General features: G+C 34.8%; 2 protein-coding genes across 8 annotated transcripts; one reads left to right on the top strand and one right to left on the bottom strand.

The window, feature by feature from the left end:
* Positions 1–3,457: 3,457 nt before the first annotated feature.
* Positions 3,458–4,747, top strand: LOC137963998 (probable WRKY transcription factor 75). Its single transcript, XM_068811256.1, has 2 exons — positions 3,458–3,846; positions 4,570–4,747. Exons 1-2 carry the CDS (start codon positions 3,458–3,460, stop codon positions 4,745–4,747), a joined length of 567 nt encoding a protein of 188 aa, XP_068667357.1.
* A 9,558-nt stretch (positions 4,748–14,305) lies between these two features.
* On the bottom strand, positions 14,306–33,517 carry LOC137962983 (mitochondrial import inner membrane translocase subunit TIM22-4). Of its 7 annotated transcripts, XM_068810146.1 has the most exons (7): positions 32,873–32,941; positions 31,267–31,358; positions 24,194–24,215; positions 23,894–24,076; positions 23,171–23,361; positions 23,008–23,080; positions 14,306–14,533 (listed from the first exon to the last, which is right to left on the bottom strand). In XM_068810146.1, exons 3-7 carry the CDS (start codon positions 24,201–24,203, stop codon positions 14,448–14,450), a joined length of 543 nt encoding a protein of 180 aa, XP_068666247.1. In that variant the 5' UTR covers positions 24,204–24,215; positions 31,267–31,358; positions 32,873–32,941; the 3' UTR covers positions 14,306–14,447. The 7 variants fall into 7 exon arrangements, with proteins under 7 accessions (XP_068666247.1, XP_068666242.1, XP_068666245.1 ...); XM_068810141.1 differs by lacking the exons at positions 24,194–24,215; positions 32,873–32,941 and adding an exon at positions 33,275–33,517; XM_068810144.1 differs by lacking the exons at positions 24,194–24,215; positions 31,267–31,358; positions 32,873–32,941 and adding exons at positions 28,636–28,787; positions 33,275–33,514.
* Positions 33,518–51,838: the final 18,321 nt, after the last annotated feature.

Genomic DNA, 51,838 nt, shown 5'->3' with positions numbered 1-51,838 from the left:
ATCAAAAGAGAGGTCAATCTCTTCTTCCCTTATTCCTTTTCTTCCAGTTCTCTCTCTCTTTCTTTCTCTTCTTCTCCACAAACACCACCCTCATTGTGAACCATAGCTTCAGCCATGTCTGTCCTTCTCGTATGAAAGAAATCAAAGGAAGCATCAAGACTAATGTTTTAATATGAGGGAAGGAGTTTGAATTGAATGAGATTAGCCAAAATCAGATAGGAAACCATGGGAAAACTAGAATAAGAAGTATTAAATTGGTCCTTGATCACTCTACCTCTTATCTGTATTTAGTATTTTATTATTTATATAAAATATTTTTATTTTAAACATAAACACACAAAATGACGATTAATTTTTTTTTTGGAACTAACAAAAAATTTGACTAATGGGATTTTTTTTCGATGGAAAAATATTTAAAAAGAATAGAAAATTTTTCTGTCATTTTATTTTCTTTAAAGTAAATAAAAAATTTAAAAATATTTTATGATCATTTTTCTTTTCTTAAAGCTCAATACTCACTAGATTGCAAATGTGCCAACACATTTGCAATTGATAGGGACCAAATCATGTTGAAAAACTACACAAAATGGTGATAATATTAGTTAGTAGAAATAATTCAATTTTTTTTTCTAGCAAAGACAAACATCATGTTAGGCAAGAGTAACAAAACTATGACTAACTAAGCAACAGTTAGACTAATTAATCTTAATATCTGACTTTTACACAGATGAATCTTTATGTCAATTGATAAGAGAAAATTCCCTTTGTCAGGTAGACTCCTAAACGGAAGGAACCTGATGTAAATTGGTTATTATAATCAATTGAGTGGCGTAAGTCCTAGGGTGTGCAATTTCAGTTTGATGCAACATGCACTCTCCTCTCTTCCTTGCTCGACCAGAACACACCCCTTCCCTCGATTCACAAGATATATAATATTTTTCTTTTTTTTAATTTTTAGTCCATGATATTTATTACATGTCAAAGTCTCGATATAATATCAATACTAATATTCTCACCCTTCAACAGGATTACCTAGTTAGCTGCAAAAAAATCTCTTTGAGGATCTAGGTCAAATAACCCAGTATCTGTTGTATTTATATGTAAGAGTGAACTATTGTAAATTGGTTGTTATAATCAATTGAGTGACATAAGTCCTAGGGTGTACAACATTATAGTTAGTTTACGAGGCAATTTACTATGAATTCCATTTGGCAACCCAAATGATATATAAAACTTATTCACTCTCTCTAGATTTATTCGTCACGAACCTAACACGTTTGTCATGTAACACTATAAATAATTCGATCTTCGATAAGGCTCAATTGGGGATCATCCTATTAGAGATAAACTAATTAATTAAGAATAATAAAACTGAGATCAGCTCAATGGAATGTTACCAAACTATTCGAGCATAATCAGGCTTGACTCCCATCCACGTATCACATAACCAGTTTAATAATGAATGCTAGAGCATGAGTGCATGCATTCCAATGTCCGAATATAACATAATTTGGTCAAATTCTTCTCTTTTTCCACGTGACCCTGACTTTTTCTTTCAAAACAATTTCCCTGCCTCTCCCGCCCCTCCCGTAATATGCATGTGCGTCGGCGCCACCTCCCGTAATTTGCACGTGCGTCGGCGCCCCCCGCCGGCAGCTGGCCGCAGGACCCGACCAAGGAAATGCTATTTCTCACACTGAAATTTTGAAAAAAAATTATTTTTCTTATTATAATTTTTTATATTCTCACACTGAAATTTTGAAAAAAATTATTTTTCTTATTATAATTTTTTATAAAAAATTAAAATTTTTTTTTCTCGTGATACATGTAAAATATGAGCAAATGGTTATTAGTTTTGGTCGATATATTTGTATTTTAATAATTTGTGTGTATTTAATCATATTAATTTAAATAAAATTAAAAATTATAGAAAGACTTATGTGATCATCAATAAATATAAATTAAAATTAGACTCATCCGTCGTCATTATATTGTACAAATTTGACCCTTAGGCGTTACTAAATTTCATGTGCTTCCAAAATAATGTATATATACATTGAATGATCTTTGGCATAGAACGAATTCCACGTAAATAAACCTCATTCAAAGGACTAATTGGCGTAAGGTTTGGTAATAAAATTTTGAATTTGACCCATCACTTAATCATGTGAGAATTAGATGTGTTGGTGGTAAAAACACTAATGCTCTGGCCACATGATCGATCAATTAATCACTAAGAACTCATGTTTTTTTTTTTTTTGAATGGTTACTATGTAGCAAATCATTTTTTACCATTTAGTATAAGAGTCTAATCAACTTTCTCTTTTTAATAGTTTAATTATCTTGTTTAATAGAAATCTAATTTAAATATAATTAGGCTGTCAATTTTTCCTAACTTCTCAGCTAGACAAACATCTCTCAAAGAGCACCAAGTAGCTATGTGAATCCTTTGAATGGGACCATGTCCCTTTTTTGTTTAATTTTTTATTTATAAATTTAGGTTTTTGTGTGATTTTCAGCTTAAAATAGAATAAAGTTGATCCATTATGTAATATAAATTGCCAATATGGTAAATAATATGATATATTTTTATAGCTATTTTATAAATAAAAAAATTATTGATGCTCAGTCAAAGTTGAGTTTCTCGAAATCTGAATTCGACCATGAAGTCTAAAACCTAATAGCGAAAAACTCGAGTGAGGTAAAAGAAATCTACCATGTCCCTGCCCTATCCCCACATCCTGAAGCCATTCCAAATCCAACATGTTCTATTCCCACCCGACCTCTAAGATATTTTAAAACTTCTATAAATCTATCGAATTAAAAAATATTTAAAAAAATATTATTTAAATATTTTACAACGACATTCGATATAAATTCCACAAGTCAGGTTCAGGAAAACCCATCTCCAATTTAAAACTTGACGATTTTTTCCCCTATCTTCGACTTGTAGGTAAAACCTAAAACATGTCCCTTAGTTTTTGAGTTATTAAAAATATTTAAATAAAATATTATTTATATATTTTACAAAGGCATTTCAAGTATAAATATTTTTTTCCTACCTTTTCCCTAATTTGTGAGATAAAATCTAAAATTGATATCTTAAATTAAGTAAAAAAAAAAAGCACCTAGGGCTTAATAATTAAAAATTTTATATTATATGTGAATATTCCTTATTTCTCAGAATCTCTAGTCCATTGATTAATCATGCAGCCGGCGGATATTAAACTGGGTATTTTGATCTGGAATAAAATTACAGTGTATTTGTCCATTTTACGTGCCGTTTACGACACCTCTGTTACGTGCTTTGTTTTTCCTCACTGAAAATGCACTTCAGCCGCCATTGCTTTCCTTCTCTTTATATATGTATCATCTTCTTCTTCCCTTGTTTACATTTTTCTCTCTCCCCAATCCTTCCCTCCTGGTACTCTCCTCTTTCTCCTGGTTGAATTCAAACATGGCGAGTCCTCCGCTACTATTTCGTTCATCAGCATCGTCTTCGTCTGCTGCCGCTGCTTCGTTTCATTACAACAGTCCTCTGCCGGGGCCATACTCGACGCACGCCGTAAATTCTCAGGCCTTTAGCGGTGGCCTCAGTTCCAACCCAGAAGGTGGAAGTTCGCCTGGGTTCTTGGGTTTGAAGACGGATGTGAGCTTGCAGCACTCAGAGGCTGAGGCATCTCATGGGTCGGAAAATGAATTCAAGGGTCTTAAAAAGAAGGGCGAGAAGAAGATCAGGAAGCCCAGATACGCGTTTCAGACCCGGAGTCAAGTGGATATACTTGATGATGGTTATCGGTGGAGGAAATATGGGCAAAAGGCTGTGAAGAACAATAAATTCCCCAGGTGAGTTATCGATCAATCGCCTCTTCAGTTCTTCTCTCCCTCTCCCTGTATTCGTCTCTCTTTCTGCTTCGCTACTTTGAAGTTAGGTGGGAGATTCGAACCTGAAGCTTTTGCTGTACTTTCAAGTTCAAAGGATTGTGCACATATCCATTGTCTGCTGATTTAAAAAGCCTAAAGAAGGAAGAAGAGACCCACTTAAACTGCTTTAGGGTGTCGCAGATGGAACTGAATTCAACTTGGATGATAACCCAGAAATTTTTCCTTTTAAGGGAAAGGTTCGTTTCAGTTGCTTGATTCCCTGATTGACGATTTGCGTCAAATCCCACGAGAAACTTTTCTTTGTTTGTATCAGCTCGATTAAATAGTTCAACCGGGACCTTCGTCGCCGTTATTGCTGAAAGACTTTGATCGAGTTCCACTGAACCACTTTGAAGTATTTCCTAAATGATATATTTGCATATATCTAATGGCATCTGTAGAAAAGCTTCCGTCTTAAGATGCGATCATCTAAACCTTTCATAGAATACTGCTCTTTGAGCAGCTCCATTCACCATGACAGAACGATCTGATTTGGGATCACCAGTCTTGAAACATAGAACTACTAAATGGAAGGATAAAGAACAGCAAATTCAAATCTAGATTCTGAGAAACTGAAATTTAGTTGAGGCATTGGACATTAGCTTCTATAAATGCTAATATAAATCGATTTCTCTTCTGTTGCAGAAGCTACTACAGATGCACCCATCAAGGCTGCAATGTCAAGAAGCAAGTCCAGCGTCTCTCAAAGGATGAAGGGGTAGTGGTGACTACTTATGAAGGGATGCATTCCCACCCCATAGAGAAATCTACCGACAACTTCGAGCATATCTTGAGCCAGATGCAAATCTACTCCAGCTTTTAGATCTTTGTGCAAAGTTCGAAAGAGAGGAAGAGCGGGAATCAGTCTGTAAAGAATTCTGATCTTTATAATTATGTTGATGAACACAAAGGAAATAAAAAAGTTAGCTACCTGATTAAATACTCATACACTCTCATTATGTAAACATAAATAGTTTTTTGTTATTCTCCTTTGTCTAGGCCTGGATTATTTCTTCTTTGTAAGTTCTTTTTTCAGTAATGAACTCGTTTTTTTTTTTGAAAAACTTCGATGGCTCTTCTGTGGAAGAGTGGTTGTGTATTTTAATGGCGATCATGGATCATGGAAGTGAGGTTGGCCACAAAGGACAGAGTAAGTGAGAGGTGGTTGAAGTCAAAGATGGGTTGAAAGAACACTAGGATGAAGACGACGGGTGGGGTGACACTTCCTGTTAGAACTCACAGTCGCTCTCGAGACGCCATGATTGCCATTGTTCCACATCCACTAAATCGGTGTTCTGCATAAGCGAGCTGAAAATTACCATTTCAAGATGGAGGAAGATGGCAGCAAATGAAAACCGAAAAGTTTCCACAGAACCTGAACTCGTTATCTGACTTTGGTAAGCATAAAAAACCATTAATTTGGATAGTTTGTGTGGGATCAAGTCTTCCAAGTTTGGAAGCTCAATTGAGGGTGAACTAGGGCGAGTGACTGAAGTAATTGGGGACACGTAAGACCATGAGAACTGACAGATCTCCACCCAAATTTGGAACAACCTGTCTATATTGCTCCCTACAAGAAATATAAGCCTTTTTTTTCAAAAAATAATCAAATATATATTCACCATAGAAGGAATTAATGTAAAATGGATGCAAATATTAATGTAAAAGATATAAGTAGTCTTAACTTGTTGTAATGTTATAGTATATTTTGGTTGGTTACTAAGTGAACTCCTTGCATTTAGAAATATTAATCAACTGATTAATTAAATCAAAAAGATATATCCTTTGTTTGAATTTTAATTTTTGAAAGCATTACACCTTCTTATTAACTATTAAGTCGTTGTTTCTTACGTTGTTCATCCTGTTTATTGAGGGCTCCTACATCGCTTAAGAATTTTTAAGTAGATTTACTCTACGAGATAATATTCCTCACAACTCTAGAAAGATCAGATTCCATGTTTTCGATGGAAACATGCATCACAGATGTTGTGTCGGATAATAAACTTGACTGGAATCGAATAATTATTTGAAGGGGTTATTCTCATTTAAATGGTACAAGGAAATCTATGCCTGTATAAGTTCCAATAAATCAAACTATTCATGAATTGAAGTTATCTAGAAGAAGTTATGGCCAATTTACTATAGATTGTTCAACAAAAACGAAAATGCATGTATTTATTGATTAATGTCTTTTGGTGTGATAAGATGCATCTAGAGAATGTATTTGGTTACAAGACATTAAATGTAAAAGTGTCTTTTGAGTAGTATAAATATATTCAAGCTTTGAATAATCAAGCAATTGAAACAAGAATATGTCAATCAAGAACAATTCCAAGGGGGAAGTAGAGCGATACAAAGTCAGGTTAGTTGCTAAGAGGTATAAGCAAAAACAAGGCATTGAAAATGAAGAAGTATTTGCTCCTATTGCTTGCTTAGAGACAATCCGATTGCTAATTTCTCTTGTAACTCAAAATCATTGGAAGATCCATCAAATGGTTGTAAAGTCCACATTTCTGAATGGTTATCTAAAGGAGGAGGTCTACGTAACGGCCATGAAGACAGTGCTAAAATTGAATAAGGTTTTGTATGGACTCAAACAAGCATTAAGAGCTTAGAACAACTGTCTTGATAAGTATTTCCAAGAGAATGGTTTTACTAGGTGCATGCATGAATATGCACTTTATGTAAAACAATAAAATAGAGGATTATTTTTTGTTTGTGTGTATGTGGATGATCTTATTTTCATATGAAGCAATCTAAGAATGTTTGAAGTCTTCAATAAGACTATGGCTGAAGAATTTGAAATGCATGACATGAGCCTCATATCTTACTACTTGGGAATTGAAGTAAAGCAAATGGAGGGTGACATTTTCATCTCTCAAGTGACTTATGCAAATGAAGTAATCAAGAAATTCAACATGGGGAATTGTAACCCAATGGAACGTGGCATGAAACTTTACAAACTAGAGGATGGAGCAAGAGTAGACCCAACTTTATTCAAAAGCCTTGTGGGAAGTTTGAGGTACTTGACATATACCAAGCTTGACATTTTGTTTTTAGTTGGAATTGTGAGTCGATTAATGAAAAATCCCTCTGAAATGCACATGAATGCAACTAGGAGGATTCTTCGCTATCTTAAAGGTACCTTTGACTATGAAATTTTCTATTCATCTTCAAATGAATTCATGTTGATAGGGTATTGTGATATTGATAATAGAAAAAGGATTACTTGTCTTGTCTTATTTTTAGGAAATAATGCAATTTCTTGGTGTTCCAAGAAGTAGCCCATTGTCATGCTCTCAACATGTGAATCTGAGCATGTTACTGCAACTTCTTCTAGTTGTCAAGTAATTTGGTTAAAAAGATTATTAAAGGAGCTCCATTTGGAATAAAGTGGAGCAACCAAAATTATGATAGACAATAAATCGGTACTTGCTCTAGCATAGAATCTAGTGTTTAATGATCGATCCAAGTATATTGATACAATATATCATTTCATTCGAGAATGTGTTGAAAAACTGGAAGTTAAGATAGAATATGTAAAGTCACTTGATCAAGTTGCTGACATTTTCGCAAAACCTCTCAAATATTAAAGTTTTCAGAAGCTGAGAATGTTGATCGGTGTTGCAAAGATATCAAGTTTAAGAAGGGGTATTGGATATTAAACTTGATTGGAATCAAAGAATCAGTTGAATGAGTTATTCTCATTTAAATGATGCAAATAATATATCATGAAAAACATTATACATATCTAGGTTCCAATTAATCAAACCATTCATGAATTGAAGTTTCTAGAAGCAGTTATAGCCAATTTACTACAAGTTGTTCAACAAAATCGAAAATATATGTATTTATTGATTAATTTTTTTGGTGTGATATGATGCATATAGAGATCGCATTTGGTTACAAATCATTAAACATAGAAGTGTCTTTTGAATAGTATAAATACCCATGTACTTAAGTTTTGAATAAGCTAGCAATTGAAACAAAAATCCCTTTTATCTTTTGTCCCTCTTCTTTCTTTCTTTTTCTATTTCTTTAGAGCGAGTTACATGCGCCCACCTTTGCTTCCAACATGTCGCTCTTTTGCATTCAGGTTCAATAAAAGTAAAAGAAACTCATTGGGGTTGAGACAACATAAACAATAACCTTGTAGTTTTGCTATGGTTTTTCTAGTCAAACTAGGTGTTCAGAATAATATGTTTCAATCATAAGACTGCAAATGTACTTAAAAACATTCAACAGGTGCTAATAGCTATGAAATCTCTACAAAAGAGACATTATTACTCGTTAACAGGTGCTAACAAAGACATTAATACAGCTCAGGAGATGGATATCTTTTTGTGATAGGAAGGGAGGACAGAGCGAGTTGTAATCAAACTCAGATGAGTTTCAAGCAGGAAGAAGAGACGATATTCCAGCGTAAGCTTCTCTCTCTCTCTCTCTCTCTCTCAAGGCGATGACATAAGTTGGCTTGTCTGGTTCTCACGTCATGCCAGAATTTTCTCCATGATTCACGTCCATTTCAGAGCGACAGTTTCCCGTTTCCCAGATTAATAGATGAACAGACAACGTCTCGTTCAACTTCGAATTAGATGCTTTCTTGTTGGAACCAAAGACAATATTTCCACCATTACCGTAACAGTCTTTTACTATGAATTCAAGACATCTTATTATCAGGTGAGACATCTTCGAGAAAGGCCGCCACCACTGTTTGGAATGAAATGAGAAGATGGAAAGTAAGATCTAGCGTTTGTGATTTCAACAAAGACACGATGACTTTGCATTATAATAATAATACTGTTTGATAAAGGAGTGAGGTTACGATTCATCAACGATCGCAATGACATCAGAGAGGACTAAATTTCTTCATTCATTGACAAACACTAGCAACAGTCATTTCCACAAGAGAAGGTATCGGGTGGTCCCTAGGGATAAGAAAGCATCAAAATGTCTCTCTCAGTGGATTAATGGGTTTTATCATAATGTAAACAACTCTTATTCTATCTTTTGTTAGTTTATGAGATACATCTGTTTTTTTTTTCTTTTGCTTTAGATACTTCATGACCCATATCGGTTTATTCTTTTATTTTCGATAACGGGTTTTTTCGATATATATTTTCTCTTTAAAAAATAATGCAATTTGTTATTGGTTACCCAATTTTCATTGAGTTTTATCATGATGGGTTTTTTGGCTTATTCATGATCCATATCGGTTTATTCTTTTATTTTCGATAACGGGTTTTTTTTATATATATTTTCTCTTTAAAAAGTAATGTAAATTTGTTATTGGTTACCCAATTTTCATTGAGTTTTATCATGATGGGTTTTTTGGCTTATTCATGATCCATATCGGTTTATTCTTTTATTTTCGATAACGGGTTTTTTTTATATATATTTTCTCTTTAAAAAGTAATGTAAATTTGTTATTGGTTACCCAATTTTCATTGAGTTTTATCATGATGGGTTTTTTGGCTTATTCATGACCCATATCGGTTTTTTCTTTTATTTTCGATAACGGGTTTTTTCGATATATATTTTCTCTTTAAAAATAATGTAAATTGGTTATTGGTTACCCAATTTTCATTGAGTTTTATCATGATGTAATCAAGCCTTATTCTATCTTTTGTTCTTTTATTTTAGATAATGGGGTTTTTTGGCTTATTTTTCGTGACCCATATCGATTTTTTCTTTTATTTTCGATATCGGATTTTTTCGATATATATTTTCTCTTTAAAAATAATTTAAATTTGTTATTGGTTACCCAATTTTCATTGAGTTTTATCATGATGTAATCAAGCCTTATTCTATCTTTTTTTCTTTTATTTTAGATAATGGGGTTTTTTGGCTTATTTTTCATGACCCATATCGGTTTATTCTTTTATTTTCGATAACAGGGTTTTTTCTATATATATGTTCTCTTTAAAAAACAATGTAAATAAATGAAAATTGGTTATTTGTTACCCAATTTTCATATTTCATTCCAGCTTCTCCATTTTCTTAATAAACTAACCTGAATTTCTTTAACATGACGGCTGATAATATTATCCTCCATTTTCCTAGGAGGCTTCCTTTCATGTGGTTTTACCATGACCATTCAGCCTGCTTGCTTTGAAGTCAGCCTCTTCTAGACAAGTATATATTCCCTCGTTTTGGAAAAGAATAAAGGCTGGTCAATACATAATTTTCAAACAATTCCATAGAATTTTGAAGCTAATATGCAACTCCTGATGCTGAAATTTTGAAGTTGATTTGTTTGATTGATTGATGCAATTGTGTTAATGAAGGAAGATTGAATCCTTGATTTAAAGATATAAATAATCTCTCATTTACCTAAAAATATGCATAAAATTACTAAGAAACCTCAATGATTCAATAAAAAACTCTCCCTTTTTTTTTTTTTTTGTCTAGTGGATTGGGCTCTTAGGACCGATCATTTGAAAGAAAACGAAAATCAATTTTTTTTCCTCATGTTTTGTCAAAAATAATAAAAAAATGGCTCCGTAATTGCCACTTTTTATAGGATGGAGATAGGACATACTAGTGGGATGGACCACCTTCTACCGTCACACTGTCTCCTCAAGAATTTCACTATACCACAATGTCATTCTTTTGCTCCATCAATGACACCAAGCACAGGAATGAGATTCTATCCTAAAGAATTGTAATTTGAATTTCTTCTTACCTCATATTCAACTTGAGGAGGATGTTAAAAGAAAAATATTTTTATAAATGATTTTAATTTTTTAAAATTTTTAATTAATTTATAAAATAAATTGGTAAATTAATAACAAATCAATCAAGAGAATGATTTATCTCGATTTCAATAAATCAAAAAAAAATCTCATGATTTGTTTGATTAAAGGAAATCACATAATCGATTGCATTAATCAAGAAAAAATGAATCTTTTTTTTAAGGAAACCATCAATTACCGAAAAACTCTCCTTCTCTCTTTCTGTAAAGCATCATAGGACGGAACCACGTAAAATTGTTTAGTACATTTTAATTTTCATATAGCCAAATTGTATTTTCACAAATTTTCTCTCATTTTCGGTACCGATGAAATATAAAAAAGATGGAATGATGTGGTATAATTACATGGTACTAATATGTTTCCCACTCATACAACCATTAAAGACAAGATGAAGTTTACTAGATTGATTGTCTGATTTTTTTTTTATGGTTGATCATATATGGGAATTTAAGGTTATAATTAAAGCAATGTTTGTCGGATCTTCTCTCTTAGATCCAAGAAACTGTTCTTGTCTCTTCTAATGCTTTATTGAATTCTATCTTGAGAGACTTTTCCAAAAGATTTGGTCTCTGCATGGAATTAAACGATAATGGCCAGATGCATTTACAGTCAAAAGCAACAAAGCTCCATACATGAAAGCTGACCAAATGAAATGAAGGAAAGGGATGGTTTGCACTGTTTGGAGTCTCCAAGGAGAGAGATTCAGAGCTGGAATGATTTTCAGAAACTAATGGCTCTGAGTTGGAAAACATGTCCAGACTTCACTGTAGTTTTGTCAACTTTAGAAAAGTTAAATAATTTCCCAGGCTATGACATGATCCTTCCCATGAAATTCCAATTTTTCTTTGATCACATACTTTGACTAGGATCCATTCAACTATTGGAATAGAATCACAAGATGTAATAATTAATGATAAAAAATAAGGTGTAAATATTTTTTAATTTTTGGTGTTTGAACAGACTTCATTCATTCATTCAAGAGTAGAAGTGTGCAAATAGGTGCAAATGCTCAAGCATAACATTCCCATAAGTTAACCATGGTGTGACAGTCAAGGTTGGACCCCTTTTTGCATGTTTGACAAGCAAGATCCCACCAGGATAAATCTAGATGTGGAGACTAATCGGTAAATTTAAGTCTAATTTGAAATTTTAACTTACCAAATTAGCAAATAAAGTGGTAAATATAATTAACTACCACTACATAGGTTTTTTTACGATCAATATTTCAGATTGCTACTCCACTCCTGAGCCCTTAAGATGATATGTTCGTGTTCAACAAAGTTATAGGTCAGGCTTATGTAAGTTGGATCGATCAAAACTTGTTCTTGACTTGGCTAACCCAAATCTACCCTAATTATCAAGCAGATAAATAAGGCAAACTTTTGTATAAGAATGAGTCAATCCATACATGAGTAAGATTAAGTATAAGAATATCATATTAATATAATAACCAAAAGCCTGATAAGTACTTTGTTGCCTAACTCAAATGAAGAAAACCTAGCTATGATAATAGTTTATTAATTCATACTAAGGAATGATTATAGCATAAGTTGAAGATGCATGATTAGTGATGGTTTATGCCATCATAGGAAGAAAAAGATGGGAGTATCATCTTCTCTTTGACCAAAATTTTCACTTAAAATATTTCTATGAAAAACTTTTTGTTGACTAGTTTTATTGCATTTATGGCTTCTCATTTTATTTTTCCATTATTTCCTATTGGACCAACTAGAAACTCATCTTTCTATCCACTTTAAATTAGTTCTTGTCAAACAAGAGAAATCAAGGTGATATTTTTTTAGTAGATCCCTTAAAACGACCACAAACACTAGAATTTTTTTCCTATGGTATCCAATTGGCATAAACACACACTCTTAGCATATGAATTGAGTTGAAGATCAATAGAGAAAATGACCACAAAAAATAGCTAACCTACAATCAGAACCTTGGTATAACTCCAATTGGGAACTATTGGCCCTAGTGGCTTCTCAAAAGGTGGGTGAATTGAGTTTTTATAATTAAAAATTAAATATGTATGAATTGAAGATAATACAAGTAATTAAAAAATAAGCACATGCCACAAATAACACCAAATGTTTTTACTATTGGTATTCACTACCAAAGAACTCGTTCTTGAGTAATTCTACTAATCTTAGTATTGACTAAGTGTTGACTCCCTTTCGTATTTTGATGATAACAAAACTTAATTGTTCTAATTCTTACAAATGTAACATTTCATATGTTTATACTTCAAGAGACACAAAACCAAGGTGTATGCAAAAGAACTGGCACAACCAACTCAAGACTACAAACTTCAAATATGTGTGAAGTCATCTTGAACAAACACCCATAAGAAAAGAAATGAAGAACTAGAAATTAGAGTCTTAAGTAGTTTAGAAATTTTCAAAACTCTATACATGTAAAGAGAACAACCTCAACTCTTTAAAATTGATTGAGGTACAACTTGAAGTTTTTGGAACCTTAGGTTATACATATTCCATACATACATATCCAGCTTTAAAACATGTTCCATACATTCATAACATGTTACATACATGCATATCCAACTTTAAAACATGTTATAACAAATTAAGAATAATTTTTCTTATGATTTAAACTTCAATTCAATAAACTTGCATTAGATTGATTGATCATTTACTACCAAGGATCACAAGGTAATTTAAAAAATTAAAATCTCACTATGGTGGTGCAAATTGGCATTGATCAAATATAATCATTTAGTGTAAATTAGCATTGATCATGACCAGATAAATGTTTCACATGTTTCACACCAAATAGATTTTCGCATTGGATCAACCCTCTCTATATCTCTATTTATCTCTATTTTTCTATCTATCTATCTATCACACACAAACAAAGACCTTCTAAAACAATATATTGTGATTAGTCTATTGAGTAGAATGACTCTACTTAAGGGATCCAAAAATAGCCTTTGTTTTAAAAGTTCCTTATTTCCATTTTTTGTTCTAGCAAATCTCAACCCCTAAAAGCTTTTTCCTAAATTTTTTATGCCCAAAATACGTTTTTGATCAAAAACCATTGTTAAGAAACTCTTTAAATAAATCTTTTTAAAGGTCTAATCTATATTTTTTTAATTTATAATTTGCTTGGAATTGCAACTTCCCTTCTCAAATATCATTTCTTTGGCTGGAAAGTACAGAAAAGATGAACAATTCTCATTTCCTCCGTCATATACAAGCTCTTTCAGAAACTTCACCATAAACCGAGTAGGAGGGCCACGAAACTTGCATTCGTAGAAAGAAGCCAGGAAACAAGTAGGCGACCCATTTGCTTGCATCTGCACTGCATTAAACTCCCACATTTATCAAAAAGGTTTAACTTCAACAAATTAATGGCTTTAACCAAGAGATATAACAGTTCCTGGCTTCTTGATTGAAATGGTCTTGGAAGCTCAAGTCCCAGAGATCAATATTGACAACACCCATTATTTTATAACGCTCATGCGTTTTTTTTTAGTAAATAACTAAAAAACTCTTGAGAAACTCTTCTCATAGTGGGGTGGCTCAAACCACAATTCCCAGAAAACGTACCTCGTGATGCTTCCCTGGAAGGTCTCGTAAATAAAAGCCTGAGTAAGTCAAAAATTACATTGCGAAAGGATCCCCCTTTTTCTACCTGAGACCTTTCACTAAAAATGGAACCAATTGTTGTTCAAAACAAAGAACATCTTGTAAATGGAGGGTACATACCACATCAAGAAATCATTCGCAACTGACTACCTATTTACTAATCATGCCTGTCCAAAAACTTCTCAATCACGACCGAAAACGCGGCAAAACCTGCACAACCAACACAGGCGGCCTTTGGTCCACCTGACATGCAAATTTCATCAGAGTAGGCATAGAACCAAGAAAGCCATCCCAAGTAACTCTCAAGAGACATGCACGTATGGAACTGAATCTTTCATAAGGCAACAGACGTCATACAAGGCAAGACCGTACAATTTTCTCGAAAATCTGTTGCTCATTGACTAAGAATCTGAATATCTCATATTTAGTAAACTGGGCTTGGAAAATCTAAGAAATGGAGCCACAAGTCAGTCCCGGTTGATTAGCAGTAGCAACAGTTATCTCATGAATCCATTGACATCCACCAAAATGCTGAGTAGCTTTTAGTTTTGTTAATGTGACTTTCAAACAAATTAAAGGCATAACAATCAAAAAGAAAGAATGAAATTTTTAAGGTTTGGATTCCAGTCAGCTATATTTGTAGCTACTATAACTTCATAAATTATATTTTCCTGTAGTAGCTCTCATATAGAGCACATTTTCCAATTTTAGAGTAGTGTCCACTAGTTGGTAAATTTCATTTAGTTGAACAGAATATATCAGTGATCTGTACTTATCAAATTTTCACTTCCACCTAAGCATTGACAAAAGATGTACGGACATTTTCTTTTATTGAGGCTACATCTAGTCTTGTTCTCATTTGGAATGTTTCAAATACCAAGCACAAAAGCTGATGTCTTGCTTTATGGTATGCTGGACTCTTTTAAGTTTCCTGGGTGAATTTAAATTAAACTATAATGAAAGGAAACAAAAGCAGACGCATGACCCCTACACCCTCTAACGTAGTTATGCCCATACATTTGACCAATAAAGATAGCACCACAAGAACATGAAAAACAACTAGAGATAATACACATCAAAATATAATTTGACCTCCATGTCAATGGGTGAAGTCACATGTTAGAGCATCACAATCAGTACCTATCTGTTCAGTCTCCATTGCTACAATATGGTTTTTCAGAATATGCATCTTCCCAATATAGATTACAAGAGTTATATGTCTCCTGCATTACTATTCACAAGAGAGGAAGTCTGATATAGAGAGAGAGAGAGAGAGAGACTTACAGCTCTAGGTAGCAGATGTGTCATGGGTGGGGGATGCTGGAACGGCACTCAAACACTATGCCCAAACTAGCACCTGAACCAACCTGTTCCACTTGTGAGCCTTGCTATGTATGTTGCCACCCAAACTTCAATAGTGGGAAAACCAAAATGGGGAGCTGAGAAGAGAGTGAAATTCACTCTATGATAGGTGTTATAAGCCTAGGGGAGTACACCTAATTTTATGGTGGACATGTCCACCCTAAGGTCGATCACATCCCACCCATCAATGTCTACTCATTCAACTAGTAACTACCACACTCCGACCAGGTAGAGACAGCAAATTTTGACCCAAACCCAACCCAAGTTATAAATTGGTCGGGTTTGGGTTTATTCACACGACTTGATTAACAAATGGGTTCGGGTATGGGTTCATTCCCATGACCTGATTAATAAATGGCCCACTTCAAAACACCATGACCTGACCGGTTCTGGTTTAATTGATCAAAAGAGAAAATTCGACGAAAATAGTTTGATTAAACATATTTAAACTAGACCAGACACTTTGTTCTTTAGTTTTTTCTACTTAAAACAACTAAGTTATGAAAAATATGTGGTTTAGGGAGAAGATAAAAGAGGAAAGTGATTTCTGGAAGAGGCACAGCTTTGCAGCCTTGGAATCTAAGCCAAAAAGGCCCGTCTAGTTTCTTTATAATCAGGGTTTAAGTGAAAATTTACAAAGGATAAAATGCCCCTCAATACTCAAAATTACATATATCCTAAAATACATGTCTAAAATTAAATGAAAATTTAACTAGAGATAAAATAAGACATTCTCTATCTAATAACCACACTATAAGAAAATGTAAAGTAGAAAAAATAGAAAATAACCAAAATACCCCTGGACTTGTATTTTAACACTCCTCAAGTTGGCGAGTAAATATCAAACAATCTCAGTTTGTCACTAATGGATACATGTTCACGTCTTTCCAAAAGCTAGGAAAATATTGTTAAAGAATAGTCCCACATGTGATCCTTTTCTAATCAATTATCTCTATCAGCTTAGGTTCGTATATATCTTTTTCTCTATTTGCAGTCCCTTTACCCATTTGTTTACTTTGTGTTTTCACCTTTATACTGAGTTTTTCATATTGCATACTATATATTGACGGAAAGATATTCGAGTCTATTTTCCAACGCAAAACGAATTTTGGCAATCGGAGTTTTCTACAAAGTGAAATCGGTATTTGAAGCAGCAAAGGTCAGATTGCAAGAGAGGTTCGAGTAGCAGCAGAAAGCTTCAACTTTCGAGCTAGCTTATGCCATAAAAAACAAGACTTTACAGGGAGAATTATATATTCAAAGAAAGATATGAAGGTCTATTTTCTTACTTATTCATCCAATTCTCAATATGAGTTTTCTAGATGGAGATATCGATCTTGGAAGAGTCCATGGTCGCAAACCAAAGAAGAAAGAGTACTTAGTTCGACCAGATTATATATTCCGAAATCTATCAGATTCTTTTTCTCAAAAGAAGTATATTTTATAAACAGAAATTATACCTAGATGAGAGGTATTGAAGTCTAGTTTCAGAAGGAGAAATTTTCATGTCCATCTGATCTATATTTAAGGAGATGTTCGCATTGGAGTCAGCAAGGGTCTTGATACAAAATAAAGAGAATAAAGAGATCATAAAATATTCAAGAATGAATATTTTTATGTCAAATTTAATATCAAATTAAAAATATTTGAGTCTAGTTTCTTAATCAACAAACCGTTTGTGATTTTGAGCTATATTTTTGGAGACATTGATATCAGAAGTATTAAAGTTTCCTTATTCAAGGATGGACTCGTAGCGGATTATTTTGTGTCCTTATTAAAGACTTTCATTATTTGGGCATTAGCCCATATCCACTATTACTATTATGTCTCTTTGATTGAGACATTATTATGGAATTACTCTTATCTTCTTTTGATTCCCATTATCATGTTATTGTTATTTGGCAAACTTACTCCTACCGTTCTTTATTTGACTCTCACTTACCCCTTTGGCCAAACCCTTTTAAAGCATTGCTTTGGTTGGTCCCTTTTATTTATATGGGTGTTTTAAGTCTATTGAGACTTTTTATTGGTACTCGTGAGTCTTTTATCGTCGTCTTGTGAATGACAGACATTACCCACTTTAGCGATTACTATCACTATATTTGTTCAAAATCCTTTGAGTTTAGTTTCGACTTATGTTTTATTACCCATTTCTACCTTTGAGAGTCAATGCCCAATGTTGGGACACCGTGATGGAGGAGCTTATTACTACATCTATGTTATTTGGTTCAAGCTGGGATGCCATTACCTCCCAGCTTGAGGGGAGTGTTGAAGAGAAGATATGGAAGGCTCTTACAGAACTCTCACAGTTAGAATTCTCACAGAACCAGAATTAATATGGTGGAGTTTTACAGGAGTCTCGCAAAGGAAGGTCACACAAAAGAGTCATAGTTTAAAGGTGTTTTAGTTATGTTAGTCTTCTATTTCTGTTGAGTTATATAATTATGCTAGGACTTATCTTTAAGCGTTAGAGTTTGAGTGTACTTGGGACTAGGATAGTTTAATTGTAATTGGACTCTACTACTTTCTTCTATTATAAATAGGGGTTCATATACTCAAATTACATCAAGTCAATGAAGTTTTTCTCTTTTCCATAAATTTAATATGGTATCAGAGCAGGTACTCATATGTGAACCTACACCTAAACTATCCACTTGTAGAGCCACAAAAGAGGGGATGCACCTAAACTATCCACTTGTAGAGCCACAAAAGAAGGCTTACACCTAAAACTATCCACTTGTAGAGCCACAAAAGAGGGCCTACACCTAAATTATCCACTTGTAGAACCATAAAAGAGTGCCTACACCTAAATTATCCACTTGTAGATCCACAAAAGAGGGCCTAAACATAAGGGGGAGTGCTAAGGAATAGTCCCACATGGATTAGTGAATACAAAGATCTTGAGTTTATTAGTTGGGAAAGAAGTTTCCTAAGTTGGCTAGTCATTTTGGGATGAGCTTTGGACCCAACTTAACAAATATATCTCCCAATTGGTCTACAGACTTTACATAAGGAGTTACCACCTTCTCCTACATAACTGCATCTCTAATGCATAACTGCATCTCTAATGAAGTGGCAGTCAACCTCAATATGTTTCATTCTCTCATGGAATACAACGTTGCTGACAATAAAAATGGTTGCCTGGTTATCACAATTCATAACCATAAGGTCAGGTAACTTAAAACCAAACTCAAGAAGCACAAACTTAATCCACATAAATTCACTAAATGTATGAGTCATAGCTCGATACTCGGCCTCTGCACTGAACCTAGCCACAACTGTCTGTTTCTTACTTTTCCAGCTTACGAAGTTGCCTCCAACAAAACAACGGTAGTCTGACATAGAACGTCTATCCATCTTACACCCAATATAATCGCATCAGAATACCCAAGTACATCAATACAAAAGATCCTTTCCAAGTGCACCCTTCAAATACATCAAAATTCTCCGAGCAGCTTCTAAATAGTCTTTTTGAAGATTTTCCATGAACCGGCTCACAACTCCCACAACAAATGAGATATCAAGTGTGGTAATTGCAGCATAGATCAATTTACCTACAAACCGTAGGTATTGAGTTTTATCTTTGAGTGTAGGACCCTGGGTGTCATGTAGATTATGATTAACTTTGAGGGGGGTTGGGTTTAGCACCTAATAAACCATACTCTTGTAACATATCCAATATATATTTTCTCTAAGAAAGAACAATACATCGTTTGCTACGAGCGACTTCAATGCCAAGGAAGTACTTGAGAGAGCCCAAATCCTTTGTCTGAAAAATGTGTGGCCAGATATTGTTTAATTTCTATAATACCATCAAGATCATCACCAGATAACACAATGTCATCTACATAGACAACCAAAACCACCATACCAATCTTCCTTTTAAGTAGGAACATAAAATGGTCACAATGGCTCCTATAGAACCCAAATTGTAGAACCACATTACTAAACTTTCAAACCAGGCCTGTGAACTATGTTTAAGTCTATAAATAGCCTTCTGCAGCTTACACACATTTCCTGTCTCTCCCTGAGCAACATACCCAGAAGGTTGTTCCATATACACTTCCTCTTGTAGATCACCATATAGAAAGGCATTCTTCACATCGAGTTGAAAGAGAGGCCAACCCATATTAACAACCACAGATATTAAGATATGTACCGAAGTAAATCGAGTCATGGGACAGAATGTCTCAAAGACATCAACTCCAAAAGTTCGTGTATACCCCTTCACTACAAGCTGAGCTTTATACCGTTCAATAGATCCATGCGCATTATATTTGTAAATGGACTCTCCATCATAGGTCTACCAATTATATTGCTGATTCTCTTGCTAAGGAGGGTGGCTCCCGATGTTCTTGTTGCTTTACCTTGCAGCTTTTCTCAAAAAAAAAAAAAAAAAGAAAAAAAATCCACAAGGAACCTGGTATTCTGCAATTTCTACTATCATTGTCTTGAGAATCTTGTCTGTTGGTTGGAGCAATTTCTAAACTTCCTTTTCCCCAGCAGAGGTATTTGCCCTTCCCTCCCCTTCCTTAGAAAAGGTATTCCGACTGGAGGTAGGAACTGATTGAACTCGAAGAAGAAAGAACAAGAAAGACAAAAACGGAATTCTAGCATAATATAAGAAGAAAGAACAAGAAACAGCAATTCACGGGAGAATGACCAGATTCTTGTGAATAACTTATTCTGTCAACCTGAAGTCTAAGTTAACCATGACATACTACCCAACGCCTGGCGACCTTACAGAAAAGCAAGAAGATAACTTTCTCCATCCAATGACAGCAACACTTGGCCTTTTTTCAAGCTAATGATGTGCTTCATCAAAGTGTTCAAGGAACTTCTGGAATAATTACAGTTCCAGCACAGTGAAAGTGGATTTCATAGATGTGAAGGGTTATACTTAGTGAGACTCTGAGACTGCTATGCTAGGAGTGGAGGCCTCAAAAAGTAAAAAGCATGCAGAAGATGCAGCAGTCAAGGCAACATCATTGCCACTTGTTGAAAGGTCAATATAGAAGGCCAGAAACATGAAGTATAGGACTAGCCATCACATGCTGCTAACAATTAAAAGAAAAACAGGCAAAGAAAAGGCCAGTCAGGAAGGGCTCTTGTTGCCCGAAAAGCAAAATCGCATGCTTCTTGCAGCAACGCAGAACTTGATTGACAAGATGCAGACAAAGCTGATTAGAAACAGGAGTTTATTGCATCAACGAAAAGCACTGGAGGAGTTTAATCAGAGCATTGATGAATGGACCTGTCAGATCAGGTAAAAAACAGGGGATGAGAATCCTGCTTTTGCTTCAGAAGACTTCTTTTTTTTTTTGAAAGACATAATAAACGGGATTTTTTGGTTAATAGGTAAGAACACAAAAAGACAGAATCCAGAGACTAGACCAGCACAACTTAGCTAATAAAGAGATCCATCATGATTTGAGAAACAATAACAAGAGACCAGATGCTGTATGGGCCCTTACTGTCAAAAGGGTCCTACCAGAGACATCATCGGGAGGTGGACTACTAGAAGTCAAAGTTGAGAATTAAGATTGCCACAGAACAGGAGAAAAAACATCTTCTTTAGATCGCAAAAGAGAAGAAGTTTAGAAAACAACTTATCTTTCTTCTTTTTCCTTCCCTTCTTCTTTTCCATCTTTTTATCTTTCTGCATCTCGGAACCGTTGGCACTCTGATACCATGTCAAAACTAAAAAACGGAGTGGAAGAGGAGAGAGAACGTGGAAGAAGAAAGACATTGCTGGACAGAGAATATTTCATGTTAAATTGTGAGGAGGAGATAATCTAAATACTGATAAAAATGATAATAATGTCCCCGCTCCCCTTACACTCTAGGAAATAAGAATCTATAAGATAATACTTTAAATAAAAACCTAAGTAATAGAAGCTTACGTCTTCCAAGAGAAAGAAACAGATGAAAGGACTTCCCAAGGATCATCAAAATCTGTTGGGGCTCTTATAGAGAACATTTTCCAGACCATGCTTATATGGGCTGACACTTTTAAGGGCTTACCTCCTCCACTCTCAATGATACAGCTACATTGGAAGCTGCTAGCCACTTTCTCTGATGCTCATATTCCATGGATCCCCTCTCTGGGTTTGTTAGAAATCAAGAAGGGAATTTCCTTTCAGTATTCTCAGGTTCTATTGGAATTGGCGATTCAGGGAATTTATGACTTCAAGGCCCTATTGCAAGGAATGAATCTGTATAGTAAGATTCTCAGCTCCAGTCATAATTGAAGGTGATTTTGCAAGTGTAGTCAGCAGGATGAAGGAGTCTTCTCCTCCTCCAAGGAGGTATCTGACGAAATCAAGCATATCTGAACATCTTTTGGTGCATTGGCTGCATATGTTGCAAGCTGCTAATAACATTTCAGATGCATTGGCAAAGGAAGAGATGTCCCGCACATCCTTGGTGGTTGGATGCTCCTTCCCATTATATCTTGCGGATTTACTTTCCTTTTTTCTATTTTCTAATGCAATAAAAGTCGAACACTATTTAAAAACATAAAAAGAAGGGACTTACCCATATCTGGTGTTCTAACTATTATCTGCTATCTCTCAAGCACATACAATCATATCTCAATGTTTCTTGGAGGCCGTGTACAAGTGTTGGTATGCTTGTCACCATTGGAGAATAGGTGTTGGCCCATGGTCATTGGCAGCAACCTAATGGGCACCACACGAGCCTCCCGCTGACCCAAAGACAAGACGCACTAAAGACTTGAGACGGAAAGAGATCTGGAATTCCTATTCCAATGCATGATAATGGAATTTGAACTCCAGATCAAAAAGAAAAGAAAATTCCACTTAACTAGAACAATTCCAAAGTATCTACAATTAATATTACTATCTTGTAGGAATGAAATCTCAAAATCCGAATTCCAACATGTTAAACCACATTATTTGTGTAGAAACAACCATGGCATAAAGGGAGAGATCCTGTGGACCATTTCTTCCATAGGCAATGAAAGTATAAAAAAATCTTTAGGCCTAACAGCAATGTGTTTGATTATGATCAACCAATGAAACTACAATACCAAGTAATATGAATAGGTAGGAGTTTTTTTTTTTTTTAATGATGCTGAATATAGGTAGGAGTTTACAAATGCATTGCAAGAATAATTGATTTAAGTTAGCATTCTCCAACTCAAGCGAAAATGTGAAAAGATGAGAGCTCTAATATATTTTTAACAAAGTAAGAAATATCATTAAAGCAAGTTCCTGTCGAAGGTCATCAGCTATGGTTGCAAAGAACAAGTGGATTAGTATCTAGACTCAAGGTCATGTTGTGTTTTCCTGGCAAGTAGTAGTCACTTTCCAAGATGAAAACATCAAATATACCTTTGGCAGATATTGCACCTCCAGTTACACATCCAGCAACAACAGTATTAGTGGTGTCATGTTTTGCTCGAGCCTAAAATCAAAGAGTAAAATTGTTATAATTAATCAATCCAATCTAAAAGAAAGTCCATCTATTTATGAAATTCTGCTCCGTATCAGTTACCTTCTCTACAACACATTCAGCCGCTGAAAAAATAAAACCCATCAAAGCGAAGGTCTTACTAGAACTCCAGCTTCTTCTTATCATCTGCTTTGCTGTATAAGCAAATTGCTGCTTTGCACTCATTTCCTGTTGCATTAGAGGATTATCCAAAGCCCCAAGAAACATACCCATGAACAAACCGAGTCCACCCCCTACAAATTTCAGAGACAAAATTAGAAGCTAACCACAAAATACACATTTGTTAGAATTTTTCCAAACATTGACCAAGCGAAAAAAAAAAAAAAAAAAAAAACTGCTACAAAATGAAATGAGATATCTTAGAAAAATTTATGTCCGAGGGCTATCAAAATTAGTATAAAAAAGGGCTATCACATTACTCAGTTCAGACACTCCACCAGAGAATATCACTAAAATTTGAAAATGACTTAAGTATTTTGTTTTTGGCGAATAATAATATCACAAGATTTCTGAAATTGCCTGACCTTCTGAGACAGTCCTGTAAAATCTACAATTAAGAAGTTGAGAAAAAGAAAAGGTTAAAGAGTATCCTCGGAAAATATGAATACAATTACAACCAATACTTTCACAGAAAGGCCAATCACAGTTTAAACTGCAAAAAACCTCAATAAAACTAACCAGAATGAATGTCACTGAGCTAAACGTACAGTCCTACAAAAACCAAAATGCAAAGAAAAAACTAAATGTTCAAGATTTGAGGATTACCCATTATGCCGCTGACAACACTTCGTACTGCACAGTTATTCCATATATCTTGGCCCCGAATTTCCTCGACTGTCGGAAGCTTTAATGGTTCTACGCGAGGCTTCTCTGTCACAATCAAGCTTGAGGAAGCCTCTCCATCTTCTCTCTTTGATGGGTCCATCTTCATATAGATCAGCGAATGAACTGAGGATTCATGGGTATGTTAAGCGTTAGACCTCAAGAAAAATTTAGGAAACAAAGTGCGGGAAATGCATAAGACAACGAAACGAAACTTTAATGGAAGGAGGTGAAGGTGGCTACCATGAAGCATTGAAGTTGTTTCCTTGTGATGCACAGGAAGAAAAAAAGAAAAAAAATTAATGAATAAAAAAGAGAAAAATTAATTTTATTGATATTGTAAGAAACCCCAAGAGATACGAACAAAAACCAAAAAAATAAAGTTTATTTTAATCATCTCTAAATTAAAATTACAATTGCTTTACACTATGAAAACAAAATAACATGTAAAACATAAACTTCTTTCATTAGATAATTCATATAAGTTAAAATTTGCTAATGATTTAAAAATGGTTTGAAACAATGTTATTAAACCCGACCCAGTCACTAACTCAGTGAGTGACCAGGTCTGGTCCAACCGGGTTTAACTGCCAGTTGAACCGGAATAATGTCACAATTAAGATATTATTTTTTAAAATAAAAATAAAAAAATACTTCAAAATTCTAAAAAGTAAAGAATTAAGCACTACACATAACCTAAATATTATCAGTTAGACAAAAAAATGCTACTGACTCTAATGAAAATCTTGGCGCGAACCAATTAGCACTGTGGTACATCAAAGCTACCCTATCAACTTCAAAGAGTACACTGATGGTCTGGTGGTTAGCGACTGAGGTGCAATTTGGAGGGTCATCTCTGGCACCGGTGTTCCATAATTCTGTACATTTTAGCAACCATTTTTCCTCTCTTATAAGTTCTGACCAGTGAGACATTATAATCTCTGCATCCTTCTTTCCAACACATCATAGAAAACATATGAATGATCCAATGGAATCAGGTGGAGTCAAGTACCCTTCCTCAATTGACAACCACATACAGAAAGCAGAGAATGAATAGCTTGTGAAATGTAAGGATCAAAAATATCAACCTGGTCCTTTTGGATTATAACTTATGGGAAAAATGGTCGCCCGCTGTCACCTACCTCTAAAGCTTATGGGACTTCCCTTTGCCTTTAAAAACAATGTTGAAACACTTTTTTAGCAGCCAAATGCAAAGATTTCTACAAAGAACTAATGAGAAAGCTATGGAAAACATGCCAAGCAAAATCACATACAGAATCAGATCGGTTGATCATTGACTGTCAACCATCACCGTTCGAGCCGTAACCAAGCAACCGGACCAAAAAATCTCCACCAATTTCATCTTCGGCAACTTAGGGTTCTATCTGACGGAACAAGAAAGAGAAGGGGTAAAATGGAAAGTTATTTGGTCCCGATGGTTAAGGGTGGCATTGATTTGAGCCAAACTCATACCTATGTAGGTTTGAGCTTGGCTTGACCTTGAAGACCTCAAGCTCGAGCCTTAAATTAAACTCGAGCTCAAGAATTTTAAATGAGTTGAAGCTCGAGCACGACCTACATTTAAAATTGTACCTACTTTTAAATAATGCGTATATAATTAAATCTTCACAAACTATATTCAAGCACTTGGATCATACACCCTTTATATATATATGATTTGGAGAGAAAATAAAAGAAGAAAAAGAGTTTGGAAGAGGGGCAGCTATCCTGCCTTGGAATCTGAGCCAGAAAGGCCCATCCAGCTTCTTTATAATCAAGGTTTAAGTGAAATTTTACAAAAGGACAAAAATACCACTCAATACTCAAAATTACATATCTCCTAAAATACATGTCTAAATTGAATGAAATTTTAACTAGAGATAAAATAAGACATTCTCTATCTAATAGCCATACTATAAGAGAAAAATGAAATGTGGAAAATACGGGAAATGACCAAAATACCCCTGGACTTGTATTTTAACACTCCCACTCAAACTTGAGAGTAGATATAAAAAAATCCCAGCTTATCACTAATGGATACATGTTCATGTTTTCCTAAAGGCTTGGTAAATATATCTCCCAACTGGTCTGAAGACTTTACAAAAGGAATTACCACCTTCCCCTACATAACTGCATCTCTAATGAAGTGACAATCAACCTCTATATGTTTCATTCTCTCATGGAATACAGGGTTGCTGGCAATAAAAATGGTTACCTGGTTATCACAATTCATAACCATAGGGTCAGGTAACTTAAAACCAAACTCAAAAAGCACAGACTTAATCCACATAAACTCCCTAATTGCATTGAGTCATTGCTCGATACTCAGCCTCTACACTGGACCTAGTCACAACTATTTGTTTCTTACTTTTCTAGCTTACTAGGTTGCCTCCAAGAAACCAACAATAACCTGACGTAGAACTTCTATCCATCTTACACCCAGCATAATCGACATCAAAATACCCAAGTACATCGACTTTCCCATTCTGAGTATATAGAAGACCCTTTCCAGATGCACCCTTCAAGTACTTCAAAATCCCCTGAGCAGCTTCTAAATGGACTTTCTGAGGATTTTCCATGAACCAACTCACAACTTCCACAACAAATGGGATATCCGGCCTGATAACTGTAGCACAAATTAATTTACCTACTAATCGTTGGTATTGAGTTTTATCCTTGAGTGTAGGACCTTAAGTGTCATATAGATTATGATTAACTTCCATGCGGGTAACTATGGGTTCAGAACTTAATAAAACATACTCCTGTAAAATGTCCAATATATATTTTCTTTGAGAAAGAGCAATACCTCTCATGCTACGAGCAACTTCAATGCCAAGGAAGTACTTGAGAGAGCTCAAATCCTTTGTACAAAAATATGTAGCCAGATATTGTTTAACTTCTGCAATACCATCAAGATCATCACCTGATAACACAATGTCATCTACATAGATAACCAAAACCACCATCTCAGTCTTCCTTTTAAGAAGAAACATAGAATGATCACAATGGCTCCTATAATACCCAAACTACAGTACCACATCACTAAACATTTCAAACCAGGCCCGTGGATTTTGTTTAATTCCATAAATAGCCTTCTGCAACTTACACACATTTCCTATATCCCCATGAAAAACATACTAGGAGGTTGCTCCATATACACTTCCTCATGTAGATCACCATATATAGAAAGACATTCTTCACATAGAACTGAAAGAGAGGCCAAACCTTATTAACAGCCACAGATATTAAGATACGTACCGAAGTAAGTCAAGCCTTAGGAGAGAATGTCTCAAAGACATCAACTCCAAAAGTCAGCTTATACCCCTTCTCTACCAGCCAAACTTGGTACCGTTCAATAAAGCCATCAGCATTATATTTGATAGTATAAACCCAACGACACCCCCACAATAGTTGATCTTGCAAGTGGATCACATAGATGTCATGTTCCCCGAGACACCAAAGCATTCATCTCATCATCCATTACTTGTTTCCATTCTAGAGAGCACAAGGTTTCCTACACTAAACGAGGTATATAGGAAGTAGACAATGACATAGCAAAGGACTTGAAGGATGGGGACAAAAAATCAAGAGACACATATTTGGATATCAAATGAGAATTACATGACCATTTTCCTTTTCATATACTAATAGGCAAGTCCAAATCATAGACAACAGGATCTACTAGCAATGAAGAAGTTAGTGGATCATGAGAAGAGATCTTTGTAGAGGTAACTGGTTGAGGCATTATAGGAGCATGAGAGTGACGTATATAAAAGCAAAGAGGCAATGAAGAACTATATGAAGCTGGTCCATCCAAAACTGCAACAGGAACAGGACTGTCAGAAAGAGATTCAAGTTATACAAAAAGCTCAATAGATGATGAAAACATTGGAGTATGATCAAAAAAGGTCACATCGACTGACACATGTCTTCCGTTGAATAATATTTGTACTCTTTTTGTCAACGAGAATACCCAAAAAAAACACATTTGACAAATCAAGGTGACAACTTATCAACTGAAGTTCCAAACATATGAACAAAACAAGTACATCCAAAAATACGAAGAGCCACATCAAACAATTTACAATTGGGCTTTCAAACCTGAACAGGAACTTGACATCTCAAAACAGATGAGGGCATATGATTAACCAAGAAGCAAGAAGGTAAAACTACATCTCCCCAAAAAGATTTAGGAACATTTAGATGCAGTAATAGAGTCCTTATAACCTCAAGGAGATGTCTATTTTTTACGTTTAGCCACCCAATTTTGTTGTGGTGTACAAGGACAAGACTTTTGATGGGCAATACCCTGAGAAGCACAAAATACTGTGAATTTATGGCTAAGATATTCCAAACCGTTGTCAGTACGAAGCACATAAACACATGCACCAAAATGATTGTTTATTTCATTGAAAAAATTGAGGAATACATCACATACTTCAGACTTCTCCCGTAGAAGACACCCAAATGACTCTAATGAAATCATCAATGAACGACACAAAATACTTAAACCAAATGGACTAGGAACCCGACATGGACCCCATACATCAAAGTGGACTAATTCAAACGACTAGGTGCTTTGACTAGAACTAATTGGGAAATTGGAGTGACGATGTTTTCCTAGCTGACAGGATTTGCAATTAAATGAAATATTGGCTAGCAAAGAAAGGAAAGAGTGACGCAACTTAGCTAGTGAGGGATGTCCCAAACACAAATGTCACAAGTAAGAAGAATTTGCAGTAGTGAGAGCTATAACTCAAGAAACGGATACATCATCCAACATGTAGAGTCATCCCTTCTCATGTCTTGAACCAATCGTCCTCTTTGTCTGCAAGTCCTGGAAAACACAAGTAGGAAAAAAGGTTATTGAACAATTTAAGGATTTAATTATATGACTCACTGACAAGAGATTAACTGGAAACATTGGTACAAATAAAACAGAATCTAAGGATATTTGTGGAGTAATGTGAATTGAACCCTCCCCTTGAATTGGAGAGGTAGATCCATCAACTAAAGTAACTCGACGATATGAATGAGATGGAATAATAGACTGAAATAGGGAGAGCATACCAGACATGTATGTAGAAGCTCTTTAATCAATGATCCAAGAAGGAGAATGAGACACATTCAGTGCATTCGTGCCTATACTAGCCATCATGACACTCATTGAGAAATAAGGAAGAGTCTCGATAATCTGAGAAGCAGTAGATGAAGCAATCAATTGACCAAATTGTTGTAATAACTGCTAAATTTCCCCATAGGATCCAATGTGTGTGGAAGTGTCCTTATCTGTGACTATAGAGTTGGCCCAGGAAGGCTTACCAAATTTTTTCCAGCATTTCTCAGAAATATGATTAGTCCTAGCACAATTAACACATTTCAAATCTCCCCGATCATTTCGGCCATGGCCATTGGTAGAGTAAGAGCGACCACTACCTCTATTATTACCACCAGGTTTACCAGTAGAAGACTAAAGGTTAAGAGCAGTTGCTTCTAAGAGAGTTCCACCTAACTCATTCTTATTTACAACTGTACCTTCAGCTCAAAGAACTCTGTTAAAGGCTTGCTCAAGGGTGGTCATCCTCATTGACCAACAACTTGCTCTAATAACATCATACTCAGCCCCCAAACCATCCAAAAACTGGGCTACTTGAATCTGATTTTCTTTCTTACGAATGTCTTCAACATTTGTAGTAAAAGGATGGAATGTACTAATCTCCTATAATACTCCCCTTATCTGAGTAAAATAATCTATCACTGATCTACCTCCACGTTTTATATTAAAGAACTTCATATATAACTCATAGATCCTTGACAAATTACTTTCTTGAGACAAAATGAAAGCTAAGGTAGTCCAAATTGTCTTTGCAGTACTGTAACTCAAAATCTGGTCACTAAATCTAGATTCCATATTGTTGACCAATCAGGTCATTATTAAATTATCTTCTACCACCCAATCTTCAGTAACAGGCACCGGGGGATCATCAGTTACATATTTTGCCATTTTTCTGGCCCTCAAATACATCAAAAATGATCTGAACTGGTTTATATAATTTGATTCATTCAACCGAATCATAGTTATCTGAATAGACTGAGAGAATTTCACATTTGAGCTCTTAGCAGTTCTCTGGACAGCAACTCGTGTGCTAGAATCAGCCATTAAATATCACCAAACACCACAAGTCAGCACTAGAGCATGAATTAACCAAAGGGAAACACTTTCCCCAAATTTCTATGCTTGCGCAGTCAAGTGGGCCACACACCAAATTCAATTAGGGCAATTCAGTACCCAATTCACTCAATTTCGAACCAATAGTGATTAATTTTGGCAATTGAGACCATAAATCAATTAAAGAGTGACCTAATTGCAAGAAACCAGGATAATGCAAGCTATATGGATGATGATGCAAGCATTGGGTTGATGACACGGGCAAATTTGAGAAATTTCCTCAAATTGGGATCATCAAACACCTCTAAATCCTAACAATCAATCAAATAGAAGCAGTAATCATTAGCCAATAGGCTAAGATAAGTAGAAAAAGGGAAAAATTGGAATTTTTACCCTACCAATCTCGAAATCTAGGAAAAACCTTCAAGGAGATTGCTGACAATGGAGAGAAAATCAACAAAATCGAAGGAAACCTGCCCAAGACTTGTGTTACTGCTCTAATACCATGAAAAATATGTGATTTGGGGAGAAAATAGAAGAAGAAAAAGAGTTATGGAAGAAGGCAGCCTTGTTGCTTGGGAATCCGAGCCAGAAAAGCCCATCCAACTTCTTTATAATCAGGATTTAAGTGAAAATTTACAAAAGGACAAAATGCCCCTCAATACTCAAAATTACACATCTCCTAAAATACATGTCTAAATTGAATGAAAATTTCACTAGAGTTAAATAAGATATTCTCTATCTAATAGCCATACTATACGGGAAATGACCAAAATACCCCTAGACTTGTATGTTAACAATATACATACACACACAAAAATATATAAGACCTGACAATTAGACTATGAAACTATTATATTTACGTGAAGAGACTTCAACAAGCTCTTTCCCTCATTGTTTCACAATACACCTAAGAATACAACAGCCTAAATATAATTAACATATAACAGAAACTCCCACCATCAGGTCCATCACTAATCTGCTACACAATTTATTTCCTCTCTCAACTTTCCTAGAGTACTAAAAGAACATTTGTAAACAAAAATCGAACCTGCCAATGAAAATTAAATAGATACAGCTTCTTCTTGAAAACTTAGTTGAAGTCGAAGCTAAAGAGAACTTGTGTTAAGTAACAATTGACCCTTACATTCAAAATAGAAGGCTCCAGTAATGAACATGTAACGGGCTGATCATTATTAAATGGCTCCACTGGGTGTTCAGCTGGCTTAAACTCCAAAGCTAGTTCAACCCCATAGTTAGCAGCAGTAGCAGCAGAATATTTCAAAAGCTAATATATCATCTTGCAAAGAATGAGAATGAAAAACATTCCAAGCTTTCGGTGGCACAAAAAGGCAAGCCTGAAGGAAACACTTTCTCTAATTGAGTGTGTAACAAATAAGATCAAAATACAAAACACCAATTAACAAACCAAACAATCTTTTCAAGAGTTCAAGAGCCACAAAATACAAATGGAAACCTAGTCAATTAGTTTAATATGAAAAAGATAGATTACAAGGCTACAAATCAGTTTAAGAAGGCCAGAACCCAATTACCAACATGAAATGAGAATTTAAATTTTGATGTCAACAGCCATAATGATTATACCAGACAACTGATTGAATGCAAGAAAAAGTTAGGGAAAACAAATAAAAGATCTGGTCAAAGATAAAAACACGCAAAAAAAAGAATAAAAATTACAAGGATCAAACCATAGAAATTCAGAAACTTTTAGATCACACAAAATCAGAACTTTAGTCAGCAATGCAGCTGCAGACGGTTGACAGACAATTTTACTGCAAAGCTCATATAATGATAAACAGAGACACTGGCTTTAAATTGACAGATAAGCAGACACTGCAGAAATATTTATGCTTGCTAATTTTGAAATCGACAGCCATCAAAAGAAAGAAAAGAAAACTGAAAGGTAAGAGATCTTTCATTCTACTTAAAGAAGAAACAAAAGATATAAAACACAACACTACACTGAAAGGCAAACAGAAATAGAAAAACCACGCAAATAGAACCTCTACAGTATCCAAAAACACACATTTATCAAACAAAGCTCTACTAAAAATAGAAGAAGGAATAAAATAAGGTCTGAAATGTTATCAAACAGGTAGCTGGATGAAACGGGAAAAGGAGAACTTTTCGTAAAAAAAAACTCCAAACATACAAAACCAGTAAGGTAAGATCTAGTCGAAAAGCAAAGATGACACCAAGGTTATTTCAGTCAGGAAACCCATATATTTAAGAACGAAGTTATCCCATACATTTAATTGAAAACAGATAAAAGTACCCAGAGGTGTGGAATCATCCGAAAACAGACATAATGAGTTTAAGAATGAAGACGCCAAACAGGGAAAATGTTATAAATAAAAACAAACGGTAAAAAATAATGCAAATGTAAAACGATCAGGAATTAATGCAAATGTAATGTGATCATGAACGAAACCAATATCTTCAAGCAGGAAAATTAAGATGAAGACATCAAATTGCGAAAACTCAATAACCAAAAGAACAAACTTTTTTAGAATAGAAACCAAGCTAAAACAAGCTTGCCAACTTTATGTTGAATTCATCTAAAAACAAAAACAAAAAAAGAAAATAATTTTTTTCTTACAATTGCACTCTGCAATCTTTGATGGCCGCTTCTGGCCCCAGAAAATCTCGAAAAAAGACAACATATTTTCTGCAGAAAAAGAAAGTACAGATATTCTCTGCACAAAACAACAACATCCTTTGGGAAAAATTACCTTTTCCTTCAACGAATAAATAAACGCATTCTGGGTTTTGAACCGGGGAGGAAGATAGGGTCGCTTGTCTTGATGGGTTTTGCAGCGATTCTCAAAATTTTGATTCCATATACGAGGGAGAAGAAAAGACCGAGAATATGAAAAAGACAGTGAAGAGAATCCACGAAACACCAACCGTAATGGAGAAAACACCGACTGACGGACAGGCTACTCTTATTTTATTATACTTTTTATCTTCTTTTCTTATCCTTCTTCCTCGGAAACTTGACGCAAACAGTCAATCGAACAGCGACGTCAGGGTTCAATGCAGTAAAAAAACGCTGAACGAAGTGCATCGAAGATTTGGACCCGAATTTCAACCTAGACATGGAGAAATAGGGCAGACCAACTAGATTAGCTTACCTGTTATTGCTAGACCGCTCCGTCGGCTACAACAATTGGCTGACCGGTCAAGGGGCTGAGGAAGAAGATCACAGAAGTAGGCCGGACTGCAGAGAAAGGAGTCCTAGCCTCTCTCAGAACAACGCAGATTGCAGATAAACGAGTCTCAGAGTCTGAATTCAAATAAAATATATACACTCAAACGGTGGGAAATTAGGAGTCGCAAGCACACAGTGGTCTCCCGCCGTCCAGGGGAGCTACGCTGAGCCGAGCATAAGCTTTTCACGAATCGGTTCAAGGCCACCACTACCGATGGTCCCCAATTTATTTGGGTGGGCATGGGTCAGTCAAAATCCGAGCCACGACCCCCATATGTTGTGGTGGCTTTGAACCAAGCCGCTCACGAATATACCCGAATCTCGAGCAGAGTTCGAGATCCGGATAGGCTCATTTAAATTAACAAGCCAATCTCGACCGAATCAAAGTTCGTCTCGAAAACTCGCAAGTCAGTTCGTTAATTTAACGAGTGGCGCGGGATTTGGGGGAGTCGAGACCGGAGCACCAAGCGGAGCGGGAGCAGGAGCGAGGGGGGGAAATTCTTCCTCCCCTCGTCACCACCGAGCCGCTGTTGTGGCCGCCTCTGTCGTCGTCGACAGCTGCCTCATCGACAACTTTATGCCTTTCCATCGCCACCGATTCTGTGGCCATTGCTCGATTTCTTCCCACTCATCTGCCTTCACCTTTGTTTCCGTCGTCGTCGCCGCTTCTGTCACAACCGTTATCCCCGACGAAATTTTCCCTCAGCGTTGTTCCTCGCCACGGCAGAAAGCCAACGTCGTTCCTCGTCTCTGCAGAAAACTAGAACTGCAGAATACCTAAGTTAAGGGGAGACATATCCCCCCCCCCTGTGAAGATGATTTCTCACGTGCGAAATCATAAAAGGAAAAAAAAATTTAACTCTCCTTCTCGTGGCTCTTGAATAAATTAAAAATACATTTTAGTATAAATAAGTTTCTATGGACTATTAATGTCTCATGTTTTTTGTAAACATTTTTCTAATTGAAAATTCTTATTAAAAATTATATAATTTTCTCATTAAAATTTTCCTGCTAAGATGGGCTAGAAAACCGTATAGAAAGTTTTTGCATAAGTATTTGATAATTGATGCTATAATACTTTTAGCATTAGGCAATTTTCATAGCAATTTTATGTTTGACATTTTATTTGATTAAAAAATTATCGATAAGTATAGTAATATATTAGATTGATTATTAATTTTTATTTATTTCCCTAGAAGAGGCAATAAGAGGTCCATTTAACATTCCTAAGAAAATTTTAAAATATTTCTTGTAATTTTCTAATCAGTCACCAATAGTAATAGAATTTTATTTAAAGGTTTTTTTGGAAATATGTATCATAGGAAAAACATTTCTAGTTTTTCCTAGAATATAAATTTTCAACTAGGGACACTAAGGAGGCCATATTAAATTTATGGCCAGATTCAAAAATTACAAAATAAGCTAGACAACATTTAAGAGTAAAAAAAAATAATATTGGTGCATTCTAATCCATTATTGAAATTCAATCTTGAACCTCCCCTATCATTCTTTTTTTAAAATGTATGCATAATTTTATATATAATTTATTTGACATATATTTTATATAGAGTATTAAATGTAGGTTAAGCTCGAGCTCGAACTCGGTTAAAATTATTAGGCTCGAGTTCGATTACAATTTTACGTTTGAGGCTAGGGTCGACCGAGTTCGAGTTCAAAATATTAAAATCAAGCTAGGCTTGAACATGGTTCAGACTTAACTGGATTCGATGCCACCCTTATGCCCAATTTTAAGTAGTCGACATTCCAAATTTTATGTAAAATGTATGCATAATTTTATATACAATTTATTTGACATATATTTTTTGAAAAGTTTTAAATGTATGTTGGAGCATGAACTCGAGACTTGTATTTTTTGAAAAGTTTTAAATGAATGTTGAAACTCGAGCTTGGTTAAAATTATTAGGTTTGAACTCGATAACAATTTTAGGCTCGAGCTCAAGTTTGAAATATTTAATTCAAGTTCGGCTAGAACATAGGCAAGTTCAGGCTCGACTCGGGTAGATGCCACCCCTACCCATATGCCACAATGTATCGTAGTCCATTTTAAAAAAAAAAAAAAATATATATATATATATATACATAATACGTAAAAATCATAAAAATCCGAAAAAATCTTTAAAATTCTGAAAAAAATTAAAAATAATAATTAAACATTACACATAACTCCCGACCCATATCTCAAATCGACCCTGACCATTGATCCCAAAACTTGACCCCGACCCTGACCAAGAAAAAAAAGGGACCAAGGTTGGAAAACCAATCCGTCCTAGGCATGTACCATTTCCCTCAACCACATCCCTGCCCTGTCCCCATAGTTAGCCTCGTATGACCACTCATTTTTAAATATAAATAATATATGAAAACCATAAAAATGCTTAAAAATCTTATAAATTCTTAAAAATTACAAAAAGTAAAAAATAAAAAAAGCATTACACATAACATTAGTATTATCAGTTAGAAAGAAGTTGCTACAAATTCCAATAAAAATCTTAGGGAACCAATTAGCATTGTGGTTTATGAAAGCTACCTCACTGGTTCAATGACTACATTGATGGGTTGGTGGTTAGTGATCAATTCGTAATTTGGAGGGTCATCTCTAGCACTGATGATCAGTAATTTTGTTTCTTTGGGCAACCATTGTTCTTCTCTTCTAAGTTTACCTGTGAGACATTATAATCTCTACATTCCTTTTTCTAACAGATCATTGAAAGCATATAAATATTCCAATGAAATCAAGTAGACTTTGTGTATAGGGGTGGCATTAAGTCGAGTTTCGCAAGGAATCCAACCCGACCCAACCCAAACATCAAGGGATGGGTTTTAGTTTCCACCCTGTGAGTCAAGGTTGAGGTTTGAAAAAAAAAAACGTCAGGTTTTGGGTTGGGAATGGGTTTGTTAGAAGGTAAGCTTGGGTGGCATTGATGTAAATATTCTATGATCTTTTGGCTTTTAACTTCACCTATTAGGGTGAAGGGCATGGATGTAATTGCTACTCTTTAACATCTATAAATAAAAGTTTAAGGGGGAGGATTAGGGATTCACTCTCACTAATCCTCTTCCTACTCTTCTCTCATGTGGTCTCTCTCCTCTCTACCATCTGAACTCTCTTTGTATCTCTCCTTCTCTTCTCTTCTTTTTTTCCCCTCCTTTTACCTGAAGATACAAGCATTACAACCATGGAATCCTGAAAACAATATGGTATCAGAGCAGTGATTGGATTTCAAGATTCCATGAATATATATTCTCTCCTTGCTCGGTTGATAAAATATACCATGGTGAAATCGATGTAGCAACTTCCCTTTAAAATAGATAAATATCACTTCATTGGTATGATTGTTGTATTATTTATTTCTTTTGAAGCTTGAAGGACGCCCTTCTGCTCTCCCATGCATGGATTCCATCTGTTATCATCTCCCATGAATCCAACATATATGAAGAGAAAAATTGGTCTTTTGTTCTTCAATACTCGTGTAGTTATCGGGTTGTAGTTTATCTCGTGCATATTGTTGCTCTCTTCTCTTCATGAATTGAGTGTTAAGCTATTGAGTTGATAAGTTTCAAGGGGGTGGATGTTAAGAAGAGTTTATCTTCTATTTACGTCAGTATTATAACAAAGGATATTGTTTTGCCTCATGTGTTAATCATTAGGTAGTAAGAAAAGAACAACAGTAATGTACTCCCTTTTACTTGGATGCTTACACAGTTCATTCATTAATCTCAATCTTTGCAAGGGTACTGGAATTCAGAACCATCTATGGATTAGGATTTCAATCTGGTAAGATCTCTTGTCTTGCAAGTTGTTGTTTTCAAAATCTCAGTTCGTGAGATTCGATTTAAAAACTATCTCAAAATTGTGGAATTATTTTGGTAAGAGTCCAAACTTGGAAAGTTACCTTTTCTAAGAACTCTAGTCTTTGAAGCTATTTTTTTCATAATCTTAGTTCATGAGATTCAATTTAGAAACTATCTCAGAATTGTGGAATTATCTTGGTAAGAATCCAAACTTGGAAACTTTCTTTTCTAATCCTACTCATGAGATCTAGCGTATGAGATTTAAGTCAAGAAGATTGCCTATAGTAAAAAAGAACTATGACTAAGAAAGGAAAGTTGCCAAGTTGAGATAAGTTTTGAAAATCTTGAGAAGTTGGTCCAACACCTCGTTTATGCCCCACCTTCCCTTAATTGCATTCTCTTCTTTTTTTAGTTCAGCAATGTCTCTTTATTTTTCTCTCGGATTCAACAAGCTTAAGCATCTATTTCTAATATTAAACTGCTACGCAAAGATTGGTTGAAGGTTCTCCATGTCTGGAATACGTGGGCTCGACACATTGTTCTAAATTGTGATATTAAGATACTTGAGTACAATTAAAGTTCATCCAAGTTATACGTTACACTTGCTGGTTACTCTGATATTCAACACACTAGTGAAGGGAGAAGTTGTCTTAAATCAGGTACACAACTTCCTATCCTTGTTATATTCCTTGGGTTTGAGCTATTTGGAGAACAAGTATTTGATCTTGAGTTGGTTGCTAAAACTTTATAAACTACTCAAAGCTACTGTTATGCCCTTGTTCCCTTCTCCTTTTTTGTTGATTGCAAGATTTCTTTATAATTGAAGAATTGTGTTTTAACATGACTAGTAAGAGTGATTTACATAAAATCATTACAGTTCCTTTGAAAGGATCATCGAACTATCTAAGTTGGTCCCAATCCGTTAAGTGTTTTCTTATTACTAGAGAGTTATTAGGTCACTTAATTAAGCCATCTCCAATTGTGGTGAGGAAGATAATATATACATCAAATGGCTTAACGAGGATACACTTGTTATTAGTTGGTTGATTGACAGTATGGAAGAAAGTGTTGCAAATAATGTCATTCACCTTGAGACAACTAAACAAGTATGGGACACTTGTACAAAGTTATATTCAAGTGTTGATGGCTTGAAAACATTATATGATGTTTTTCAAATAACGTATAATACTAAACAGGGGGAGAATTGGCATGATTACCTTGCCCAATTTAAGGGACTTATTCAAGAATAGAAACTTGCCCAACCCTATTCTACTGATAGCGTGGTTCAAGAAAACAATGGGAGGCATTAGTAGCCTCTATTTATCTTGCTAATATCAAACCATATCTTGAGGTTTCTAAAACTCAAATTCTTAGCTCAACTGCTCTTCCCTCTTTTGATGACATATCAACCACATTGATACATATTGTGGATCATCTTCCACCAAAAATTGATGTTTCTTCAACTATGTACTTGAATAATAGGGGTCGATATTCAAGTAATAAGGGACATGGAAGAAATACTAATTTTCGTTGTGGAAGAGGTGGCAGGGTTGGACAAAACTCTCCCAGATCTGACAATCAGACTTATACTTATTGTGGGTGCTTAAATCACTTGGTTGATACTTGTTGGAAAATCTATGGTAAATTGGATTGGGTTATAGAAAATCAGGTTTCTACAAACAATGGAGACAACAATGAAGTCAACTTGAGATTCATAAAGGCAAGAAGACTATATCTGAAGAGAATTTTGAATTACTTCAAAATTTAAAAAATATGATGATACCTAACCCCAACAAGGCCGCTCCCACTACTTCAACAACTACTATCACAGGTAGGTCTTTACTACTTCACTTTCTTCATCCTAGATCATTGATTCTGAGGTTTCCAAGCATCTAACAAGTAATGGTAACCTTTTGCACTCTCTATCTCCTTGTATGACTGATAAATTTGTCTTTATAGTAGATGGATCTCAAACCAAGGAACATAGGGTGGGTTCCACCTTTGCTGCACCTACACTTCACTTGCAAGATGTTCTTTATGTTCCTTAGTTTCCTTTAAATCTCTTATTAGTAAGTCAATTAACAAAAAAAATTAACTATTATATCACGTTTTCTCCTACTTCTTATGTTTTTCAGGACCTGCAAATGAAACAAGTGATTGATGGAGGTCGTGAACAAGGGGAACTTTATTATCTCAACTTGCCTGCAATCACTACTACATCCAATTCTCAGATTAAAGCCCTTCAATGGCACAATAGATAGGACATCCTTCTCTATAGTCTCTCAAGCATATGTTTCCTTCTTTGCACTCTTTCTCTTGTTTAAACTGTGAAGTTTGCCAATTGAGTAAACACCAGAGGAGTACTTATTCTCCTTGAGGTGAAGCAAAAGGTGTCACTCTTTTTTCTTTAGCTCATATCGATGTGTGTGGACCTCTAAACATTTCTAATATTTCACAATCATACTACTTTATTACTTTTGTTGATGATTTTACACAGGTAGCATTGTTGATTTACTTAAGAACAAGTATGAAGTACTAATTACCTTTTAAATATTTTTGTGCTATGCTTTCTACTTAGTGTAATAAAAAATTACAAGTTCTTCAATCTAATAATGCTATGGAGTATATATCGGGTGAATTTCGATTTTTTTTTGTAGGGACAATGGCATCATCATCAGACTTCATGTGCTTACACACCACAAAAAAATGGTGACTAAGAGAAAGAATAGACATCTTTTTGAGGTTGCCCGAGCTCTTCTTTATCATTTACATGTGCTCCATTACTATTGGCCGCGTGCCAATCCTACCGCTTGTTTTCTTATCAACAAGTTGTCTTCCTTAGTCCTTAATGACATGTCACCATTCTCACTACTCTTTCTTAGTGAAGATATGTTTTCCCTTCCTTTGAAGGTATTTGGATGTATTTGTTTTGTTCATGTCACATCTCCTCATTCTACTAAGTTAGATCTAAGGGCTATTAGATATATACTTTTAGGCTACTCTTGTAACCAAAAGGATATGCTTGTTATAATCTCTCTCTAAAAAAAAAATTGTTTGTCTCCCAAGATGTGACATTTTTGAAGAGCAACCATTTTACTCTGTTAATGGCACCCCACCTGGTTGCTCTTCAGCTAATGAGTTTCCTAAACCTATTGTGCCCATTGAAAACAATATTTTATGGCAGTGATGATATATCTCTTCAGCCCCCTGATGTATTGGTTGATACCATTCTCGTGGAGTCTACGAATCTTTCTTAGGTAACTTCTCCTCGTGTTTTTAGTCCTCCATTTGATAATATACCTATTGTTCTTCGGAAAGAACCTAGGTCTTACACTCAACCATTTACTTCTCACACCATCTCCAATATTTTATCTATCCATCGATTATCTCCATCTTATTGCCACTTCCTTGCATCTATTTCTTTTGTTTCTATTTCTCAGTCTTATCAAGAGACCCCCTAGCATTCACGATGGAAAACAACATTGGAAGAAGAAATGACAACTTCCACTTCCACCCGATAAAAAATTGGTGTGTTGAAAGTGGGTATTCATAATTAAACATAATCCGAATGGTTTTGTGGCTTCCCTTAAAGCTCAACTTATGGCCGAAGGATATACTCAGTGTTATTGGGTCGACTATGAGGAGACTGTTAAGTTGTGGAGCCTAATTAACATCTTATGTTGAGTCGGTACGTGGATCGACCTTTTGACTACTATTTCATTAAGGGTAATTTGGGAATTTTATACTTGTATTACGATTGCCTAGTTTTCTATTTATATTTGGGGGTGTTGTTGTTAGGGTAATCATCATTTAGAAGGATCATTAGTTGCGATTGAGAGAGGTTAGAGAAAAATACTTGATTGTGTGCGATTTCTCTTGTAAACTAACTCATCTTCACAATGAATTACTATAACGACGGAAGACAGGACATAGTCTCACCTTGAGGTGAACCTGTATAAATCTTGTATTTTTTGTGCTTTCTTTTTCTTCTTCTATGATTATTATTGTTCTCGTTAGTTTTAAATTAGGGCTTCTAATTCCTAATAGAAATATTCTCCACTGTAGCCAAGTTAAACGTTGTATGTGTTTTATTATCTCTTACTGCCAACTCTCGTTGGTCTATGTATCAGTTTGATGTAAAAAATGTCTTTCTCAATGGAGATATTAAGGAGGAGATTTACATGAAGAAACCACCTAGATTTGTGGTTGAAGGGGACTTGGTATGCTGCCTACATAAGTCAAGTCTTTATATGGTCTGAAACAATCTTTGTGGTTTGACAAGTTTAATTAAGTAATGCTTTGGTTTGGGTTCACAAGGTGCTCTGTGAATCATTTAGTATTTGTCAAACACACTAACAAGGAGTTGTGCTACTTGCATTATATGTAGATGATATTATTTTAACAACGAGTGACATAGATAACATATGTCAAGTCAAACACAAAATATGTGGTGAATTCAAGATAAAGGACTTGGGACCCCTCAAATACCTTCTTAGTATTGAAGTCCCTCGGTCTAAGCATGCCATTATCCTATCATAGAGAAAATATGTACTTGACTTACTTAAAGACACATGAATGATGGGATATCGCCCACCTGATTCCCCTATGGATACAAAAGCAAAGTTATGTGCTGGCTTTGAAGAAGATGTTGATGTCAACAAGTACCAAGGTTGGTAGGGAAGTTGATCTATCTTACTGTAACCAAGTTGAATATCTCCTTTGTAGTTAGTGTTGTCAGTCAATACATGTATAAACCTCAAACTACTCATGGGCAGACATCAAAATTGATTCTCAAATATTAGAAAAAAGCTATAGGTCAAGGGCTCTTATACAAGTGTCATGGTCATCTTAATATTGAAGGTTTGTTGATGTTGACTGGGTTGGATCTTCAGATGATAGAAAATCTACCTCAGGTTATTGTATCTTAGTTGAAGGCAACCTTGTAACGTAGAAGAGTAAAAAATATGTTGAATTTATGGAAAAGAGAAATACTTCATTGACTTATTATAATCAGAGTACATGAACCTCTCTATTTATAATAAAGGAAGTTAGTAGAGTCCAATTACAATAAAACTACCTTTGTCCCAATTACACCCTAACTCCAACACTTAAAAATAAGTCCTAGCATAATTAAATGACTCAATATAGATAAAAGACAAACATAAATCAAACTAGAACTCTTCTAGGACGTGACCATAAGATAAAGATGTATTTGTGAGTCCCTCTTGATCTTCCAACTGATGTGATAAGGATGCCAGCTCATGGTAATCATTGTGGGTCCTAATTCTTATGTGTTTGGGCCCATCTTGTGGGCTTTCCTTGGTTGTGTGACCCATCTTATAATACTCTTAGGTACGTGGGCCTTCCTTGGTTGTGTGGGTTTTGGCATATCTTCCAACACTCCCCCTCAAACTGGGGGTGAGAGAACAACATGAACTTCCAACTTGTTGTAAATGATAGATATAATCTTTTTTTTTGTATAATGTGGCAGATCTTCCAACTCCCTCTCACACTGGTGCTCTCGTTCATGAGGTCCAACTGACATAAGAAAAGTGAGAGTAAAATCACTTCAAGTCGTATGACATTGCTCTTTAATCCAGTTAATTTAACTCCTATCTTCTATAGGTAGTACCACTCCTATCTTCTATAGGTAGTGGGTCTATACGTTGTTCGGAAGTGTAATAATAAAAAAATTCCTCCATCACCATGTCCCTCCACAGGACAACGACTCTCAAATGGTAGGAGTAGTAAATGCCAATTCATGGGGGTATAACATAGAGTTAGTAATAAACTCTTCCATCACGGTGAAATAACATAGATGTCCTTATGGGTAGTGGATGCAATAATAAGCTCCTCCGTCACGATGATGTAACATATATTGAGGCCACCTCTTCTTCAATAATAATGTCTCATCCAAAGAGACATAATAGCAGCAATTGCATATAACACGACCATCTTCCAACTCATATAACACGAACCAAAATAATAAACCTTGTAGAAGAACCCATGAAATAATCTGATATAAAAATTTCTTCTTAGATGCAGAAGCTTCATTTGTGCTCCCCCTCTCTTGAATATTTTGCTCACATAAACTTTATCTACAACATCTGGAATAAAATACCTCTTTCTTGTACTTCTTGTACTTCTCCCCCTCAAGCTGGGAGGTAATGACAGTGATCACAACTTGAACCAAATATCATAGATGCAACACTAAGCCAAAATAATAAAGATGTAGTAATAAGACCTCAAACCGGGGGCAAGTGAGATATTTTCCTGATATACCAACTCAAAAAGTGACACAAAACAATCATCTTAAATTCGTATTTTTCAATGTAACAGGATACCAGCATGACCTTTGATTCTTCCGGTGCGAATATATCTTTAAATATAGATCTGATTGACATGAAATTTTCTCCTTATGAAAGTAGACTTAAATACCTTTCATAAAAGTATAACTTAAATTCATAAAATATAATTATCAGAAGATAAATAATTTGATATATTTCGATCTCTATCATCTGGAAGAACTAAGTACTGTTTCTCCCGTTTTTCCAAAATGACCATTGACTCTTCCAAGATCAACATCTCCTTATAAAAAAATCATACCGAGAATTGGTTGAATAGGTAAGAAAATAGACATACGTATATTTCTTTTGATATATAATTCTACATATAAAGTCTCTTTCTTAATAGCATAAAATACCTCAGAAGTTGAGGTTTTCTGCTGCCACTCGAACCTCTTTTTCAATCTGACCTTTGTTGCTTCAAATATCGATTTAACTTTGTAGATAACTCAGATAAAAAATTGGTTGAATAGGTAAAAGAATATACTTACAGATATTTCTTTTGATATATATTTCTCCATATAAAGTCTAGTTCTTGATAGCAAAAAATACCTTGGAAACTGAAGATTGCTACTACTGCTTGAACCTTTTGTCAATCTGACCTTCGCTCTTTCAAATATTGATACCTCTCTGTAGATTTGGAACAAATCATTTTTCTTCGAAAAGTAGACTCAAATATATTTCCACCAATATATATTTTGTAATATGAAAAACTCCGTATAGAGGTAAAAAAAGTACAAATAAAACTATAAGTGTTGGGATTGAAAAAATAACTTCGAACCTAGACTTAGGGTTTAGGGTTTAGAGAAAAGGATGTCATTATCTCTGTGAGTTGATCAAGTCAACTCACAGAACCTGCTCTGATACCATGTTGAATTTATGGAAAAGATAAATACTTCAATGACTTATTATAATCAGAGTACATGAGCATCTATTTATAATAGAGGAAGGTAGTAGAGTCCAATTACAATAAAACTACTTGTGTCCCAATTACACCCAAACTCTAACACTTAAAGATAAGTCCTGACATAATTAAATGAGTCAATATAGATAAAAGACAAACATAAATCAAACTAGAACTCTTCTAGGATGTGACCATAAGATAAAGATGTCTTTGTAAGGCCTTCTTAAACTTCCAACTGATGTGATAAGGATGTCAGCTCATGGTAATCATTGTGGGTCTACTTCTTATGTGTTTGGGCCCATCTTGTGGGTGTTCCTTGGTTGTGTGACCCATCTTAGAATATTCTTAGATATGTGGGTCTTCCTTGGTCGTGTGGGCTTAGGCATATCTTCCAACAAAGCAGAATGACTACATATTGAGTTAGGAAGAAGAGGCTTGAATTCTCTACCCCATGATTTGAGGTTGTATTTATAGTTTTGGGAAGATCTTTAAAATGACTATGATGCACTTAAAGCTACATGCTTCAAAAGGAAAAAAGACATAAGAGCACATACACCAATTTGCATAATTACAATTTTATGCCATCTTTATGGAAGTTCATCTTATTTACTAGTCATACCACTCTTACACATGTGGGTGTCTTTTAACATATAATACAAAAAAATGAAACTCTATTGTAAGGTAGCATTATATGCACAATGTTGAGCTATCTGGTAAATTGAAGGACTCCATAAAAGCTAGGTATGACTTGAAAGAGATGGGGATAAGAAAGGAAATATATTCTAGAAGAGACAATGACTCGGTTTCCATGCCTCTTGCATCATACACAATGTCTCTACTAGAGAACAATAGTTTTTTTGCCTAACTTTGTGTTGAATTTATGGAAAAGAGCAAAACTTCACTAACTTGTTGTAATTTGAGTACATGAGCCTCTATTTATAATAGAGGAAACAAGTATAATCCAATTACAATTAAACTACCTTTGTCCCAATTACACCCAAAGTTAAACACTAAAAGATAAGTCCTAGAATAATTGAACAACTAAACATAAATAGAATACAAACATAACTAAAACACTTTTAACTGAGACTCTTATGTAAAATCTCCTCTTATGAGACTTCAGTAAGGCTCAACCACAATAATTCTAGCTCAGTGAGACTTCTTGTTGTGAGAGCCATGTGAGACTTTTTCATACCTGCTCTTCAACATTCCCCCTAAAAGCTAGAGTTTGTAACTTCAACTTGCAAGAAAAAATCTTTGATCTTCAATCTTCTTTTGCAAAAAAATTCTTCATCTTTTGTTCTCCCCCTTTTTGAATATTTTTGTCACATAAAAATTACCACAACATGTGGAATAAAATACATCTTTTGTGTACTTCTTCTTCTTCTCTCTCTCAAGCTAGGGAGAAGGACATAGAGACCCAGTTTAGACAAAACACCATATGTGAGAAGAAAATAGCTCCTAGCCACACGACAAAGTTTCATACACGAGTCAAAACGGTCATAGTCTAAAACACATTCCGTTCAATTTTAAAGGCAGAAAAATGACCCACTTTTAAACACTAAAGTTAGACACTACCCTTGTCCCCATTACACCCAAAGTTAAACAGTAAAAGATAAGTCCTAGAACAATTGAACAATTGAACAACTGAACATATATAAAAGACTAACATCACTAAACACTTTTAGCTGAGACTTTTCTGTGAGACTTCCTCTTGTGAGAATCCTATAAGACTCCATCATAATAATTTTGGCTCTATGAGACTTCTTGCTATGAGAGTCATGTGAGACTCTTTCATATCCACTCTTCAACACTTTATAATATTAAGTTTTCAAATGGGTAGGCTAGCAATATAGAATGATATGTCAATGTGGATACCTCACATATATCGGGCTTAAAAAATTCATGATTACGACATAAAGATGCAACACTTATTTCTGATGGTATTATATGGTTATCTATACAATAACATATCCACTCCAATTATTGAAAGAGTTGTGCTAAAAAACATTGAAGGTTGGTGAGCTAAAGAAGTTGCAAAGTGGCATCATGGTGATATTGTGTAAGTTGGAAAAGATATTTCCACCATCGTTTTTGGATGCGTTGATCCATCCGGTAGTTCATCTACCGCATGAGGCATTGCTTTGTGGTCCTATACAATATCAATGGATGTATCAGGTAGATCATCATATACATCCTCCCTTTTAACATATCGTGTGGTATTTTTTTACTAATATATGATTTTTGAATAGGTTTCTTTGCAAATTAAAAAAATGATATGAAATCATTGAGGCATATATTGACAATGAAGCTTTGATATATTGCTCCATGTACACGAATAGAGTTGAAACAAGATTCAACTAGATTGAATGGAATTATGATGGAGTAGATTGCCTGTAGAACAAAATATCGGTTTTTGCACACACTACCTAGGAGTTGAGTGGAAGAACGAATTAATTATTGACGCTATATTGTATAAGAAAATGTTGTGGATTGTAATAAGTAATTGTGATGAGATTAAAGAATACCTTTGTAAGTATTTTTTATTACCTCGTGAAAGTTCAATTGGAGACTTGCATTTTAATATAACCTAGTATATATGTTAAATAATGAACACAATTATTTTGGTAAGCGAGGTACAACCATATGGGTCAACAACATGAAGGCGAGTTTGTTGATTGGTTTAGATGTAAGGTTAGTTGGATTATTTAGTGTGTGCCAGCTTTCCTGGTGTCATCTTATCTATATAGGTCAAAACTTTAGTGAACTATGACCAAATTGATATATACAGTGACATATATTGTCTTTATGTCAACCCCATACCAAGTAGGTACTACTCGAGTTACATTATAAATGGCATGCAAATCCACACTAATCAGCTTGAGGTAACATGTAGGACTCAAAATAGTGATATTGTTGTTAATGGCTACAATGAAGATAGTTACCTTGATTATCGTAGGGTGGTGATGGATATAATTGAACAATGATTCATGGGAAATAATTATATTTATATATTCAAGTGCAAGTGGTTTGATGTAAGTAATAAAAGACAATGTATCAAGACTAATGAGTGGTTCATTAGTGTCAATACCTCATGCACATGAAGAATATGAAATTTGGAGAGTCTTTGATACTGTTTTTTTGAGTGTAGTTAAAAAGTGGTTATGAGAAATGTATATGATATTTTAGAACAAAGGATAGCCACTATTGATGAAACAAATGCCCACTAATAGGAGTTGTCAAAATGACAACATTCAGTTTGTTCAAGGGGACAATGATGTTGGGCCATTGGTTAGGTCACGTATTCCTCTTGAACATACAACTACACCAATTTGGAGGGTAGAGAATGAAGATGGTGAAGAAATGCCAGAGGTAAGAGGATAGATATGATGATGAAGAAGAAGAGGTAGAGGGCAAAGACGACGAAGAAGAAGATGAAATTCAAATGGATGATGATGAAACTAAGTAGTTCCATGTGAAATGATGGTAATGTGTAACAAATATAATAATATTTATTTGTTTCAAATTAATTTGTGTTATTATCTATTGATTGGTATCATGATTGATATCGTACACAATTGTATAAGTAATTTGATATCATGCTTCCACTTGTACCTCCTGTATCACTTACGTCACTCGAGGAGAGTCCCTAGCCAGCTGCACTCCCAGAGATGTATGATGACGAGTTCATTGGAGATGAGGATTATATTTTGGACACCTAGGACGTGTATTAAAGTTTTGTTATATGATTTAACAAAATTATATTTCACCAAATAGTTTTTGTATTATTTTTATTGTGGGGTATGAATTCTTTGTGCATACATGTGCATCTTCCTCCACCCTCTACTGAAGTGAGGGTGCGGCCCAAGAAAGGGCTCTAGAGTGAATAAAATTATGAGGATACTTGGAGGGAAGATCTTTGTTGAAATCTGATAATCTCAAAATAGGGACCTATAGTACCCTCTTCATCCATTGGGTGAGATATGTCCTGAGGCAACATGTCCCATTATGGGTAAAGTTCAAGGCCTACATGACCGAACAATTGGCACATAGGTAGCCTCATATCTAGGTAAACATTAAATATTTTCCAGTTATTATTTTTCCCATGTATCTTCAATTTGTTACTAATCTTGATCATGATGTTCCAAGTTATTTTTTGAAGGAAAATTTTTAGGTTATTTTACTGAATGTCAACGTTGCATGCGACACCGTGCACTCCATTTGGGGGTGGCATTTTCACTACTACAGACTAGTATGCATGTTCAGTTCAAGGAAAATAGGAGTTATCCTCATGGTCAACCGATGCCCTATCACAAAGTCATTGTCTAGGACTGGGAGTGGCTTTTTGATAACATCTACAACATTGACCAATTTCATTCAACTGGAATTTTGAGGATAAGTATAATAATTTTGGTTACATAAATTAATACTAATATTGTATAATTTCAAACTTAGAGAGTTTTCTAATAGAATTTAAAAAACATTAGTAAAAAAATAATTTGACATACTACGTGCCAAAAGTCATTAATGCACATTCCTTTGGAGATGGTATATCGTGTATTAATTTTGATCACTTAACGAACACCAATTTGTGGTTGTACACGGATGGGGTCTAGGAGGCAAGGGAAAATACATAATTTTATTTTATTTTTATTATAAATTTATTCACTTGTTTATTCTTATTGAAGAGACAAAAATTGTTTGTTGTACTATCTATATCAAAATGAGATACAGAAATGTACATGTATGTAAATAAATATAGACAAAAATGTACATGTAAAAATATAAAAAATATACATTTATAAAAAAAAATTGATCTTATGACATCACTTAAGGGACATGGTGAATGCCTCTCTCGCTCTGCATGGAGCTGTAGAAAAAACTATGCATCTCATCATGCTCAAATTGTAGACTCTCATGATGATTTTGTAGAGACTACACCTCCTCCCGAGTCCAACACAACTCATTCTCAAGCTTGAGGTGTACTTGGAAGATATGTCTAAGCTTGACATAGCCCCTTGATGTAGATAGAACTTTGATTGGGGACAAAATGCACTGTCGCCCACTAATTGCAATCACTTCTTTTTACATGTACATTTTTGTATATATTAATTTACATACATGTACATTTTTGTATATATTTTTTCCTTTACGTTTAATATTTATAATTTAACTACTATTTTAATTTTTTAATTATTTTTCTTTTTATTGGTATATTTTTATTGTTGTCTATTACTGTATAATTTTGATAGGAATAAAAATAAAATAAGAATATTTATAAAATAAATTTACCACTACCAACAAAAATTTTCTTTCACTAACAATAGGTTTATTTAGTTTTTAAAATTATTAAAGCTTTACCTACGAAAAAAGGAGCTTCAAAGGTAGATGGTTAACCTTTTGCTAGAAAATTTTCAATTTTCATTGGTAGGAATGACACTTTTGCTTGTGAAGTATTCAAAATATTATTTTTGCCAATGAAACCGCATTTCGTTACCATAGTTTTGAAACTTCAACTAGTGAAAAATGGCATTTTCAATGGCAAGGATTTTGAAACTTTCCCAAAAAAATTGGATTTTGTTGGCAAAGAGTTTCACTTTGCAGTGAAATTGTTATTTTGTTGGCAGAAGTTATAGCATTAGAGACGTACCCACAAACTTTGGCAATGAAATTTTCATAGTAGAACTTTTGCCCATAAAAAAAGGCTTTAATTAGTAAAACTTTTTTTAGTAGTAGAAGTCAAATTTCTTGTAGTGGGAGTTGGTGAAGACACCCATTTATCAAGGGCTAGGAACATAGTAACCTTTATATCATCAATAAAGACACGTAGGGTTGGCCAAAAATGATAAGTGGGCTGAAGATAAAATAGATAGTATTGATAAGAGATGATTACAAGACTTATGAAGCTCTTTATTTATAAGTAGGAGACTAGAGCTACTTCTACAAATTCTCCTATGTGAGACTTAGAGATGGATATCCCCTTTCCAGGGAGGCATGCAAGCTTTGGATGCCTCTAGATTCTTTGTTGAGTTGATTCCCTTTTGAAGAGGTCTCCTAGACTAGTCCACCCTTGGGCTAAGTTTATGGCATCTTCTAGACCTTTCTTGGAGGGTTCTACCCCTTAATGGTTAGTGCCATCTTCTACAACATTCCCTTGAGCTCTTTTACCCCTAGACGAGTGGGTTCCTCCTCTTCTAGAATCTTCTTTAACTGTTTTGCCCCTGGAATTCTTTTACTCTTTTCCTTCTTTTCCTCAAATCATAGTGAAGAACCACTCTCCTGATCACTACTTTACTTTCAAATCATCCAAGTAGATCAACTTCAAGTTTAAATCTCTCTCATCCATTGTTTATTTCAAAATCTAAGTACATTGAGCTTATATTTTTAAATATGAGATTGTACTAAGTGTTTTTATTGTTGAATTCGTGTACTTAACTTTTAAATCAATTCTATAGTTACAATGTATCATAGCCTACCCAAAGTCTTTGATTTTGCTTCCACGTTGAGTTAGCCCTTACATTTTGCAAACACACTAAGTTGTTGATTTTAAAATCTTTGAAGGTGCACACACTATTCATTACTGAACACCCATTCTCTTACTTTGAAATAAATCATGTTCAACAAATTACATTGGGACTTAAAAATTATTATTTGCCTTAACATAAAGTATTTTACAAGCAACATATTTTCAAAGTTTTATTTGATTCCAAAAAAAGCTTTTGATTTTAAATTAAATTTATTTGGCTATTTAATTGAGTTGCTATCACACTTGGAGGGCACATAGGTGAGATGTGTTTTCTTATGAGCTTGTAACTTTGTAATTTAGCCTATGAAGAAGTATTGTAGCATAAGAGTAAGCAAGTACCCATTGCATTGTATTCGATCAAGCCTTGTTTAGGCAAGACCAAACCCTCTCAAGTCACTTCTTTGGGAAAGCATTCATTGTTGTAGGGTTGGTGAAAATCCACGAGTGTGTAGGCTATAGAGCCTAGTTAGTTGTTGAAAATCCCAATTGTGAGTCTAAGCTAGAGAGCCTAGTTAGTTGTTAAAAATCCCAATCGTGAGTCTAAACTAGAAAGCCTAGTTAGTTGTTGAAAATCCTAATTGTGAGTCTAAGTTAGAGAGCCTAGTTAGCTGCTGAGAAGCCCGTGTGAGTCTAGGATGGTGAACCTAGTGTGCTTAAGTTCTTATATGGGCGAGTATTATAAATAAGATAGTATAGCCAATTTAGTGGTATAAATCTCTGTGTGAATAGCAATATAATTTGGTCCCTATGGCTTCTTGATATAGATGTTGTTTGGCCTGTATTGAATGGATTGAATTGTGAGGTGAAAACACCTTGGGAGTGGACGTAGTACCTTGTGAAACACTATAAATCCTTCATTGATTGTGGTTTATGAATTGAATTTACATTCAATTGTTGCAT

This window comes from Aristolochia californica, unplaced genomic scaffold (assembly GCF_029961685.1).
Source record: "Aristolochia californica isolate CCGP_79_NKW_82.1479 unplaced genomic scaffold, dmAriCali1.0.hap1 SCAF_4, whole genome shotgun sequence".
NCBI classification, from domain to species: Eukaryota; Viridiplantae; Streptophyta; class Magnoliopsida; order Piperales; family Aristolochiaceae; genus Aristolochia; species Aristolochia californica.
This window is presented reverse-complemented; position numbering and strand designations above follow the sequence as displayed.

Bases quoted from the DNA above. Each gene is read 5' to 3' on its own strand.
- LOC137963998 (XM_068811256.1), top strand. From the start codon at position 3,458: ATGGCGAGTCCTCCGCTACTATTTCGTTCATCAGCATCGTCTTCGTCT. The intron at 3,847-4,569 runs GTGAGTTATCGA...CTTCTGTTGCAG, and splicing joins AAGAACAATAAATTCCCCAG to AAGCTACTACAGATGCACCC.
- LOC137962983 (XM_068810141.1), bottom strand. From the start codon at position 31,297: ATGTTCATTACTGGAGCCTTCTATTTTGAAT. The intron at 24,077-31,266 runs GTAAGGGTCAAT...ATGAATCCTCAG, and splicing joins TGGAGCCTTCTATTTTGAAT to TTCATTCGCTGATCTATATG. The intron at 23,081-23,170 runs GTAACTGATACG...CTTTGATTTTAG, and splicing joins CTGAATGTGTTGTAGAGAAG to GCTCGAGCAAAACATGACAC.